Here is a 53,857-nt window from a genome sequence, read left to right as displayed (position 1 = left end):
TTGCGCATATAGCTTAAGTATAGTCTTAATAATTACCTGCTTCTTTTTATTACCTAGCCTCTGTAATTTAGCTGTAGAATTAGCTTATAAAGGTTGTCTAGTGCTGTAGTTATTTATTGTTTTTTATAGGACTTTACATATAGCTATAGCACATTTCTTTAAGAGTTTTATGTCTTATTTAAAAGCTTAGAGCGTAAGCTGTATCTAACGTTCTTTTAGCGCGTCTAAGTAGTGTTGTGGGGAATGCATTAGTGTAGGAAGGGTGGTTTGGTAGGGTCTTAGCAAAAGTAAGCGACTCAGGTGTGTGAGCAACTCGCCTATGAAGTACGTTACCTACTTTCTACTTTATATTCTAAAAGTAATAGTAGTTTTTATACTATGTTAGAAAAGAATTCTAGGTAAGCTTATATACTTTAGTTTAAAGCTAAGCCTAGGTTTTAATAGTGTCTTTATTAATAGTGTAACTAATTAAGTTTTTATAAACTTTAAACTAAATCTAGTTAATAATTTATTAAGTTTAAGTAGTAAAGTTATTTAAAAAGTTTATATATTTTTAGATACTATTTATATCTCTTACTTAAGTGTTTACTTACTATAAAGTTAGAGACTTTTTTAAGAAGCTAAGCTTTAAAAAAGCCTTAATCTTAAATAGCTAACTTAGAGTTTTATTTAAGCTAGCTTAGAATTAGAGTTAATTTAAAGTAGTTTTAAAAAATAAGCTAAAAGTTATAAAAGTAATTTAAGCTTATTTATAAGTTTAACTAATTTTAGCTTTTAAAGCTTTTTTAGCCTTAAGCTAAAAAGCTTTTATAAAAAGTAACTATATAAACACTTTATTAGTTAAAAGTTGCACTAAGATAGTAGTAGAACTAGTTTAGGCTTACTTTAGAAGAGTACTACAGCATATTACGTTTACTTTTATTACTAATAGTTGCTGTAAGTAGCTTATAGAGAGCTAACTAGTAGTTTTTAAAGTCCTAAAACTTAAAAAGCTTAGTGTAATAAAAAAGTTATTTAATTTTTATTTAGTGTAACTTAAAAAGTTTTTAGGTTTAGTTTAACTATATTTTTAAAAGTTTTTAAAGTCTTACTTATTTCTTAACTTAAAAACTTAGTGTTTTTTATTTTTTACTTTTTATACTTGCTAATCTAGTAGAATTTAGTTAAGGCGCTAGAATGTAAGGTGCTTAAAAAGTTAAGCACTAAAGTTGTTATAAGGCGTCTCTAGGACAGCCTTAGAAGAGGTAGTAGCTGTAGCCCTACTTTTGCGTGTGTAACTACTACTAGCTATTATTATTATAGCTCTTTAATTAAAGTAAAGCTTAAAAAGTAGTAGTAAAAGTAGCCTTTTATTTTTTAAACTAACTATGTCTTTGTAAGAGAGTATAAAAGATTTAAATTATAAGAGCACTATAAAGCAGAAAGCATAAAGCGCAGAAGAGGGTATAAGATAGTGTCGCGTACAGCTATCCGTCTATATATATCCTTCTGCTGTGCTAGCTGGGAGGTTGACCTTTTGGCAAACGCAACAGTTATGAGCCCGGTTCGCGGCGTAGTGTAGATGGTTAGCGCTTGAAAATTTGCGCACCCCCGCTCCACCAATAGGATCGCATTATCCCGGAGCACTGCGTGTTTAATTCCCACGCCCAGCAAAGAGCATTTAGGCAGTGCGTCTATTACAGAGGCTACCTTACTAGATCTGTCTCTAAGTTCTGTTGCTTGGGCTAAAGAGGAAGGGTGTGTTGAGGTTGTTTCAACATGTTTCACCTCTCTTGTTCCACAGTTCAAGCTGGGGGGTGTGTCGCGTACAGCTATCCGTCTATATATATCCTTCTGCTGTGCTAGCTGGGAGGTTGACCTTTTGGCAAACGCAACAGATAGTATTAATAGACAAATCCTTAAGGAGACTTAGGGGTTTGTGAGAGGATATATATATATATGTGCTGGGGCACGTGACAGGACGTCATGTGCCCAAGGCCGGGCCGAGGGCTCTCTAGGGAGAGTCTGAGGCATGTCTAAGTTAACCGTGACATTTTTCTACACTAATACATTCCTAACAACACTACTTAGATGTGCTAAAAGAATATTAGATACAGCTTATGCTTTAAGCTTTTAAATAAAATATAAAACTCTTAAAAAAATATACTATATCTATATATAAGGTTCTATAAAAGATAATAAATAACTATAGCACTAGACAACCTTTACAAGCTAATTCTACAGCTAAATTATAAAGGCTAGGTAATAAAAAAAAGTAGGTAATTATTAAAACTATATTTAAGCTATATGCGTAAAGAATTTCTTTTTAAATAGTATTTATAGCTAATATAGCTAATTTTTTGCGCGCTAAGCATAATCTAGGCTATATTAGCATAAACTAGCTTTATACATTTATAAAGTGTTATTTAAAGCTTAAAGTAATATTTAAATATAACTATAACTATAAAAAAGCTTTTTATAAAAGTTCTAAAGTAATTTAAACTAGGTTTAGCCTTATAAAGATTATTAAAGCTAAGTATAGTATTTAGAATAATAATATGTATAACTTTAGTAAAATAAGCTTTATAATTAGCTAAATATTTTTTAACTATACTTATACTTAAAACTTTACTTTAAGCTTTAAATAATACTTTATAAACATACTAAGCTAGTTTATATAAACATAGCCTAGATTATGCTTAGTGTGTAAAAAATTAGCTATATTAGCTATAAATGCTATTTAAGAGGAAATTCTTTACATATATAGCTTAAGTATAGTTTTAATAATTACCTACTTTTTTTATTACTTAGCTTTTATAATTTAGCTATAAAATTAGCTTATAAAGGTTATCTAGCGCTATAGTTATTTATTCTTTTTTTATAGAACTTTGTATATAGCTGTAGTATGTTTCTTTAAAAGTTTTATGTCTTATTTAAAAGCTTAGAGTGTAAGCTATATCTAACATTCTTTTAGCACATCTAAGTAGTGTTATAGAGAATGCATTAGTATAAGAAAAGTAGTTTAGTAAGGTCTTAGTAAAAGTAAGCAACTTAGGTGTGTAAGCAACTTGCCTGTGAAGTACGTTATAGTATAAGATATATAATAGTATTAGTGTTATTAAAAACTATTATACTACTTAGTCTATGTAAAAATAAACTAAAAGTTAATTATAACTTTTAAACTATAGTTAGGATTAAAGCTATATACTTCTAAGTTGCGCGCACTGCGAGCAGGACCCTATTGGACGGAGCATTCTCCAATCACGCTGTCTGGATACTGGGACAGCCTTTCGTCCGTGTAGTCCCGTGATCCTGCCTGCCCCTCCTCCAGCGGGCTCGGCCACTAGTCAAACAACAGTAGGGCACTTCCTTGACCTAGGGCTATGGTCTAGTCGTAGGACGTAACAGGTCTTAGTAAAAGTAAGCAACTTAGGCGTGTAAGCAACTTGCCTATAGTGTACGTTATAAAGTTTACTTAATAAACTTACATTTAAAGGTTTTTTATATCTACTCTAACTCTGCCCTAGCCTTTGCTATACCTCTATTCCTCTAAGTATTTAGTTGTACCTCTTCTCTTAGCTAGCCTAGTAGTTTTCTAATACCCTTCTATATAAGGCCTATAGGTGTTAATAGAATTACTAGGTTTCTAAGTCTCTACGCACTTATATGCCTCTAAGTAGATTCACACCGCATTTAGACCTATTGTCTTGCCTGCGCTGTTACACCTGTAGAGTACGTTAAAAGTAAAGCAGCTATAAGTAAATAAAAAGTTACTATTACTAAAGTTATACAAGATGCTTAGCATCTTTTTAAAATAGTAAAAAAATTAGAAATAATTAGAATATTAATAGACTTTATAAGCTAGGCCTAATAAGCTAGAGATTTTTAGCTTAATTGCTTATTACAATTTATTCTCTTAGCTTGCTTAGCTTACTTGCTTACATAGCAAGCCTATTAAGCTAGCTTGCAAGCCAGCTTAATTGTTGAGAACTCTGAACGTTCTGTTCTACAAGTCACGATTCAGTCACAACCTCAGAAAAGCCCTCTTGGTGAACGGGGTAGAGACTTCCATCTGTACGCAAGAATAGTATCTTGGAAAGGCGGCCAAGATCTAATGAGTTGTGTGCAGGTTAAGAAGGTCTGTAAGGAACTATCAAGTTAACGTCAACTTTGGATCAGTGCTGGCGGGAATCGGTCCGAATCGATTATCCGGAATCACGTGGCGCTATCCTGGATCTGGATCGGATCCATGAATCAATCCAGCGCTAAGGCTAAATAGGCAACTATTCTAAACAATTAGTCTTTTACTTAATTTTTTGTGCTATTATACTCTTAATAGGTTGTATAATAAACATTTAATAAAAATTTAGCTTAGGATAATAGAATTCTATTTACAATAGGAGCAGTTAATAGCTTAAAATCTAAACAATAAAGGGAGAAATGTATATTAAGCCCTGCTTTATACAACAAGCATTACAAAAAGTATCTTCTTTTTATTTTATTATATAAAAACATAGACATTGTAATTTAGAATGCTAAGAAGAACAATAAAAATAGCTAGGAGCAGCATAGCGCTAATAGCCGCAAAAGATGCATCTAGGTTTTTCCTGCTGCCTCTAACCTAAACGTACAAGCAGCTCTAGGAGTTGTAGCGCATACTGTAAGTTACTCCCCCTATTGTACAATAAGCTAACAATTTTAGATCTAGCAGAAATAGGTTCTCTCTGCACCCTATAATAATGTTAAATACTACAGCAGCACCCTTTATGCCTTCTAATTAAATACCCACTGCCTGTTATATGTTAATGCAGTGTTAATTTAGACTTATAGTACTATTAACATAGAACCTTACTATATGCCTTCTATCTTACATGTTGTACAACAACTAACTTACATAGTAGAGTATGCTAGCTATTCTTACTATAGTTTATTTTTAGAGTGTGTTTTACTCTTGTCTAAGTAGGCAGCTGCTTGCGCTAATTACAAATTTAAAGATTAGGCTGCCTGTTGCAGTTACTATAATAGCTCTTAACCTAATTAGTATCGTCTGACACCTAATAATAGTATAGGTCCCCTAGCAACTTTGTCTTCTAGTGTAAATAACATTGTTATAGATTACCTATACAAGATTAAGGAGCTAGAGAGTAATAATAAGAATAGGCGCTAGAATATTGTATAATAAATTACTTAAAATTAACAGTCTTTTTATAAGTAAAGAATAAGATAGAAAATAAAGATCTTTACTCTTTTAAATAGTCTACTTATTTTTAACTTAACTAGTAATTTAAAGATTTAATTACTTTAATAATATTAAAATTTAATAATGCTTAAGTCTAAAAGATTATATAATGTGCTTTAAAAAAGATATGTTCTAGTTTATTACTTATAAGTAGTATAGAGTAGATCTTAAGTGCAAGATAAGTAAGAAGGGGCTACTAAGATTATTGTACGTTATTCTGCCACTATTTTAACACATCTTTAACCCCCTTTGTTGCTAGCTCTCCTGTATACTCTGCCTACTTATCTAGATTCTCTACTAAAGCCTAATTACTAAGAATTTACTTAGTTATAGCTTTAATTAAATAATCCTAGACTTTATAAATAATCTATGCTGTTATATAATAAGTAGCCTGTTGTTTTCTTTACTCTTACACTTTACTTTAGAGAGGTGTTAATAATAAATCTTAATATTTAGATTAAAAATTAAGCTAGAATTATTTTAGCTAAGCTTTCTATGCTTTTTAGTCTTTAGCAAAGAACCTTAAGGTAAGCATTACCTTATTAGCCTAGTTTATATAATAATAAAGATGTAAAACTGTTGCAATTTAGTAGAGAAGATGCTTTTAAAGTAAGTCCTACTATTTTTGCTATGCTGTAAGTGCCTAGGTAGCTTATATAACATAATTTTTATTAAATTATGTATTTCCCTTCTTATGTTTTGCTAGGAAAGCTATTATGTAAGTCTATAAGATCTATAGAGAAGGAAGAGCCTGTCTAAGGCATTTTACATCTTCTTTGTTTTAGAGAATTACATTTTTAAAAATCTGCAAGAATGTTTTTATTATATAAAGCATTTTCTAATCCTTTATTTCTAAAGTATTGCGTTTAAGATTAAGTTAGTTTTTAACATAGAAATCTACATACATTTTAAGCTTAATTACTGTATTAATTATATAATACTAGCTGTTTTATCTTATATAATTGTCTAAGAGTATTATCTGTCTAGCTTACAAGATAAACTTATTTATACAAAGCCCTAAACTATAAATATAGACTACAATGTTATAAAGTTTGCTAAGGGGACTAATAGCTCTAATTATATCTTGTTGTATAGAATTAGAGGGTAATTTATTTGCCTTTTTAAGGTCTACAGCTTTAAGATTTTTAAGATAACTTTTATATAAACTTAAAAACAGAAATGCTTATATAATAAGATTAATAATATAACTAAAATAGCAAACTCTTTTATTCTTAGAATCCTAATGTAGATTAAGTTTGTTAGAATACTACTTACTAATTATACAATAGAGAGTGTTATTAGTGCTAGCATTATCTCTAACAACTGCTTCTAGATTTCTAGTAATCTTGTACTCCTTAAGTACTGTACAAAGTACAGAGAACTGTTCTTTACTAGAATAGCCTAAGACTAGTTGTAAAGTAAGAAAGTGTTTAGTAACAGTATTATCTAAGCTTTATACAAAGTGTCTAGTAATTGCAATAAATAGAATTTAGTTTAGAGAGGTCTAGAGATTAAGCGTAACATTAATCTTTAAAGTTGCTGTTTAAATCTTACGCTAAAAAATAAGCTTCTCTTTATACTAATAGCTTTAGATTGCTGTATAAATAGTAAAGTGTAAAACTAAAATAGCCTCTCTAGTAACAAGATTTAATGCTTGTATAAAAGCTTAAAAGGACAATAATTTAATAACTAAGAGAGTAAAATGCTGTTAAATAATTAGTTATATAAGAGCTTTTTAAATAATATCTTTATTTAGATAGGCTTTAAACGCAGCATTCTGTATATCTTCTTTTGTGTAAGGTTCTGCGTAGTCTTATAGCTTTTAGAGTTTAATAGCACCTGCTTATTATATAAAAGAAAGAGTACCCTTTGCTAAAACTTAGTAGTTAGATTTTAAGTGCCTTTAAAAGTTTATAACAACCTTTAAAGCGTAGTTGTAATTGTAGAAATTACAGTATTAGAGAAGCTAGCTGTTTTATTTAGTAGGTTTATTAGACATTAGTAGTTGTACAAAGTTTCTAATGTCACTGCCCTTATTTTTAGGCACTAGAGTTAAGCTTAATTTATAGGATTCTATTGTACAAGACTTTTAAAGTTGTTTTATTAATAGGGAAGCAAATTTTCAGCTAAGACTATGAATTGATTCGAGGATCCAATCCAGATTCAGGATAGCGTGGATTCGGATCGATCCACGAATCGGATCGATCTATCGCCAGCACTGCTTTGGATGCCTCAAATGGCAAGCGCTCTAAGCACGTGACCTTCATTTTAAGGCTGACTTGTTAGGTAATGCACCCCTTGAGGTCCACGATGTTTTCGAACCTTCCGAAGATCCATTCTCCGTAAAAAATCTTCAAATAGCTGCATCTATGAAAGCTCGAGTTGTTCAGAAGCCCAGGCTGACTAAAAGCTGAAGCTGCCCACACCCCCATATGCGAAGGTGAACTTTCAGAACTCACAACCATATCTGCCCTCTACGTAGCGTTTAACTTCTACTGCCCCTTCACTATCCTCGGCTACCTCATTCTATACGTCATCCAATTTCGAATATCTTGAAGTTTTCTATCCCTTGTGAAAGATTCTCTCAGCTTCCGTCACCGTCACTCGCTGCGCCGCTGTGGAAGAGGCACTAGCCTCAATTTTTTCACCGCCACATAAGACTTGGTTTTATTCCCAGACAAATGGTATTGTTACGCCACTTTGATTACGGATTGCCAATATCCATGTCTTCCCCAGCCATGTTCTCCGTGGCTTGAAATTTACCGAAAGAGACGTCTATCCAACCTCCGACTAAACCTGTATACATTCGACCTTGCATACTGGGACCTCTCTTGAACAAAATTATACATAAAAGTTTCCCACAATCCCAGTAACTCCTCGAACTAACTTGCTCCATTCCTGAAGTTTCTTTTGTCATCAATTACTAGATTCTTAATAAAACGGAACCTCTTATTTCTAGCTTCCTTGAATAAAGTCAGAGGCTTTCTAAAGGAGATCGAGTTGGAATATAGAAGTCTTCCTAAAATCGAATTACTCTCTCAGTTTCTGCCTTCAAGTAGCTGTGGCACTGTGTTGACGCTATGGACGCTAGTTCTCTGTGCCTCCGACACTTGGCTCGGCATCATCCGAACTTTCAGAAACATTCAGGTCCACCTCGCCGCTTTCTTGCATTTTTATAATGATATTGTCTCACACGAGGACGATCAGCTTAGCATCAACCGAGTATCACTTCTTTCACTTTGTGGCGTGGACTCTGCCCAAACAGCTCGGCCACCCTGTCAAAATGAGTATAAAGGGGACCTACTTCACTTGAATACCACAGTATCCTTCTCCAACACACCACTGTGTCTTTCCTCAGCCTATTTTCTATCTTTCTCTGAACGCCAACGTCACTTCACGCGCCATTCAGTCGTCTTGAATTTATAACCACCCAAAGATATCCATTCAACCGAAATTCTATCACGATGAGTTCTACTGGCAAAGGAAACACTCAGAATACCACTGGAAATGGTCAAGGCCAAGGTGTCGCCGGAGGTCACGGCGCCAATCAGGGCAGTGGACTCCTCGGGGGCCCATTGCAACTGCAGCCTTGCCCAGTCCACCGAGATTACCTACAATATGGGGCTCCACGTCCGTGTCCTCGCTGTCTAGTGAGGTTCCACTTTTCCATTCTAGTGGGCATGTGCTTACGATTTCAAAGGCAACGATAGATCCGCAGTAAATAGCAGATTCATCTGCCACCATTCTTCCGTCGAATCTCACGGTGGCAACCTGGTACTCTGCTTTGGTGTTTGTTATCTTTGGGTTTTGATGGTCATTTGAAAATTCATTTCTTTTTGAAACCCTTCCTTTGGTCCTTCCAGCGTGCCAGCCTGTTAGGAGCCCGTTGCAAGATCTGTAGCCACTCTTTCAAACACCAAATGAATTTGTTCTTCTACCCCATTACCCCCCCTTGTTTGTGACTAGAGAAAGTGTACTCCATATTTTCTTGATTTCTCATATGCCTTTACTTTTATATCTGCTCCCGGCCTCGCCCTTGGTGTTCGTTAGTGCGAGACTAGTGTCTGCGATCTATAAGAATTTTTTGAACTGGGGCCAAAAAAATGAGTCCGCTCTATCATCAATCCTTCCATCAAGTTTCGCATAAACAGTGCATATTTCTCAAGTTGTGGCCATGGCACCGAACTGTGCCCATAATTCTTAGTACCGACGTTCCGATGGAAGGCGCTATCCTGAACTCCTTTCATAATGTCCTCAAGACACCGCCCCTCTTCATCCAACACTGCCTTATCCCGCCCAAACAGATTACACAACATGTCTTCATCTCTGATCCTGTATTCTTCGCCACTGTCAGGCACCACTTGCAGCAAGCTGATTCGCCTAAGCGTCGTTGCGGCGGCGTCAAACTCGGGGCGCAAACTCCACATCGCTTCAAGCAGAATTTAGGCGCTTCGTATCGAACATCTCCGAACAGACGGAAAGCCTGATATGTACGGCGAAAGCAAAAATTTCTTCAATCGCGACGTCAACCTTGCCAACTCCTACTCACGGAAATAAATGTCTAGGAGTTTCCGTGGGGCGTCGGGAAGTGCTTCTTACATTCGCCCCGAGAGTGTTCTCTAACACTGGATGAGTCAGAGCGCCTCTCCAAACAACCCCTTGTGGCTTAGAAGGTGGAAAGCACCCCTTTTGGTATCCTTTTAAACCGAGTTTGATGCTAAAGCACCAGTATCCGAGTCTGGTACTGGGGCGAATTCGTTTATTCCCAAGGACCGATAATCAAGACACGCAGCTCCGACACTCTAGGGACATAGCAATCTTGAGCTACGACTACTACTATCAGGTTCTGCTTTGGATGACCTCTAGAGCTCGGATCTCACCGTCCACTTTCTACTTTACCCCCGTCTTCCGCATTCCTAACCTAGGCAAGGGTTCATAGGTTCCAGTCTCCTAAGTATGTACATTGCCGGCAACAACTGAACTCAGCTAGCGGTGGTCTAGTGCCGTGAACGGCCATGATCCAAGTATACCAACCTGCCGTCATTTGATCCATACCTATCCATATGAAGAAATGCCCTTTGGTACAGGAAAGTTTCCCCATTCAATGCTAGCTTAATCGACGTGGTTTGATAGGTCCTGTCCCTCGGTGCTAACGACTCCAACCACCTCACTAGACCGGCGTAAATGCCGCTTGCTTAATTCCATCCATCTACCTTAGTTCCACGCAGAACTTTCCGTCTCTAACTTTTGGATCACGTGTTCAAGTTTATGAGTGTCACCATTCAATCCCACACGAAAATCACTCACGCCTACGAACCCCAAATGATTCAGGAACCTTTAGGGCGCCTGTCCATCACCCCTTAGCTCCACCTGCACTCGCTGGTAAGAGGAGATTGCGCTGGACTCCGACAAACCACTTAAGAGATGCTGTCAGGTTGGACGTCAAAAAAAGAATAACGTGCCGCACGCACACGCGGTCTAACGGCCGCCTCACTTTCGTCAAACTAGCCAACCAGGATGCCGGAAGCGCGTATTTATCTATCGATCATTAAAATGTTCCAGCTCGAGCTTCTGGCAGAAATATTGCATGGTAGAATCCTGCTCGTGGCAATTGAGGAGCACTAGAAGGCTAACCAACATATTTGGCGCCCTTGACATTAATTATCTTCGATTTGTTTTTAGGTAGGAGACTGAGCAGCTCCAAGGAGCTAGTTTTGATGAGACAAAGAGCTGTGCCCTTTCGTTGCCGGTACAGCATTGGGAACAACGCTGCGGCTCAAGCGCCCACCACAACTCACGCTCGTGGGAGTAAAGGTTCAGCGGTGAGTCACCGCACTCAGTTACCGACTGACCCGGTTGCTGTTTTCGGAGGAAGAATGCGTTTCGTAAAGGGCTCGTAACATTTGTGCAACTTCCTTGGGGCCAGTCAGACCTTTCGTCTTCAAGGCTAACACCATGCAAACGCCTCACTTTCCATGCCTCTAAAGATCCGAGATGGCGTCCAATTACCTCTTACAAGCGGTAGAGTGCCCCATCCGACTGTTCGCTTTCGCTCTTCTCCTCTGTGTTGAGCCTTCGACCCCTACGCGGCTGCGCCGCACTGTGCCGCTGTGGCAGAGGTGAAGGGGAATTAAAAGAGAACCCTACCTCATAGATCGACTTCCTGCATGCCTAAGGTATCGAATCAAGCAAATTACGCCTTTTTCTACACCGCTCAGCCAATTACGCCGCTCAGCCCTACTGAAGGACGGTTATCGCCCCAGGGTCGTTCCGCATCCCCAAGCGATCAGCCTTCACTACAGTGCCGCCTCCTCCCTTAAACTCCCTAAACCCTGTCTTCCCACCAATAGCTAATTCAAATTAGACGCCGAGTTCAGTTTGTACACCGAGTTCTGCCGCCGCTGACGCCTCGGAAGGAAGACTGGATTGTCACACCCGTTCCCGCAATCTTCACGGCTGCTATGCTGCATGGCTTTAGCCCCAGCTCTCCTCCATGCCGCAAGCTCATATCCGTGTTTCGCAGCTGAGTCACTCTATAGATAGTTCCTTCGGCGCGCGCGCCATATTAGTCCAGATGTGGTAAATGCGACTTCAGTTCACCGCATCCGTTATCATTGCGCTACGATTGACATCCGGCAGCATCGAGAGAGGCTATGTTCTATGATATGGAGGCGGAATAGCCCCCATCCCACCCCGGCTCCCTCTCCCCAATCGATCGGCCGAATAACCAGCAATAGCCAGCACTAATCCCAAGTCAGCTGACCGTATAAGCATGCAGACCACCCGAAACATGGCGTAAACCAGGCATCTTGTTCCACGTACATGATTTGCTCAGACGACTCAACTTTAAAAGTACCCAATAGAGTTTCTCCTCCTGGATCACCAACAACAATCCCAACACCTTCAACCACTCTCACGTCTCCCGCGCCCTTCTTCCCTCAATCTTCACCTCCTGGCAACTCCCGGCCTGGGTGGCGCCCCAATTTCCCTTGCATCTGCACACATTGCGTTAGATTGTCGCTCACTCAGCCGGCTTGCCACAATATGCGCTCCACAATGGCTCCTACATTATCTCTCGGTCCATCATATGATCCCCACCACATGTATTCCGCATCAAACGCGCGGCGGCGGCAAAGACAGTACGGCCATTTGGTAGTCGACAAGTCTAAGCGGGTGAGCCATCCGCCGTGCATTCATTCTCAACCAATTATTCTCAGGAAGTAATCGGCGATATTAGAGAGAGGTTTTGCATCAGGGTGAAGACTCTGTGACTATCGGATGATCATTACAAGGGTAGAGTCACAATTACGTGGGACAGTGGCCATGAGAAGGGTATTGGGTGGCCAAGAATGAGCGATAATGCGTCTAGCACTCAAGGTGGTAGACAAGGATTTTGGTGGATTGGTGGTGTACTACATAGCTAGATATACAGTGTCTTGACTCGAGACAAGAATAAAAAGAGACAAGGAAATGTATGGTAAGGTATGGTAAGGAAAGGCATTAGAGAGCACTACATGTATCCTTTTTCTCTGACGAAATGCAACGTAATAATTAACTGGACCCCAGATACACCCAAATAAAGTGGCCCACCATGCTCACAAGAAGCGTCCAAATGATCCAGCTTACACCATAGTACCCACGTTTTAATCTTGCCATTCATTCCTATCACCAGGTTCCTAGATCACACTTGATTAAAACCACATATGACCCTTCTCTCGGCGTCAAGTTTAGCTTCCAGTTTCTGTACAAATAGTTAGTTCCATCAATCCCGTTCCGCAAAGCAAGAAGATACTCACCAGTCTCAACCCCAAGCTGCCGTCCCTCCAATCCCCCCGTAATCTTCTTCTTCAACTTTGCAAACCCAATCTTGCCTTGATCCTTCGCGAACTTGGCATTGCGGGCCGGCTCTGTCTCCTCATTAGCCTTCCCACACGCCAGTGAAACGGTGTGTCACAACATACTCCACTGCATCAAACCCCTCTGCTTGCGCTCCTCGGCCCTCTTATTCTGTCGATTAACGTCCTTACTAGAACTCGTCGACGACTGGTTCAATGAGCCGTTCGTATCAGTTGTTGTTTCGGTGCGGTCTATGCTGGCGGAGGCACGAGCGGAGCTGGGAGATAAATCGGTGCTTTGGTGTTGGAGTTGGCCGTTCATGCTGGACATGTTGCCTGCGTTGTCGGCGTCTTGGATACCGAGATCTTCGGACGAAGAGCCGCTGTCGTTGTCGACGTCGTCATGGTCTTCGTCATCGCTTGGGTGGTATGGGTCATGTAGTGGTTCTTCAACGCCAGGTTCTCTCCTCTTTTTGCCTTTGGTATCCATATATGCCTTCGGGTCGTGACCAAAGGCTCCAGACCAGTCTTCACCATCCTTGGAGAGCCATTTCTTTTTCTCTTGATCATCTGCTTGCTTCAGCATGTCTCGTCCCTCAACCAGTGATTCGTCGTGCAGCCGTTGGAGGCGATCTGGGAGTTCCTTGTCGACTTTACGGTTGCGAACGCCTTCAGTGAGACAGCATTCCCAGGTTTCATAGGTTTCACGGGATTCATTATCGACAATGAAGGATTCGTGAGATTCATCTGTTCCCGCCTTGAATCGAGCACGGAATTGAAGGCGACCGACTTCTTCGAGTTCGTCGAGGCCTGGTTCTTTCTTGCAATTCTCCTCCGTGATGTAGTTTTGGGTGAGGCGGGCCGGATTTGCCGTCTGCCAGATGGGAATGTTGATGTCTGCGTCTTCGTTATCTATGAAATGCTGAAGCCAGATCGTTGCATAGGCATCTGCTTTCCTCTTGTTGGCGACATGGAACTCGAATACGATGGGCGATCTATAACGATACTTCACGGGTAAGCGAATATTGTTCTTGCCCCCTGTAGTTGTCAAATCCCAATAGTAGCCATCGCCTTCATCAAGTTTCTGGGCTTGGGATCGAGAAATCTTTCCCGTGCTGCCACCGGTTCGAAGTCGCAACTTCGCTGCACGAGTGTATCCCACTGCCAGGATCCGCTCAGACCGGAATTCAAATGTGCCTACATCCCAACCTAGCATGTTTGCAGGGAGACGAGTTTCAATGCTGCGGAAAAGGAGCGAGATACGAATGCGGCCGAATCCAATGCCTCCATCGAGCGGATACCACCGAGTGACTTGAGACGATGTCTCGAGAATATCAGAAAGCTTCAAGGGTACGACTCCAAGTATAGGATCGTGTTCTCGATTGCGGGAATCGCGAACAGTGACCGTGACGATGGCTGAACGCCAGTCGCGAATGAATCGTTCTGTTCCTGCGTTAAAAATAGGCTGGGACGAGACGGCCTTACTCCTCGTTCGGTAGACAAGCTGGTCGTTGTAGAGGATGGTACAATAAGATGTGGGAAGATTCCCTCCTGTCTCTTCAGTAGCTTCCCCAAATGGCTTCGCTGGCTCATACTCTCTCCCTCTACGATTGCCCTCACTGCCCTTGACATTTTCGAGTTCGAGGTTCACAATCTGGTGAACGATGATGGAGCACACTCCACTTGGCCATAAAGGGTCTGGTGGAGTGTGCATCACAGCGTCGTCTTGCTCACTGTTTATGACACCTTTATCATCCTGTAGTGACGGGTCGTCTTTCAACTCGTCTGGCAGTGCTCGATTCTTGCCGTCAGTCCTCAGCGCAGGGCGGAACTGAGGCTTGCCGAAGTAGCCCACCTCCCAGTGAAGTTCACCCGGCATTTCGCTTCCAGCGTCCATACCTGCCAATTTGGACACTTGCGGATACATCCTGCCAGGATGTTGAATCATCTTCTGCATCGAAAGCTCGACTTTCCCAACGATGTCATCCGCAGTATGACGATCTGAATCCCAAAGTTCTACACTAAGGTTCTCATCGGCTTTGATGAGTTCTGGGGTAACCAAGAGCGCCGTAGTTTCTTCCCAGATAGGATTCAAATCATCGGTGATGACCCGGGTACAGTACATCGGCTTACTGTACTTGGAAAAGGCCAGCGTGATGTAGGGGTCGCTTCCGCCATGCGCAGAGCCGCGCCGGTCTTGCTTGCTTAGGCCCACAGCTCGATGGATACGAATCCACATGACACCAAGAGCCTCTACATCCTTCTGAACAGAGTCGCCCTGAAGAATAGCTCGCATGTCGATGCTCATTGACTTCGGTGCGACATACATACTGGCCGCGGCTCCAATCGCGTAGTTAACAAAGTTGCTAATTAAGGGCAAGTTAAGGATGTTAACGCCCTTTTCAACCATAGGTATGCAACCAGCTTGAACGTGAGGAGTACCCATCAGAGTGAACGACAACGTCTTCAGGAAAGGAGGCTCTGGTGTCATGTTGAGACGGAGGCGGACAGTCCCAATTAATCCTTGCAATTCGACAAAGATCGGAAGTGGAACGCCAAATAATCCCTTAATACCCAAGTAGAAAACAAGTTGCATGTGCATATTGCGGGCCTTGTCGGAAGCTCGCTTGCCGCTAGGTTTTGCATGGTATGCGAACGAGACTTCTAGATTGTAGAAATCGCCTCCTTCTTCATCGGCCGCCGCTTCCTGGGGATCTTTGGTCTTCTTGTTTTCCTCATGGATGGACTTCTTAAGTTCTCCCATGTGACTGTCTGGCAGAGCCCGAAGGCTAAGAATTCGGAGTGGATTGCTACCCTGATTAATCTCGGCGACACGGACGTTTTCAATAACTCCTGGAACACTGGCTTGCATGACATCTTCAAGCGTGTCTGCAACTCCTTGGAACATATCGGGATTGATCAAGCCCCAGACAATCCCTAGCAAGCTGTTCATCCACTCAACGGATTCAGGAAGTAGATTGGCGGTGGCCTAGATATGAATTAGCATGTTCGAGTTTCCGTTATGACCTGGAGTATTCTTACCACCTCACCGCGTGTCTGCTCACTGTGCCATTCTACTTCCCTTCCGCTGCGCACCACCTCTTTCATCCACAACCATACCCCGGATGAAAGGCACATACTCAAGAGAATCAGTCCCTTGAGAGCTCCGCCAAATATCTTGCCAATTACTACTGTCGTCACAAGAATACCAATGCACAGAAATCCAGCCCGTTTCTCGAGAGCAGCGAACATAGGTTCATAGCTGACGGACGGAGTCGGGTGGAAGAGAATGTTGGTCTTCTCACCGTGAATTGGAACATCGGAAGTAGTACCCTCTGCAACTGGGTCTGGGGGAGCCGTGACATCCTGGTTGTACTTGTAATCCTCGAAAGATTGTGAGGGATCTGTCTTGATGGGCTAGAAATAGTCAGATAGATATAGCAATCAAGCATTGGTAAATGAACTCACCGTATCCTTCCCTAAATTAGCATTTGGAACAGACAGCTATTCTAGTCAGCCCTGGCTTTAAACCGTCTTCTTCCTCGCATTATACCTGGGGATTCTCCACTTGATTCATCATAGACTTATCTGCGTCCTCAATGACGACCTCCCTGCCCGTCGTCGGATCCGTTACCTTCTTCTGAGTGCTCTTGATACCCGTCTTCTGAGGTTTATGTGGGACAACGTCACTAGAGGAGGTCTGCTTAGCAGACATCTCTTCGTCTAGTTTGCGGTCTCGCTCTTTCTTGTCTTTGTCGAGATTCTGGATGAACTTCCTCACGGTCGGAACGGGGTTGGCACCGGAGTAATGCCCACCAGGCATGTGCTGCTGTTGTTGTTCCGCCATGGTAATGCTGTCCCCTCTTGGCCTTCTGGTCTGGGTTTAGCTGCACAAGAGGAGCAATTGAGGCAAAGTCAGCTGAAATTGACTGGGGACAAAGGGAGTGGTGAGGCGCCCAAGGAGGGGAGGAAATTAAGTAAAGGAGTGCTCTGAAGCTGTAGTACGAGAAAGCAGGGAAGACGTAGTTTGCGCGCGTTCAAGAGGTTGATGTGCAACCCTATACGAACCTCTCGGACAATGACATCATACCCTACGCAATCGCTCTGGCACAGGCAAGCCATACCATCAGCCATGCCACTTTCGCAAAGACATTGACGCCCAAGCGCGCAGCTAATGAACGCCAACGAGCCGTCGATATTCTCTACGGCTGCATTTTCAATTCTCATCCTAGCCCTCCTGACTCAAGTGGAGTTCACTGATCGTCATGGGCAAGGGTGCTGCGATCACCGTCAGGGGATCTCGCCCAATCAACAACACCAAAGGCGGCGCTTGTTTCGTCTTGCACACGGTCTTGGCGAGAGCCCCGCGATTCATCGGCTGTCCCATCTCGACCCACCCTCTCAGCCACTATCTTGTAGAGACATATATCTTGACATGTCGGGTTGGTTCACTCTATTTACAAACTGCCGCTACGTCCTTGATGGCGAGCTCGTTGAAGACCACCTCGTCATCTCGGATGAAACGGGGTTTATCTTGAGAAGAGAGGGGTATATTGGAGGCGAAGCCGTTGACCTTGATGATAATATCATTGCCCCCGGTTTCTTAGAGCTTCAGACTAATGGAGTTAATGGGTTCCACTTCACACATTTTGAAGATGAGAAGAGCTATGCAAAGAAGATTGATGGTGTTGCTCGACATTATGCTACTCAGGGTGTAACGGGCTTTTGGGCGACGATACCGACGGTGAAGGGGGAAGATTTCAAGAAGGTGGGTATTTTTGTTTGTACATATTTAACTGTATCACAACACCATATGCTTCCAATACCTCGTTTCTTTGCATCAATACATCAATAGTGCCACGTGAATCTATTTCAATGTCGACATTTCAGCAAAACCTCTAATATCTGACATCCGGGTCTCTTTCACTTAACCGCATCTGACGCGTAGCATAGATTCTCCCATACTTGGTCCCTCGAGACATCCCCAACGCTGCTTCACTTCTCGGTGCTCACTGCGAAGGGCCCTATCTCCACCCTTCAAAAAAGGGTGCCCACAATGAATTCCTCTTCCAAGCCTGCAACACCTCTCCTTCCGACATTTACGCCTCTTCAAACATCTCTTCCTCCATCAAACTCGTAACTCTCGCACCAGAGCTCCCCTATTCTTCCCCTCTCATTAAGTCCTTCGTCTCCCAGAACATCAAAGTGTCCATGGGCCACTCCAACGCAACCCTCAACGAAGGCCTCTCAGGCCTCACAGCAGGCGCAACTTGTCTAACCCACACTCTAAACGCCATGTCACCCATCACATCGCGAGCCCCTGGTCTAGCAGGTCTAATCTCGCTACCACCATCCCACAAACCACCGCCACCCTACTTCACACTTATCCCAGATGGCCAACACCTACACCCCAATACAGTCTCGCTGCTCTACAATACCAACCCACAACGCTCCATTCTAATAACCGATAGCATCGAGCTCGCCTCTCTGCCCGACGGTACGTACCCAGGACATTCGCAGATCCCATTCCAACAAACGAAAAAGGGGACAAGAGCAACGATTGCAGACACGGATACGCTAGTTGGCGGATGTATTAGTCTACAACATGGGATGCGGAACTTGATGAAGTGGACTGGCTGCGGGATTGCGGAGGCAGTGAGCACGGTCACGGAGAATGTGGCTGGGTTTATGGGAATTGATGGGGAGGGAGGAAGGGGGGTTCTGAAGGAGGGACGGAGGGCGGATTTGTGCGTTTTGAACGAGAGTGGAGAAGTGTTACAGACGTGGGTTGCTGGTGTGAAGGTTTGGGATAGAGATGAGGAGGTTGCAAAGATGGAGAATGATGGGGAGTCGAGGGGTTGGTAAAGGAGCTGGATTTCGGTGACTGAGTACTGGACAAGATAAGAGGGATAGAGCTTAGAATGGATAACGAATCATATTTCGGTTGCTAGGACTCTATGCTGATAGCATTCTAGGGTATCGGAGAGAAGGTTCTGACGTCTTCTTCCTGAAGCATCCTAGTGGCATGATTCGTGCTTTCTTTCCCTCCTGCTAGCCACTAGTTAGGAGATTGTGTTTCTTACTAGTAAGATCAGTCATTTCCTTGATCTTTGGAAATATTCATCAATTGAGGCTAAGTTTTGCTTCCAAATTCTAATAAGAATGAAGTTAGTTGTGACTTGCTGCCACATTGAAGCAAAATAGTTGTACTGGCCATTCTTCTTCTTTGCTAGGAAACACGCTAGTATCTCGGCCTTCTCAAATTTTCCTAGTTCCGCGGAGCTTGTAATTCCTCTTGTACGTATGTTCTTCAGAACAGAGTCTTTCATACTGGTCCTGATGAAACACTCGAAGTCAGAAACTGGAAATTTGGGCTTCAGGCTTAGAATTCTGATTACTCTCTCGAAGCGGCGCTGTTCGGTATCTGAGATATTCGGTGAGGGAACGTGAATCCCACGTCGAAAGGCGCGACAGCCATCGCTTTCGGCGAATATTTTAGCAGAGTCCATGGAAAGTGTTGTGCCACCAATATTTCTAAACTTTGGCCCCTAGGGCAAGACCAGAAAGCAATCGGTATACCACGCTATACCTTCATGGCTCTCCAGGAACAAGGGTATCGGTTCCTCGCTGAATGCCTCGTGGAAGATCATCACGGTTAAGCCTAAATGGCATGCATTGTCTAAGAAGGGGTACATTATTAGGTATACGCTAGTCGAACATGGAATACTTTGCGTTCTTGAACCTCAGGAAGTGAGCATTTTGTCTGATTATTCTGATTCCCCCGTCATCCTTACCTAGCTCCATATCTCCATCCTTCCTTCCGTTAGTAAATTTTGCGTAAGAGAAGGATTAACGCAGCCATTCTGACCCGAGATCCTAATGGCGCCAAACTAGGTCACGTAAGATGAAGCGATTGTCTTTTTCATGGTCCTCAATTGTTTTACTTTCTGCTCTACTTGTAATCGTCTGCCTTTAGCTCCTTGTCCCCTCTGTTCGCCTGGTGAAATATTTTATCTATATTGAATCCAGGCTAGCTACAGTGATATTTGATTGTGTATCTGCGTTGCATGCATTCAAGGGTTTTCTTCTATAGGCCTCAAACATGGCTCGTTACTGATTGCAGCGCATCAACAACGATCTGATCGAGTATTTCCTAAGAGAGCGAGAATAGTGATCTGTGACAAAACCGAATGGTTAGGATACGTTGGCGCAGATTATAGTACGCCTTAAGACTTGCTCCGAATTCTGCAACATCAACGGGAACATGTCACACTGAGACCGGACGTGGTTGTGGAAGGTTAAATTGCGGAGGATCGGACTCAGCGTTCAAGGTACATGCTCCCACGCACAAGCTATTTTGCAGTAGAAGAGTCAGATAATTCAATTGTGAAGGAACGTTGGGGGCTGAGGATGTTAGGATTCGGAGAATAACACTGAGGCTACTAGTCTTAAATAGGAACAACCACGACATGTCGCTATCACGTCGTATTCCCTAACCACGAAACATCGCAAAGTTAGCAGGGAGCATTTGATCTATTCAATTTGTCCATAAAACACAGGGAGATACCCCCACTTACGAGGATGGCAAGTTGTAATCCTAGACCACTCCTTAACATATTGGCATAGGGTGGTATGAGTAAATGTCATTCACTATCCATGAACATATGGGAATGAACTTCGCACCATGTCTTGTTGCACCACCCTGCAAAGTAGACGTAAATTCATTTTAGATATAACTACTCTCACAACCCGATGTCGCTATCCCTCCCTAGTTCTTCCCTTTCAACACACGCCATCTTCACTCGTCGCCACAGGCCCAGAGCTTGAAGTCCTGAGCGACCACACGTTTGTGGAAATGAAGGAAAGGAAATGAAACGACATACTGTATGATGGTCAGTAGTACGCGCTCAGCAAGAGAAAGGAAATCGTAGGCCGTGAGGCGGTTGCCTTGCGCGAAGATGTCCCCGGCGCAGAAATCACATTAATGGGCTGGGTGATTCAGTGAAGAAAGCTATTTTGGTACTCTTAGTACATGCAGCTTGAGGTTTTAACCTAACCATTTCGAGCCATGCGAACGCGGTGTTTTCAGCCGAAAACAGCGACCTTCGGGGGGCAGTTGATAGTGTAACGTTGCATACAGCCAATTCCCCTAGCCGAATTGTGACGCGCTGGCCGTTCTCGAGCCTTAATTCTACTCTTGTTCTAGAGCTCGGGGAATGAATCGCGCCCACCACGGTGCCCGGTGTTGTCACCACGACGAGCGATCGTGTTGAAATGTGAACGGATATGTACCCGGTATGCGCCGACGAGCCCATATGAGGGCTGAGTTGTATGTTCAGCTATAGGCTCCCCCTCCAGCTTCTAGCATAATTAACATAGATGTTTAACCCCATTGATGGATTACATTCACTTGTCTAGGGATGCTGTCATGTTCAGGTAAAGTTTGTTGTAGGGAGATGATAGAGGTAAATCTTCCGAGAAGACTGAATACTATAAAACTTTCCTAGGGTGGAGTAACATAGTTAGCATTCAATGAGATAGAACTCGCGTGTACTGTGATAAGGCACCTCGCCAAAGCTTTGCGAGCGTTTAGCGCTGGTGTTCCCATCTTGTGGATAGGAATGACCAGTTCTGCAGAAATAAGGTTAGCTAATTAAAAGTAGTGTCGGCAATATCCTGGGAGCATCCATCTCGCAATGACGTTCTGCGAAGACGAGAAGTAGTTGGTTTAAGGGCACAGTCTCGCAATGCTTGGCTGTGTCTAATGCCCGGAATCACGTGGATTCTGCAGAGCTCCCAAGGTAACGTTACAAGTCTAAACGCACATGATCAGCTCTTTTTTTTTTCGCGTACAGCGTCTTATCGATAATCTCGTCACCCCATTTAATTGACATTGATTAGCACTGTTTGAGACACAAACCTATTTGGGCTAGCCATACCCTTCTAAAGTGCGGTGAACGGCCAAAAGCAGCCTACGATTTCTATATCTAGTCTAAATCAAGCTTGATCAGACTGCAGGCTTGCTCTGTCCCAGCTCTGGTTGAATAGTATCTTTGCTGGACCTGGTCAAGACGCGAAATTTCGTGCATTGAGCTTAGCCCTGGACGGCGCACTCGCGTAAAGTTTGAGCTCAAATCAAACTCACTGAGTATCATACGTCAACTTCATCGGATCCCAACGAAACATGGCCCGCTAGTGCGCTCCAAGCCTAATGTTCTCGCCGGATGATTTCCTCTGGAAGAAGGGAACACTGACACTCCCGCCGCGTGCTTTCTGCGCTGGCTGTAAAACCTTGAGCCCCTACCCACCTTACATCCAGGATGCGAGATGCCGCCATTTTGCATTCGTATGATTGGAGTCAAGGTACCTAAAATTTGGCCTCCGTACGTAAAACTTACCGAAGGGCTTTAGTCAATCGGGACAGAATGCAGGTTGATAAGGCTACCACAGCATTCCGATCCACTCGGGAAATACTGAGATCGTGAGTTGTCATTCCAAATCGGAACTCCCTGCATGTCCGTTCTCAGGGTTGGCCACTTGGATGCCTTGCCCCTCAGGAGGGATTGCATTGTCCGTGATTAATTCGGCTCGACCCTTTCGTTTTCGTACTATCATCTCTATTGTCATCACCCGGTCTATCATCATCCATATTCTTAGCTGTCAGAAGACTCGAGTTCTCTTTACATGTCTAATGTGATTTCGTTTCTCATATAATGGACTCCTTCTTTGGGTAACCCACCGCCACGCTACTCAAATATAAACCTTTGTGTTAACTCGACAGGCAAGGCTACAGTTCTTTTTATCCTGCTGCATTCTTCGCTCGTTAATTCTTATCATCGACAAAATGGAGAGCCGGCCAGCTAGCTCGCGATCCTGGTTACCAAACTTCCTTAGGAAATCTAAGCTGTTTGACTCCGATTCTCCACCAAGTGAGCGATCCCCCTTGCTACCGCGGACCGAGGATGAGTGGGGTACTGGCGAGTCTTACGAGCTCGAAAATGGAGACGAGACGAAGTTCCAGCTTATCCTCCAGGAGTTTTGGGTTCTCCTAAGAGGGTCGATACCGGTTATTCTTGCCTACACACTTCAAAATTCGCTCCAGACCGTGTCTGTTCTGATCGTTGGACGACTCTCGCCGGAAGCTCTTGCTACTGCCGCGTTCTCCTATATGTTCGCCATGGCAACGGGATGGCTTGTTGCTCTCGGAGGAACAACGGCAATTGACACTCTTGCATCTGCAAGCTTCACTGGAAGCAGAAACCGCCACGACCTGGGCATCATTCTCCAGCGGTCTTTTGTCGTCCTCACTCTATTCTACTTACCCGTCTCTATCTTGTGGGTTTGTGCGGAGCCCGTTTTCAAAGCCCTTGGTCAAGAGGACTATATCGCGCGGGATTCAGCAAAATTCTTGACTGTCCTCGTCCCTGGTGGTATTGGCTATATCTACTTTGAGGCGTTAAAGAAGTACCTTCAAGCCCAAGGTACGCATTTCGTTAGATGCGTTTGTTATTTAACAGAACTAATAGAAACATAGAGATTATGAGGCCTGGGACATACGTCCTCTTGATAAGCTCCCCATTAAGCGCTGGCCTGAACTATCTCTTCGTCTATACCTTCGAAATTGGGCTCCTTGGTGCGCCAATCGCAACGGGTATTGCATATTGGATATCCTTCTTTCTTCTCCTTGCATATGCCCGCTTCATTGATGGGTGGGAGTGCTGGGGGGGTTGGAGCCGCAAGTGTCTACAAAATATGTGGACATTTGCACGCCTCGCATTTCTTGGAGTTATCCATGTGGGTACAGAGTGGTGGGCATTCGAAATTGTAGCCCTCGCAGCGGGGAAACTCGGGACAATACCACTCGCGGCACAGAGTGTTATCATGACCACAGATCAGGTCATGAACACCATTCCTTTTGGTGTTGGTGTCGCTACTAGTGCACGTGTTGGCAACCTCCTCGGGGCACGCAACGCGAAGGGTGCGGCAAGAGCAGCAAACACGGCAGCTGTTCTCAGCATGGTGCTTGGAGCGGCTGTTCTCGCCGTTCTCATGGGCGTTAAGGATGTCTATGCGAAAATATTCAACGACGACGTTCGGGTTATCAGACTAACTGCAGAAGTCATGCCATATGTTGCGTTATTCCAGATTGCCGACGGGCTCAACGGCAGCTGCGGCGGCGCACTCAGAGGGATGGGCAGACAGCATGTGGGCGCCACCGTGAATCTTGTTAGTTACTATTGCGGGGCACTACCTCTTGGTATCTGGCTTGCGTTTCATGGCTGGGGTCTAGCTGGTCTTTGGGTAGGGCAATGCATTGCTCTGTATGTGGTGGGGTTCGCCGAATGGGCTATCGTCGCATGGAGCAACTGGGACTATCAAGTAAAGAAGGCTTTCGATAGGATGGACCCTGAAGACAGGGCTGAGAGGGGCGAGTCTGGGGAAGCCGGGTCGAACGAGCACCAATGATGAGTAAAGAAAGGCGGGCAAGACGAGACCATGATCTACGACTTCATGAAGGCAATATTATAGACATGTAGAGCTAACAGATATTATCTATGTGTGTAACTATTTAAAAATGCTTGGAGTTAAGCGAGCCGCCTGCCTTCAACTCTGCTCGCCAAACGTCATGTCCTTCAGCAACCTCGAAAAACAGAATCTGCAACTTCCCCACGCCGACGACGCCTCCAATTCCGTAGTCGGATGACATGTCAACCTCATGCATCACTAAATATGCACGTTGGCAGACTCAGCTGCCCGCCATTGTGAGCCTTATCAACGATACCACAAGGATCCGTCTCACAAGGTTCTAGTCGTTGATCCGGACCACGGAATCGGCCCATCAACTGCCATTCTGGTGGTTTCTATGCGAAGCTCTCCGAGTTCAACTCCCGAGAGATAGCAAATTGACGCTTGAGGATATGACAAACCACTTTACGACGGGTCCCTCTGCGTTGGCGATACGTAAGAGCTGCAGCGGAAGCAGCGGCATGCATAAGCTCCAAGGTTTTCATCCCTTACCCTAATTTTGTCTCTTTTCCGCCACGGCACAGATAAGGCGCCTCAAGCTTGGGATATAGATGCTGAGTTTTGCGGTTACGAAATCCTTCACACGTGTCGTCATTGGCCAATTCATCCGTCTTGGTCGGCCTGGAAGGCTAACCACAACATCCTTCCACCGAAGATGAAAGTTAGAGCTCCTCATCTAGCCAATTGACGGCAAGAGAGTCATCTTGCAGAGGAGATCGATGGACTAGGGTAGCTTTAAGCTGTTTACCTAACAGGTACAGGTCAAGAAGTAAGGAGATACAGGGGTCCTGATTTTGTTGTCATTTACTGCTGTTTTCCACACTCTCTGCTTTCTGTACCTTCTCGTTATTTCTCACCCTATTCAACAGGCAGACCCCATCTTTCTAAACATGAAGGTTTCTAATGTTGTTATGTGTTTTTCGGCCATCGTGGCCGCTCACAGCGACCACGATAGTGATCAAGAGCCACTTGCCGGTCCGCATCAGGGATTGTGGTATAATACATTGCCTGGAGATGGTGGCACTCAAGTATGTGGATTGACAGCGGAGCACAGCTTGCGAATCCGCAATTGACCTATCACACAGGCAGATTCTGTCTTCTCGGGCATCTCTACCTTCGGTCGCATCCAATATCACCCTTGCCTCTCAAGTCACCATGTGAGATACGATATCGCATTCATTGGTACCTCTGCCCGTAGCTAAATTATGTTTATGAAGGCGCTGAAAATCTGGTAGGCGCTCCGTTTGACACGGGAACTTCATACCGCCCAGGAGCCCGGTTTGGGCCAAGCGGAATCAGGCAAGGTTCTCGCCGCCTTAATTTATAGTATGTCTCCTCTAGCAGTCGAATGCTTACCGTTTGTTCCTTGTGGGCTTGCAGGCTCACGAAGGGTTGGCTTCAGTGGCGGCTACAACGTTCCTTTGGGCGCGAATCCTTTTAATTCTTGGGCTAAGGTCCTTGATTGCGGTGACATTCCAGTAACCTCGTAAGCACCGTATTCTCTGTTTCTTGAGTTTTTCTACAGCCTGCAAACAAAATGGAAAGATAACATGGACCTGCTTTAGACTAGTCTAGGGAAGCAGCTGACTGACTCGAATCTGTAGCTATGACAATGCTTATGCTCTCCAGCAGATTGAAGAAGGCCATAATTTGTTACTGTCACGTGCGCCGTACACGGACGCTTCAATACCCGGCCCTTCGAAGAAAGGAAGAACATTGCCACGATTGATCACGTTGGGAGGGTGAGTTTCCCAGGTGAATTCCAAGACCGGCCTAAGTATGTCGCAGTGACCACACCATCACACTTCCATTATTGCGCTCTATTAACCGGTGGGTTTCCTGTACTCTATTATCGGGAAACGAAGTCTCACAAGTTGGCAAGGGAATACGGTCCTGTGAGCGTGATCCACTTTGATAGCCATCTGTAAGTTGTCCTTGCTGCCATTGCAGCACCTAAGAATGTATGGATTGATCTAACCGTGCCGTTAGCGATACTTGGAAGCCAAAAGTTTTTGGTGGCTCTCCGAGCCAACAGGCTAGCATCAACCACGGAACCTACTTCTTCCACGCCGCGCAAGAAGGTCTCCTTGCCAACGACTCTAACATCCATGCTGGAATTCGCACAACGCTCTCGGGCCCGTCCGATTATGAGAATGACGGCTACTGTGGGTTTGAAATTGTCGAAGCTAGGGAGATTGACAAGATCGGCACTGACGGCATCATTAAGAAGATCAGGGATCGTGTTGGTACAGAGAAGCCAGTGTATCTGAGCATCGACATTGATACTCTTGACCCGGCCTGTAAGTTTGTTCTCGAACGCTTCTAAAGCGCAAGACTCATTCTTGAATGAACAGTTGCCCCTGCAACGGGCACTCCAGAAACCGGTGGCTGGTCGACTCGAGAGTTGCGAACAATCATTCGCGGTCTTGAGGGGGTCAACCTCATCGCCACCGACATCGTAGAGGTTGCACCTGCTTACGATACAAATGCCGAATTGACGACGATGGCCGCTGCGGTAAGTTGGACCGGCACACTACCAAAGGTACATGAAATAACGTATATAGGACGTGCTTTATGAGGTTATGACGCTCATGGTTAAGAAAGGCCCGCTTAGTGGAACAAGAAAGGAGGAAGTTCCAGAGCTTAAGGCGTAGAAGAGAAAATTTTATGGCCCCTCGCCCATGCAACTATGAAACGACACCGGGAGATGCTTTATGACGTAGCCTAGGACAAGAGACCGTAAGGAGGGGACAATCAAGTGCAGTGTAGATACTTGCTAGCCACCCCAAAACCACACACAAAAAACCAGTTGCACTCATCTTTCACATGCGTATGAAGGTGGGAACTTGATCTCTCTAAGGCGGAACTACAATCTACACCTGCACCTAAGCTTCGTATTTTGCGTGCTGTAAGGAAGTGGTTGTGGGGTGAAAGGGCGATCGGACTTCACCGCGTTCCGTCGTTTTCCGAGATGCTTGCAGGGTCGGCCTTGGCAATCCCATGAGGGGGGGATTTTCTTGGCCAATCAGCACAACAGGTTAGTAATCGCAGCACGTGCTAAGATTTGCCACAGATGACATAGAGCTTCTGTGAAATCAAAGACTCGCATTTTTCTCCACAATACACATCGTCGGTTGCCTCCCTGTTGTTCCGAACACTGAACTTCAAGGTATTGGAGCCTCCTCGACCATGGCTCTCCCTCGCGCTGCGGGGCCGCTCTTCTCTTCTACTACCTCGGTATTCCTCAAATTCACCGCATCGTCCTCCGCCTCACACCGATGTCTACAATGCCTCCGAACATTCTCCTCGTACAAGTCCCTTGACCATTCCTCCAAACGGCAATTGCAGACTGTCAGCGCTCATCACCCCTCAACCCTGAACCCTGAACCACTCCCTCGCAATTGGGCGGTTCCCGATGTCTCAAGAGTGAGTGGGGCACCCGAGGTCACCAGTTCGATAGCGCCACGGTTGATGCCTGAGCAGCGCGAGGCTTCAACGCAACAGGATCGCCCTAGTATAAGTGTGTCTGAGGGTGAAGCTCAAAGAAGCCAACCGACACCGTCGCCCAAACCGCTGCGGCCGCGACGATATAACTTCGGGCCTCGGAAAGCGACCATCAAGCTTTCTCCTTCCGCGGTGTCGCACCTGAGAGATCTGCTCGATCAACCAGAGCCAAAGCTCATTCGAATAGGGACAAAAGCGAAGGGGTGTTCAGGGTTGGCGTATCACTTGGAGTATGTGGACAAGCCGTCGAAGCTAGACGAACAGGTAGAGCAGGACGGTGTCAAGGTGTTAATAGACAATAAGGCGCTTTTGAACATCATTGGCAGCGAGATGGACTGGCTAGAAGACAAGCTGAACCAAAGGTTTGTTTTCAAGAACCCGAATATTAGTGAGTCAAACCTCCACTGTTTTCGCGACCATGCTAACATTTCACTAGCTGAGCAATGTGGTTGTGGAGAGTCCTTCAGTGTCTCTTAGCTCCTTCTACTCCTATTCTACCGTAAATATTCCATTCTACTTTAGCATAGCATACCCGGCGCTACCTCAGCATTTGAGGCTAGGGAGTCCATTCCATTATTATCTGCATCTGCTCCTCTCCGCAATATCAGAATTTCCCAGGTTCGAAATCCAAGACCGTGACGGTTTGCATGATCTTCGATACGAAGTTAACGAAAGCGAGATTCTCCGAACTCTTGTTTAGATAGTACGCTGGATCCTCCTCGTCCTCGAACTCAACAACGAATCCGTGCGTGTACACGCCCTGCTCCACTGTATCTCAGCCTCAACGAGATGGGGGGTTGACTACCCAGTGTCCCTTAGGACTATTGTTTCTTCCACCCCACGGAAGATTCCACATTGGATTTCTTGGTGGTTAGGTGAGTGCACTTCTCTTGAAGTGCCAGCATGCGCTTGCATGCCTGGAGACATGTTAGATAGAGCAATTGAATGCTTTCAAAGCACTGACCTCGTCAACTTGCTCGCGATTGGTGCTTGGCTTCTACCCGAACAGAACAATGTGAATGATGGTCACTTTCAGGCAAATCCAGAGCGGAGAACTGACAATACATTTCTATGAGTGCGGAGTCCGTAATATGATGGATGTCTGAGAGATCGGGTTTATGTATGAGTGCTGAGTGGGGATAGATGACGTTTAGATGCCAAGCATTCAGATCCATCATGGTCTGAAGATCTCCGGGGCTGTAATCCGTATGCTTGTCGACACCAACAAGAGGTGAGAACCCTCACAATGCTACAGCTGCAATGGCTGGCTGCATGAATATTAATTTCTGTGACTTCAGTTCACCCACACACTAAGCAGCTTATCCGTCAGGCTGCAATCCACCCTCCAACGCGTTGCACCTCTCAATTGCTCCACCATGTCCATAGCAGCGACGCTCCCCGATCAGCTCGTATACCTGATTATTCGCTTCGCGACGTCTATTCCCGACCTTCCGCTATCAATAACGGCGCCGAGAACTACTACAACACTTTCCCTTAAACAACTCATCCGACCAAACCTGCCTCATGCCCATGCCTCATCGCGTCTTCGCCTCATCTATGCTGGCAAGGTCCTCACGGATGCAGCGCCCTTGTCTACCTCATTAAGGATTCCACCACCTCTGCCGCCCCGAGATGGAGCGTACAACGAGCATGGACCTGGCAGCAAGAGCAAGGGGAAACAACCTGTTCGGGAGTCACCTGCAGAAGGCGAAGGAGCAGATACACAACACCACGGGGCACAGAGGTACTATATACACTGTTCGCTAGGAGACGCTCTATCTCCCGCCGATCTCGTCGCAGAAGCCGCCGGAGCCCAAAACGCCGAGATCGCTCTCCAAAAGCAATACCAGACGTCGCACCCCTCTAGTACGCTGCGACGCTCCAGCACAAGCGGAGCCAATGCGGGACGGAGGAGAGGAAGTTCGACGACGACTCCCGCGCCGCAGGGCTTTGACAGGTTGCTAGCGTCTGGGTTTACCGCGCCGGAGGTAGCGACACTAAGATCGCAGTTCCAGACCAATTTGTCGTATACACATACCCCGGACACCATGCCGAGTCCGACGGAAATGAGGGCGATGGAAGATAGGTGGTTGGACTCGACAGCTACGGATCCCTCTCCTGCCCTGACGGGGGACACGGAAACGGGATGGGGTGCTGGGTTGACGGTAGAGGAGGGAGGTCTGGATGATATGCTATATGGGTATCTAACGGGCTTCTTCTGGCCTCTCGGAGCGCTGATATGGGGATTTAGGGAAGAGGGCGTCTGGCCGAGGAGAAGACAGCTTGCGGTTGTAATGGGGGTGGTGTTGAATGCGGCATTTGGGTTCTTGAGGTGGAGCTCTTGAGCTCGGGAACCCCACCGAGGCTCTTTTACACTTCGTCAATAAGCCATGTTCATGGGTAGTGAAGCATGGCCGATTCATTAACTAATTCAATACAACGACTAAAATCAACCCTAAGAGCAATGGGGATTGAAGCGACTTGACGGTAGAATTACGTGCCGTTTAGCAGCAACCTTTTGATCCTATGTTTTCGTCTCAGCCCGAAAAATCCCAGCACATGTATGACTCTTACCCCGGTCTATGATCCTTCGGTCCAGGTATTAGTTTTCAGTCCTAAGCCATTGAGGAATCTCACTTCTCCTAAAACCACCTGAGGCACGCTAAGCCACGGAAACTACGGTTTTCAGTATTGACACTCAATCGTCCTGTTCCAAGACCCTCGACAGAGAAGGGTTATTATTCCGCATTCTAAATGTGAGCACATATCGCTATTGACTTCGCAATTCAGTATGGGTTTCCCAAACTAGCAACTTCCTGCTTCAAACGCAGAAAGCTGCAAAGAATATTCCAGAATTGCCCGCAATACAGTCATTCTAAAAAGTCTGCCCCATAGCCTAAGCGCTTAGCTGTGGTCCCCCAGACCTTAAAATAATTTCCCCTACCTAATTTAGTAGTACAATTGTTACCTACTATCTACAATCTATGCCTACTTAATTTAGTAAGGCTATTATTACATATATACAAACTTGTTTTAATATTAGGATGTTAGTTTTTTAAATTACTAAAATCATAGGCATATCTTATAAGTCTATTGATAAAATCTCTACTGTAACAGCGAAGGCAAGAAAATAGGTCTAAATGCGGTGTGAATCCACTTAGAGGCATATAGGAGTGCGTGGGGACTTAGAAATCTAGCAATTCTATTAACACCTATAGGCCTTGTATAAAAGAATATTAGAAAACTACTAAGCTAGTTAAGAAAAAAAGCGCAGCTAAATACTTAAAGATATAAGTAGCGTAGGGGGCAGAGCAGGGTTAGAGCAGATACGCAGAACCTTTAGATATAAGTTTATTAAGTACCTTTAAATAAAATAATTTATATAAGGTATTACACTACATACAGGGAAGGTGCCGCCCTACTAATACTTGAAGTCGACAAACCCTTCGCAGATGTACCCCTCGTGCGTCTCACATTTCCTCTAGAACAGGTTGTCGTTCGCGTTCCAGTCGGATAGGGAGTCGCTTCCGGAGTGTATGCTGGTGTCTCCTCAGAAGCATCTGCAGGATTAGTGTTGCCAGGATCAGAAGCTATTCCATTTGCCATATTAGCTAGTCCTATGGGATATTTAGTAGTCTGAAGCTATGAACACGTACAGCTGTTAAGGCAAGTAAACGAGTTTTCGGTACATGTCCCTAGCCGCCAAAAGTAACGCAATACTAGATTGAAGATAAGCACGCCCCTCGCTTGAAGTTTGAACACTAGTCGCCATCAGCGGTGAATTGGCAATTTGCGCATGCTTGGATGGTGGGACGTTTATGAGGCCCTGATTAGGATGAGCATATGCGTTACGAGACAATAGAAGAAAAGCTGGGGTACAAGCTTAGCATGAGAAGCTCTGGCTTTTATGGAAGGTTTGAACAGAGTCCACCTCTACTGCATTTTCTGGCTGTGAATAGGCGGTTAGGGCGAATGAAGTAACAGTGGGATGAAGTGTGGAAGTAGCATTTTGGTGGATGAAACTTGAATTCGTACCTGAATAGTGATGAGCAAGTAACCTGAAGTCCTTATTTCTCTACACCTTTAGTGCTAAGTCGCGTGTTAAATGATACTCTGAACGGCGCCTATGGCGACGGGAATCCGTAAGTATACGGCAAAATAGAGCGAAGGAAATGAACGAGCCATCACACGATAGGTGAATGAGCCTCCTTTAAACAAAAAGACCCCGGTGGCTTATTCCCATGTCGAGATTTGGTTTTGTCAATGTGGCTATTCAAGAGCTGCGGTTTGAGATATTGCCTGAAATGCAACTTCTCGAGTCAGGTCCTAGCGCAAAAAGAAAGTAACGCCGAGGACGAATGCTGATGCTCGACGAGACTCGAGTTTCGTCGTCATGTCTCTTTGGCTTAATGAGCCGGTCATGCAAATCTAGCCGCTTCTTGATATCCTTGCTCATTTCAACCAAGTGTCTCAATCAAAGCTTCACAGGATACTTCTTCCTAATCCAGCCCCCATACTTCAGGAATGCGAAAGGCACAGGAGTTACTGCCAACGTAACAAACCCCAACAGCGTGTTTCCCCAGCCCAGACCCAGGCTCTCGTACACCCTCGGTCCGACCAATGGTAGGAGCGCTCCAAATATACACCGTAGGCAGACAAGTGCAGCAACCGCTGAAGCTGCTGTTTCAAGAAAGGCATCGACCATGTATGTCTGACATGGAACGAAGATGCCGAGTAGACCGAAGCCGTAGGGAACGAAGGACAGGCATGGAACGATCCAATGGACTTTGTGGTGAACAGTCCATCCATAGATGAATAATGCGACAGGCATGAAGGGAGCGAAGTAAGTAGTCGTCGAGAGGCGCATTTCAGCTATTGACTGCGTGTTACCAGAGATAGAAAGTTGAGGGGGGAACCTTACGCTCGAAAACACCATTGTTCTTTTCTCGCAGGCGGGTCACGTTACGGTCGTTAGATTTCATGATAACTCCAAGCGCTATCTGCTAAGTTTTAGGTATGCGAAAGAATATTTAGGCGTAGAAGTAGACATACAAACATGCCAACTCCAACTAAAGTCATGATTAGCATTGCCGAGTGATTGCGCGAGCAGGTTGCTTACGACCTAGATATGCAAGTCCGGTATATTGAAGGGCGAAATGATATCTATCCTGAAACACTATGGGTATTGTGGTAAAGAGTAAATCTTCTCATAGTTAGAACACACGTCATAAATATGAATATGCCACTAACATAAAGTGCCGTATACGATACTAACATAGAGTGAGATTAGAAAAACGATTGGCGACTTGAACAGGAACTACGAAATATAGTCAGTATTGCTCCTCCGATATATGTCAGAAGCCATACTTTTACTGGCCTCACAATGCTCCTGGCCAAAACTTCATGTGGCGGCAATCGCATCTCCAGATAGGAATGGAGATCATCTCGTCCTTGTTCCTTCTTGAGTCGCCGTGCCTTCTTTTCTAGTATTGTGGGATGGTTGGACTCGCTCATGAAGAAAACCATGATGATGTTGAGTGGACCACTGCCCATCAATAGGACCCAATAAGCCCAGCGCCACCCAAGATGCTCGGATATGAAACCTCCCGCAATAGGGCCGACTAGATCCACTCCAAGTCAGTTCCCATTCTCTGACGGTGAGGGGGGCGTGCGATACATACTGATAGGAGCGAGAGATGGTGTGCCGATAACGATACATGACGCTGCTGCGCGTTTGTGCACTGGAAACATCTCCAATAACAGCTGACACAATAGTCATGATCGCTGATCCACCAATTCCAGCCAAAAGACGCATGACAATCAAGCTCATCATATTAGGTGCAAAAGAACATCCTAGTATAAACGCGTTGAAAAAAGCATTCGAAGCATTTATTACCAGGACTCGGCCATAAATTTCAGATAATGGAGCAAGAAAGAGTGGTCCAACAGCATATCCAAGAACAAATATTGATATCATTAATGTTCCGATCGTTTTAGAGGTGAGCCCATACTCTTCGAGGGTCAGGGAAGTTCCAGGTGCGCATAGTGAGGATGCCATTGGGGAAAACGTGGAGCTGGCTGCCATGAAAAACATGAGGGTCCATTTTTTCCCCCATGTCCAATTCCTAAATACCAATTAGATAACACTCATTGCGAGATGTTGCTAGGACTTGCTGAGGATTCGCTGGATCATCACCGCTTTCCCACCCCACAAGGCCGTTTTCAAGGTCCATTACAACGAGACAACGATCACCAATTGCTGTGGTCGCCTGGTAAGGTTTTTCATGTTGGAAGTTGTCTTCATCTACCCCCAGTTTTCCCAACGGCTCTTTCTCTACATCTTCTGGTAAGCTCGTTTCAGAACCACCTTCAGCGGACTTCAAATCGGCCATAGTAAGGAACCATACATTCTACTAAGGTGCGCAAAATTGTACGAAAGAGTAGAAGGGATAACGAGAATGAAGAGGCCTAAGTATGTACAAAGTAGAATCTTTAAGAAAGTTCATGTAAAACAAAGAGCTCTAGCCGGCGAACCGCGGGGTAGTCCATCACCTCGGTGATTCTTGGTACTTAGGCACCGGTCTGGATATGCAATTTGCGAGATTTCGAGTTGGCCCTTCTGCGGGGATGAGTTTGAGGTGTTTCCGTCACCACGGAAAATGAAATCCGGCAATCACTTGAGGTTAGAAGTAGCCTGATAACGGCAGCTACTGCACGGTGTCCTTTGGGTGTAGAATAATTCGTTTAAAAGGTAGAAATTTAAATGCTCCTTGCTTTTTAGGGTTTTTAGCAGGTTACTGTGACGGCTGGACATAATATTAGAGAATTAAGATTGTTGCGAACATAACACAGATGCCTAGTTTCTAGCAAGATCCATCTTTAAAGGCAGCATAGAAAATACCTCCTTAGTAATATATGAAGTCGACGAAAGATGTGTGGTTGGAGGAAAACGGTTCCTGCTGGTATTTGCGCTGACCACCAAGCCATCGTTGACCCACCTAAATAGAAGAGTGGAGATCTTAGATAATAAAGCCTTATATTAAAACATTTTAATAAAAAACTATAATAACTTTATAAAAAAGTATTACAGTATTAAAAAAAAACTATAAATGTTAGTTAGCTTACTTCTCTAGATGGCTACGCATCTGGTAGTAGGTTTCTTCTCTGCGTGGCTACGCACGCGGTAGGTGGTGGGCAGCTGTACGCTAAGCGTACAGCCTGTAATAAGAGTAAGTAGGCAAAATTTTTCTTATAATTAACTACTACTCTTTTTTTATACAAAGAAAAAGAGTTGTTAAGTATATATAGCCTTTAATATATAAGCTAGATAGCTAACTATTTTAAGTAACTTAATTTAGCTATACGCATGTACAGACGCAGCTATACTTATATAAAAACGCTAGTAAAAAATTTTTTATAAATTAAGTTACTTACTTATTACTTTTATATTATTATTTTTTATACTATTTTTTCGCTTTTTTCTCTTTTTTTTGTATAGAGCTAATAGTATACTACTAGTCTACAACACCTGCTAGCTTTTTAGCCTACGTACAGCATTCTTTTTTATATAAAATAGATTATATGCTTAGCTAGAGCATAAAGAAGCTCTTGCTTAAATGCATAAAGTAAGTTTTTAAAATTCTATATTATTTAGCTTTTAAAGTCCTTTATAAAGCAAAACAGCTTATACACTTCTATACACATATAGATAAAAGTGTCTACTATATACAAATTTTATTATACTTAGAAGAGACTTATTAACATGTTAAAGTAGTCTACTTTATAAGTTTATTATATATAAAGGGTTCTATAACAAGACAGTAGAGGAAGAGACGAGTTACTTGTTTGTACAGCTGTTGTTAGAGGGGGTGCTAGTTAACTGTACAGTGGCTCTTAAAGAGCAAGCTGTTGTGCGGAGTAACAGGTTAGCTCTAGAGCTTGCAACAACTACTAGTCGCAGTGGATGCCTCCTCTGTGTGGCTACGCACGTAGTAGATAGGTACTATAGCTAGTTACAATCCTTGCTTCCTAGAAGCACGCGGGTCGATATTATCCCTAGGGGCAGGGCGGAATGCAAGGGGCCGACGGCAGGGTGTACAGTCCTGCGTAATGGCTAATGGGCTATTAGAGTGAGGTAGAGTGACTAGATCGTGGTTTGTCCCTGTAACAGCAGTATAGAGGCTAGGTTAAACAGTCCTGTTAGACAGAATTAGAGGCATATATGTTGCAAGATATATAAATAGTATTATAGCTCTTTAGAAAGCTAGAATGCTACTTAGTCTATATAAAAAATAAACTAAACTTTAAACACACCTTTTAAAGGTTCGTTTAAGCTAAAACTATATACATATCTAGTAGTGCTAAAAACAAGTTATTTAAGTCTAAATAAGTCTGCCTAGTGCAACTTATTTAACTTGCTTAAGCTTGTTCTACCTTCTTAGCTTGCCTTCTTATTAGATAACGCATTCTTCTGTAATTATAGGCAGCTACGCTGCCTTTGCGTCTTTTAATTAGTCTGTAAGTAAGCTCTGTTCTAATATAGCTAAGTTATAAAGCACTGCAGGTAGGGTTACACTAGTCTAACTATAGACTATAACACGCTGCCTCTTCTTCTAAGCAGCGTTCTTACTGCTTTACTTACATAACTATGTTAGTAAGAGATTATTTATTAGGTAAGTGTCTACTTACTAAAAGGTGTCTGTTATGTCTACTTTATTTATACTAAATAGCTTACTAGTCTTACTTGTTCTATTATCTACATGCTACCTATTAGCTTAATCCTTTTTATTAGATAAAAATAAAACCCTGTAACATTTACTAGTTATTAGAGTTATCTTATATATTAACTTTGTCCTTAGACAGGTGCGTTAAGTGTGTAAAAAATAATAATTAGTAACGTACTTTATAGGCAAGTTGCTTACACACCTAAGTTGCTTACTTTTACTAAGACTTTACTACACTACTTTTTTTTACACTAATGTATTTCTAACAACACTACTTAGATATGTTAAAGGAACATTAAATATAGCTTACACTTTAGGCTTTTAAATAAAACATAACACTTTCTAAGCAACATACTGTAGCTATTTATAAAGGTTTTTAAAAGATAATAAGTAACTAATGCACTAAATAACTTTTTTAAGCTAATTATATAGCTAACTTATAAAAGCTAAATAATAATAAAAAGTAGGTAATTATTTAGCATATACTTAAGCTAGATGCGTAAGGATTTCCCCTCTAGCTAGTAGCTATAGCTAATATAGCTAATTTTTTACACACTAAGTGTAATATAAGCTATGTTAGTATAAACTAGCTTAATATATTTATTAAGTGTTACTTAAAGCTTAAAGTAAAGTTTAAGTGTAAGTATAACTATAAAAAAGCTTTTTATAAAATTTTTATAGTAATTTAAAGCTAGTTTAACTTTATAAAGAATATTAAAGCTAAGTATAGTATTTAAAATAATAATATGTATAACTTTAATAAGATAGAGTTTATAATAGGCTAAATATCTACTAAAGTAGTTGTTATAAGTTTAGAGAGATAAGAATAGCTAAAAGTAGTCTAGCTAGGTAACTAGAAGTAGACAACAGCTATCTAGAGCATTAATGCTAAAAAGTAGGCTATTCTACTTTTTATTATTTTTTAGGGTAGTAACTACTTTTTAAACTAGTATAAGAAGAAAAATCTACTTTAAAATTAAGTTATTATAATCTTTAAGCATAGCTAGACTACTAATTAGCTTAGTCTAGACTAGTTAAAGCACTTTAACATGTATATAGAAAAGTGTACTGTTAGCAGCTACTGTCTGCTAGTTATTAATAGCTATAAAAGCTATAACTTATTTTATTTTTAGTAATACTATAAAGATAATAAGATTATTACTATTTATATACTTTTTTACTTATTACACTTTTTATAGCTACTTAATGTAGGTTATTTTACTTTTTTTAAAAAAGTGTATAAGCGCTAAGCTAAAAACTTTATATATAACTAAATTACTTATATTATAAAAATAAAGTTTTTACTATGCTTTAAAGTAGCTTATAATGCTATAATTACTTTTAGTAATATTTAAAAAAAGTTTTAAAGCACTAAATTAGTTTTTTTTAACTTATAATAAGTTATAATAAGCCTTAATGTAAAGTTATGCACTTTATTACTACTACTACTTATATATAATAAGCTCTAGTAGTTATAAACCTTAAGTAATACCTTAAAACTTAAGTTATAATTAATGCTTATAAAAATAAAAATTTAAAAGCATATAAATAGTTTACTAACTTTTATAGTTAAAGTGTTTAAAAAAGTTTTAAAAAAGGTAGTAATAATTATATATAAGCTAGTGTTAGTATAATAGAAAATTACTAAGCTTTAAGCAGCTAATAAGGCTACTACATAACATAAATTATATAAAAAAAAGTAGATTAAAGTAAAAAAGACTTTAATAATTTAAAAAAGCTTATACTTAACAGCTCTAAAAGAGTTTAGAGCGCATAGTAATAAAAAGAAGGCAAAAAAGCAGGTGTAAGCTAAAGTAAGTAAGCTATTCTAAAGGCGCTACAGATAGTGCAATTAGACTAGGCATAACGCGCAAATATGTAAGTAAGAAGTAAAAGTAGTATCTAAATAATATTCTAGGCTGTACTGTACTATATAGTGCTAGAGCGGGTTGTTATAGGCTATAATAGAGTTTGTTAGGGTGGGGTCTTAGCAAAAGTAAGCAACTTAGGTGTGTAAGCAACTCGCCTATAAAGTATGTTATAACACTTTTATATCTAACACTGCCTAAAAGCGTTTAAAGAAGGAGAGAGAAGAGCTTCTTTAGTCTACTAAAGTAGTAAAGGCTTATAAGCAAGAGCTTATATATAAGTAGATAGATTAGTTAAAAAAAATAGTAAAAGTAATAAAAAAAAGCGTTCTAAATAGAATTATATTTAAAAGTTATTAGATTTATTAAAGGCGCGCTGTGTAAAGTATCTAAAAGAGAACCTCTTTTCTTTAAACAAGATAGCAGCTTTTAAGGTAAAAGTAAAGAGTTAATTACTTTTTTAACTTTTTTCTACTAGCACTTATCTTTAAAGGCTGCTGCTATTTAGTAATAATAAGGCTATTCTTTTTAAGATAAATACTTTATTACCTAGCTAGTTTTTTTAGGTAAGCTTAGATGTACTTTTATACTAACTGCTGCGCATTTCTTAGGTTTCTAGCAGGTTTTTAAGTGTTTTTACTAGTAAGCTATTTTTTTACTTTACTAAATTTTTACTTTATATTTTATTTCTACATCTTTTTATTCTTATCTTAAGAGGGGAATTTTCTTAGATGATTTTTCTAGTTTTAAAACATAAAACTATAGGTATATCTTTATATGTAGGGGAAGCTTTAGCTTATAATTATCTTCCTAGGTTTATAGAACTTTATATAGTCTAATTCTCTTCTCTGCTAGCTTCTAAGAGAGTTAGAGTATCTTAAAGTTCTAAGTTTTAAGGTATATGTAGTCTCTAGAGTAGATCTCTAGTTCTAGTTCTTATGCCTAATTTATATACTATTTTATTATTTTTTAACTAGATTTAGCTTTAATTACTAATTTCTAGTATATTTTTTATAAATTTATTAGGCAGTTAATAGATTTTAGTAAGTCTATAAGTTAATTTCTATAAAGTATATAATAAAGGTAATAGCTAAAATTAGCTTTATATAGAGTTTCCTTTATTATAGCAGATTTTACAGTGTTAATAGTTGTGAGGACAGGCTTAGGCTCTTGCATTGCAGAGTATTAATAGAGTATGTCAGCTCTATTTCATCTACACTAGGATGGAGAAGAAAGGTAGATACAAGGCGCGTAGGCGTAAGGAGGTGACTGTGGAGGCGCTAGGCCTCTATAGGCTAGCGCCTTGCAAGGCCGCCTTGTAGTTATGTAACCTGCAGCTAGCTCTGCTTATAGCAGCTATTACATTACCCCCCTCTAAGAGAGGCTTATTTTTAAGTTTTATATAACTACTTTTTTACTTTTATTTTTATAACTAGGCTTTTACTTACTACCTTATTATCTTTATCTATTACCTATATATACTACCTGTTTTTATATGCTTGCAGCTATGCTTCTAACTAAGCTAGTAGTCTAGGTTGCTTTAAGTAGGCTTAGTAATAGTCTTTAACTTTATAAAGTGCTTCTATAAAGCCTTAGGTGTTGTACTATGTTAAGTTAGAGTTGTAAGTAGTCTAGAAAGCTTTATATTATAGGCGCCTTTAGTAAATATAGCTATTAAGTATTTTTTTACTAGCTATTTAGAGTTACTGTTAACCTTAATTAGTTTCTGTGGAGGATAAAATAGCCTGGCAGTAGCTGTTCAGAAGATCGGATGAAGTGACTCTGCTATCTAAGAGAGCTGAAGGCTCTCCTTATATACACCGAGCTTCGGAACATAATATCTCCAGATCCCGAGCTGCGTCCCAGGCTCTGAGCCCCCAGTCCCAGGCTCCAAGCCCCAGTCCCAGGCTCTGAGCCCCAGCCAAGGCTCTTAGTATACGCGACAGTTTCTTTTTAGGCTTAATTTAGCCTAGTAGTAAGTCTAATGCAGCTTTCTGTAGGCAGTTAGCGTAGAAGATGTTGTGCGTGCGCATGTACAGCAGTAGCTTAAGGTAATAAAAGTAACCCCTTATCTTAATAATAAAGTAAGGGCTATACATCTGCTAGTTAAGCTTTAAGCTAGGTTAGCTAGTTATAAAGCCCTTAAGTGTAACATAGACTTAGTCTCTTACTATAAAATTAAGCTTATAGCACTTTTTATTTACCTACTACACTTACTACTGCTACGCTTAAGTAATACTTTTTTAAGCTATCTTTATTACTTACTTTATAGCGTTATGTTAGGCTTTTATATAGCTCTATGCTTTTTTATAGGACATATGCTTATAAATAGTAGAAGACTTTTATGTACACTTTTTTTAGTTCTAGTAGTAGACAGGTTTGTAGCTAAACTTAATCTTAAATAGTAATAGGCTAGTAGTCTTGTGCAGAAGAATAGCCTAAGCCTAGTTTATACATAGTAGTAGGTCTAACTAATTATCTTAATAGTAGTTAATAAAAGGTTATAGGCGCTAGTTAAAGTACTAGTTTATAATCTCTATATTACTATCTATTTAAAAGTAGTAGGCTATTAAAAGCTTTTACTTAATTCTTATAAGTTAGTATAGCTTATTTATAAATGCTAAGATAAACTAAAAGCTTTAATTAAAAATAATAAATTATAAAAGGCTAAAAACACACTAGATATAGCAGTAGTACATATTAGCAGCTTGCTTAGCTATAGTAGTTTTATAGTAGAGCAGTAAAAAGCAGCGCTTACTTAGGCAGTTTACTATAATAAAAGCGTAATTATACTTTTTCTTATTAACGTACTTTATAGGCAAGTTGCTTACACACCTAAGTTGCTTACTTTTACTAAGACCCTACTACACTACTTTTTTTACACTAATGCATTTCTAACAACACTACTTAAACATGTTAAAAGAATGTTAGATGTAGCTTACACTTTAGGCTTTTAAATAAAACATAACACTTTTTAACTAACATACTACAGCTATTTATAAAGTCTTTTAAAAAATAATAAGTAACTAACGCGCTAAATAACCTTCTTAAGCTAATTATATAGCTAACTTATAAAAGCTAGATAATAATAAAAAGTAAGTAATTATTTAGCACATACTTAAGCTAGATGCATAAGAATTTCCCCCCTAGCTAGTAGCTGTAGCTAATATAGCTAATTCTTTACACACTAAGCATAATATAAGCTATATTAGCATAAACTAGCTTAATATGTTTATTAAGTGTTACTTAAAGCTTAAAGTAAAGTTTAAGTGTAAGTATAACTATAAAAAAGCTTTTTATAAAAATCTTATAGTAATTTAAGGCTAGTTTAACCTTATAAAGAATATTAAAGCTAAGTATAGTATCTAAAATAACAACACATATAACTTTAATAAGATAAAGTTTATAATAGGCTAAATATCTACTAGAGTAGTTGTTATAAGTTTAAAGAGATAAGAACAGCTAAAAGTAGTCTAGCTAGGTAACTAGGAGTAGACAACAGCTATCTAGGGCATTAATACTAAAAAGTAGGCTATTCTACTTTTTATTATTTTTTAGAGTAGCAACTACTTTTTAAACTAGTATAAAAAAAATTTACTTTAGAATTAAGTTATTATAATTTTTAAGCGTAGCTAGACTACTAATTAGCTTAGTCTAGACTAGTTAAAGCACTTTAACATGCATATAAAAAAGTGTACTATTAGTAGCTACTATTTACTAGTTATTAATAGCTATAAAAGCTATAACTTACTTTATTTTTAGTAATACTATAAAGATAATAAAATTATTACTATTTATATACTTTTTTACTTATTACACTTTTTATAGCTACTTAATGTAGGTTGTTTTACTTTTTAAAAAAAAAGTATATAAGTGCTAAGCTAAAAACTTTATACATAACTAAATTACTTATATTATAAAAATAAAGTTTCTGCTATGCTTTAAAGTAGCTTATAATACTATAATTACTTTTAGTAATATTTAAAAAGAGTTTTAAAGCGCTAGATTAGTTTCTTTTAACCTATAATAAGTTATAATAGGCCTTAATATAAAGTTGCGCACTCTATTACTACTACTACTTATATATAATAAGCTTTAGTAGTTATAAACCCTAAGTAATACTTTAGAACTTAGGTTATAATTAATACTTATAAAGATAAAAATTTAAAAGCATATAAATAGTTTACTAACTTTTATAGTTAAAGTGTTTAAAAAGGTTTTAAAAAGGGCAGTAATAATTACATATAAGCTAGTGTTAGTGTAATAAAAAATTACTAAGCTTTAAGCAGCTAATAAGGCTACTACATAATATAAATTATATAAAAAAAAGCAGATTAAGGCAAAAAAAAACTTTAGTAATTTTAAAAAGCCTACACTTAATAGCTTTAAAGAAGTTTAAAGCGCATAGTAATAAGAAGAAAGTAAAGAAGCAGGTGTAAGCTAAAGTAAGTAAGCTATTCTAAAGGCGCTGCAGACAGTGCAATTAGACTAGGCATAATACGCAAATGTGTAAGTAAAAAGCAGAAGTAGTATCTAAATAATATTCTAGGCTGTACTGTACTATATAGTGCTAGAGCAGGTTGTTATAGGCTATAATAGAGTTTGTTAGGGTAGGGTCTTAGCAAAAGTAAGCGACTCAGGTGTGTGAGCAACTCGCCTATAAAGTACGTTAAGTAAAAATAACTTAAAATTTATTAAAATGTCTTACTATACTTAATTAAGTATAAGTAGTAACTTAAGTAGTTCTAAAGTTTAATCTTAAAAAATATAGCTTTATTAGTAAGCCTTATAAGTAGTAATATAAGTATTAATATTTTTTCTTTATACCTAGCTAATAGTAATAGTTTTAAAGTAGTTTAGTTATCTTTTTTTTACCTAAGTGCGTAGTAGTCTGCGCTGTGTAGACAGCTTAGATTAGGTATGTGTAGAGGAAATAAACAGCAGGGACAACTAGTTAGCCTTAGTATAAAAGTAGCCTTTGCTTATTTAGCTACTAAGTAGCGCTACTAGCTAATGCTTTCTCTTATAAAGCCTATATACTACTATAGCTTTAGTTAGCTTTAAGAATATAATTAATAACTATATATAAATTATTAATAAGTAAAAAGCTTATAAAAGTGTCTAAAGATGCAACTTTAAGCATACTACTCTATAAGCTCTATGTAGTAAGCAAAGCTAGGTAGTTATTAGTAGCCTAAACTATGCTAATATTAAGCTACATTATTTTTTATAAAGTTTTTAGCTTTTCTTGCTTACGCAATAGCGTGTTAGCTACTATATTAGTAGTTTTAAAGTAGTAGAAAAGAGTTATATTAAAATTAGCTACTATTATAGCCTAGTGTATTTACTTTAAAGTAAGTTCTTACTTAGTTAAGAAGTACTTAAGCGCTTAATAGTTAGTAAGGGTGCTAAATAGCTAAAGTGTTTAAAAGCTAATAAGCTATAATTTTTACTTTTTAAGGCTATAGATAACTATAAGCATTTTTTATTATATATATTATAGTTTATCTATAGTTTGCTTATAGTCTTTAAGTAGAACACTACTAGTTGCTAGAGGCTGTTGTCCTGTAGCTATAAGAGTACACTAGTAATAACTTTATTACTTACATCTATTTTTATACACGTCTAGCAGTAGAGTAAGTAGTAAGCTAGGACATTATTAGATAATATAAGATTTTTAGCTTACTAAAAAGCTGCTAGCTTACACTTACTAAAGGTGCACTATATACTTTTTTTAAACAGCTTAGTAAGCAGCTAAATAATGCGCCTATAGTTTTTAAAAAAGGCTTAATAAAAGTTATAGAAGCTTAAGAAGAACTATAGGCTCTTAACTAACATTAGGACTAGCTAGTTATGTATAGTAGTAACCTTCTTAAAGTCTTTTTATATACCCTTTATGCTAATAATTAGGCCTAGAAACTTTATCTTAGTTATAGTAAACTTACTTTTCTTAATGTTTACTTATAGGCTAGCCTTATAAAGTTGCTTAAGCACTTGCGTAATGTGCTTCTTATACTTTAGTAGGTCTTTTAAATAGATAAGAATATTATCTAAATATGCTATATAGAAGTTATTAAGTAGGCTATGCAGCACCTTATTAATATAGCGCTAGAAGGTTGTAGGGCTGTTATAAAGACTAAATAGCAGTACATAGTACTTATAGTTACTATAGCGTATGCAGAAAGTAGTTAAATTCTTAGCTTTTTTATTTAAGTAAATATAATAAAAAGCTTATTAAATATTAAGCTTAGTAAATACTTTAGTATAAGTAAAGTAAGTTAAAGTTTTCTAGATTAGTAGAATAAAGTAAGTGTTTTTTTATAATTATATTAAGCTTATAGTAGTTAATATAGAAACACTACGCTCTTTTAAGCTTCTTAGTAAATAAGATAAGTAAGGTGTATAATATGTTACTATAAGTAATAACACTTTACTAAAGGTAGTTATTAAAGTAGAACCTTATAAGCTCTAGCTACTTAAGTAATATACTATATAGTAAGCTTAATATTAGCATGTTCTTAGTAGTTAGCTTAATATAGTAGTTAACACTATTATAGTGTAGTAGCAGCTTATCTAAATCTTTTTTTAAAAAATAAGCTAGTATTATACTAGCATAGCCTAGTAAAAGCAGCTTTTTTTTAATTAACTAATAAAGCTTTTTTATTTTTATAATTTTAAATAAGCTTATCTACTTTATAAACACTAATATAGCTAAGTATAGTGTTCTTTTATTAAGTGTATATTATAAAGGTAGTAGCTTTTACTATATTAATTTTAAAGCTTACTTTAGTAAGGACTTTGTATAAGACAGGTAGTAAATAGTGTAGTTACTTAACTAACTTTAGCGCTTACTATGCTACTTAGGCCTATTATTATTTATTCTATCCTCTAAGTTATAGGACTACTATAAGAGGGGATAATGTAAGGCTAGATGTCCTAGAACAGGCTAGTATAGCCTCCCCTAACCTGTTTAGAGGTTACATGACCTGTGCTTTGTATATAAGCATAAATCCTAACAAGTAAGGCTTAGCAGCAATTTGTCTCTCTTACAATACACTTCTATCTTTCTCTAAAAGCTTGCTCTTAGTGCTATCTATGCTACCTACCATTCTATCTTTACATTTAATAAGAATAAAGCTATAATAACTTTATCTAAAAAGATAAGTGTGCGCTATTTTTAACTATTCTAGCGCTAACTAGAATAATAGAAGAAATATAGTGTTAAAAGTGTCTATGTTACTAAAGCTAAGCAATATTATTATGTTAATGCTACTAAAGCTGCTAATATAACCTATTGCGTCTTTAAAAAGCATAATAAGGCTAATAATATTAAAAATAAAGCTAGTTAGGATTAAACTTTAGCTAAAAAAAGGTAGCTAACTAGTGTTACAGTCTACGGTTGGACCAGCGTAACTCCACCAGCAGTGCTCCACAATCTAGCCAGGTCGGGGCAGGGCTCGCTTAGAGACCAGTCGGAGGACACGGAGGCAGCACGGCTGCCCGAGGTCATGGAGGAATGCGTCGTCTAATAGGAAGACGAGCCCAGGGAGCTAGAGGGAGCTCATAGGAGCCCCTCTTAGTAGGCTCCCCTAAGCTCCTGCTAACTCCTCTTAGCGCCCCAGCACATGTATATAGTCCTAACATTAAACAACCTTTAAAAGGTGTGTTTAATGTTTAGTTTATTCTTTATATAGACTAAGTAGCATTTAGCTTTCTAAAAAGCTATAATACTATTTATATATCTTGCACTATATATACCTCTAACTTTGTCTAAAAGGACTGTTTAACCTAGCCTCCCTACTGCTGTATTAAGGGCAAACCACAATCTAGTCTCTCTATCCTCCTCTATTAGCCTAATAGCCTGTACGTAGGACTGTACACCCTACTGGTTGGCCCCTACCACCTGTCCTACTTCCCCCCTAGGAATATCCCTAGACCTAAGTGCTTCCTAAAGTAAAGATTATAACATTAAACACTACCTTTTTTAAAAAGTATAGTAACTTTATAACATAACTTAAATTCTAACATAGCCTATGCTGCGCTATTAGGATCTATAGAAGTTCTAACCTAGAGCAAAGCTGTTCTAGCAGAATAGATTAACTTAATCTAGAACAATATTAAAAAACTTTAGCAGATTAGTAATAAAGTTAGTAAGCTTAGAAAGCTTAAGTAAAAAATTACTAACTTTTACTAAAAAACTATAAACTTATAAAGCCCCCTACCTCTTATTAACCTCTATAAGGCTACTACCTAAGCCTATTAGATACACAAACTATAAGTAGAACTAGCAAAAGTTTAAAATATCTTAATAGATAAAGTAAGTGTTGCAGCTAAAAAGGCTTTAAGACTAGCCTTTTTAAAGCCTTTTAAAAGATTATTAAAAGACCTTTAACTATTTTTTACTAAATGCCACCTTTATATGTAATATAATAAAGAAGCATTTTAGACTAACATAGAAATAATCTTCTAGATAGGATTACACTTAGAAGGCCCCCCTATAATCTAGTTCTAACCTTATGCTAATAATTAAATAGATTTTAGAGCTAATAGCGCACTACTTAACTCTAAAACTAAGAAAGTATTTAGTAGCGTTAAAAGTTTTAAGGCAGCCCTATTAGCTATCTATAAGACCTTAGACAAAAAAAGGATTGCAGCTAACAGACTAGACAACATAAAATAGGGCAGCAGACTAGTCTAAAACTATGCAGCACGCTTTAGGGAGCAAATAGCCATATGTAGATAGAACAACTAGAAAGCCCTATGCTGCATGTTTTATAACAGACTAAATAACAAAGTAAAAGATAAGTTTATGCACATAGACTAGCTAACTACTTTTAAAGACTACATTAAGAAAGCAACAACTTATAATAATTATTATAAGGAATGTAAAAAAGAAAAGAAATTAAAAGAAACTTTCTAGAAGCTAGAATTTGTCCCTAAAAAAAAAAGCTTTTATAATATAATAAAAAGCTAATAGACCTTAGTTATATAAAGTATACATAAAGCCTTCTTTTAAAAAAAAACTAAGTTCTAAGACGTAATAGGCTGCCTTTAACAAAGAAACAATAAAAGTAGTTAGAGGACAAGGCCTGCCTAAACTATAGAAAAGTAGGACATTTCTGCTAAAACTACCTAGACTTCTAGAAGGGGGAGAATAAAAATACTACTGCAACAATAAAAGCTATTACTGCTAAATACAGCCTTATAAATAAAGAAATATTAAAAAGATTAAATAATAAACTCTGCTAGTAATGTAAAAGTAACTATTCTTTAAATAACTATTCTAAAGTGTACTAAAAAGTAGTTATTTAAAATTTTAGTAGCCTTAATATAGTGTTACAGAACCTTATAATCCTTAAAAAATACAAAGAAGAGGCTTAAATTTAAGAATACATTATAAATGTTTATAAAAAAGAAAAACAGTTCCCTCTTTAAGACTAGACCTCTAGCACTTTAGCAAAAGAGCTTTTCTAACAGTTTTAAAGATGCAAGTGCTAGAAGTGCAGGTTATAACATAACTACCTAAGCAATTATATAGTCTTACTTTATTAAATAAACATTAGCAACAACTACTTAATGTTTAACATTATACAAAGAATAGCTAAAGTTAAATATAACATTATAAATAAAAAAAAGTAATAGTAATTCTTTACTAAGATTAGAGATTAAAAGCTAGAATAGCTAAGTAAACCTGCTAAGTTTAAAGTACTATAACTAGCGCCTAAGAAACCTAAGACACTACTCCTAAGCCTAGCAATCTCTAGAAAAGCTCTTGTAATACAACAGAACTACAGACAATGTGTTCTTTGCAGAAGCAGCACCTATAGCACTAACAGTTGCTAATAGAAAAATCACCCTGTACAGCTAGTACAAACAAAGGAATACCTACAGTAGACCTAAGAAAGTCCCCTTAACACATTACACAAGCCTAATAATTGTCTATACCTCTAGTACTAATGCACGCAACAGTATTGCATTAAGCATTAGAACAATAAGCATAGAACAGGCTAGTAGCCTACATAAAAGAAGAACTATAATAGATGCCTATAGTAAGAAACAGCCTTAGCCTATAAAACTATAAATTATTACACCTGCTAAACAGCTTCCCTACACAAGCAGGAAGAATAGGCAGCGTGTAAAGAATAAGACAACTACAAGTTCTACTACTTTTAGTAAAAAGTAGTAAGAAAAGAAAACTATCTAACAACACATTACTTAGTTAAAGATTATAAATGTAAAGCAGCTAACTGCTATAACTAAGAACATTAAATCTATAAAAAAAGAAAAAATAAATTTAATAATAACTTATAAGACATTAACTTTTATCCCCTTTTTAATAAAAAAGTTAAACATAACATATTAGCAGTAATTATAGTAGAACAAGGGGCAGAACACAGCCTAACAACCACCTTCACATACAAAGGATGGCCTAGGCTAGCCCTAGTAGACAGCAGATGTACCTTCACTGCAATAAATAAGGATTAGGTAGATAAATAAAGTATACTATTCTGCATAAAAAAAAACCTATTTAAGGTAACCCTTACTAACACATTATTAATTAAGTATAGCAGAGAATAGATTAACCTAGAAACTTATAAAAAAAACTTTAAAACCTTTAATATAAAAGATTAGAAGTCTATAAACATACTTAAGCTAAAAGGCAAATATAATGTAATCCTAGGCTATAACTAGCTTAGAACACATAACTCTGCAATTAACTAGAAAACTATAACTATAGAAACTCCTAACAACTATGCACACATAACCTAGTCAGCATGCCATAACAATAGATGCCTAGTCTATAAACAAGCAAAACAGAGTAGCAGTTACTACTCTAAAAAGAGGAAACTCTAGAAATTCCCTTACTAGAAGCTAAAAGCCTAAGTAATAAAAATAATAAAAAAAAAGCTTAAAAAAGTCTCTTATAAAAAAATTAAAAAAGATAAAAATGTAAAATAGATTAGTGTTATCTAAATCTAAGAAAAAAGTTGCATCTTACCTAAATACAAAGACTATAAGGATATGTTTAAAACTCTAGAGGACCCTAGAGAACTACTACTACACTAGCCCTAAAATTATGCTATTAACTTAATAAAAAATTACAACCTAAAAACGCATAGGCTTTGCCCCCTAACTAAAGCATAGAAAAAGGCCTTACAAGAATACATTAATAGGATGCTAGCATAAGGCCACATCTAAGAAAGCTATAGCCTAGTAGCTTTAGCAGTAGTTTTTATAAAAAAGAAAAAAAAAATCTAAGTCTGTTAAGACTATAAAACTCTAAATAATAATATAGTCTAAGACTAGTTTCCTCTACTAATTATATAAGACATTATAAATTAATTAAAAGGAACCTAGTACTTTATAAAGTTTAACATACAAAACAGATTTAATAAAATAAGGATAAAAAAAAAAGATAAATAGCTTACAGTGTTTAGAACCCTATAAAGACTTTATAAACTATTAGTAATGCTGTTTAGCCTAATAAATGCCCTAGTAACATTCTAATAAATTATTAATATAGCTCTTAACCTATATCTTAATGTCTTTACTTTAGTGTATTTAGATAACGTCCTTATCTATTTAAAAGATACCCTAGAAGACTACGTACAGAAGGTATAAAAAGTTCTAGAACAGCTTAGAAAGTACAGACTCTACCTATAACTCTCTAAATGCAAATTCTATGTCACTAAGACAGAATACTTAGAATTTATAATTAATAAAGAAGAAATAAAGATTAATTTAGCTAAAGTATAAAAAGTACTTAAGTAGCTAAAACCTATAATAGTTAAGAAAGTAAAGAGATTCCTAGGGCTATTAAGCTACATAAGATAAATAATTAGAGACTATTTAAAAATTACTATACTATTAATAAACACTATAACTAAGAAGCAAATAATAGCAAAGTTTATTTAGACCTTATAAATAAATAAAGCATTTATAGCCTTAAAACAAGCTATAACAGACAAACTAGTACTAAGAATATACAACCTACAACTAGACACTAAGATCCACACAGACGCATCCCTAGAAGCTAGCGGAGCTGCGTTGTATTAAAAACAGGAAGACAGGAAGTGGCACCTAGTTGCGTACTACTCTGCTAAGTTCTTAGGACCTAAAGCTAGCTATAGTATACCTAACAAAGAACTAAAGGCTATACTTAACACAGTAAGAGTTTAGTCTATAAAACTACATAGAATAGTAAAACTATTTAACATTATAACTAACTACACAAACTTAGTTATGTTCTTAATAGTAAAAAAACTGTTACTAATGCATATAAAATAAGTAATAAAACTTACATAGTTTAACTATATTATTAAGCACATACCTAGAGCACAAAACTAGTAGGCTAACACCCTTAGCTAAAGACTAGACTACTTTAATAAAGAAAAGAAAGGAACTAAAGAATTTACACTTTTTAAAGAAACTAATAAAGAATAGATCTATAATAGACCTAGACTTATAAAAGAACTCTGCACACTTACAGCTAGTAAGCAAGGATAGAAGAACCTAATTTATAAATACTATAAATCTCTAATATTTAGACACTCTAGAATAGGCACCCTCTAGAAAAAGCTAAGGGCTGTAATACTATAACAGGTACTAAAAATTAAGCAGTTGTGCACTAAAGTACTTAAAGAATATAACATTTGTAATAAGAATAACCTATAAAGGCATAAGGCCTATAGATACTTGCAATTAATTAAAGCGCCTAAACTACTATAAATAATAATTAAAATACTACAACAGTTCATAAATGATCTGTAAAAGCAAAGCTTGCTTAGAGTAATTGTCACAACTGCTAATTAGAGAGCAATAAGAAGCAAGTCTATTAACTATAAAAGGCTTATAGAGAGCTTAGGCGCTAAGTGTCTTAGGCTGCTTGTCTAAAACACAGGCGCGACACTAAGCCTATGTGCGCGACGTAAGGTCCCTGTGCTCTTCTTACGCAACAGTAATAGTTAGCGCATTAAAGTAGGTTGTCTAGGTTAAAGAATAGTTACAGCATAATGCTTAGCAAAGTAGTATTAGACAGGTAATAGATATATAATAACAACATTTAACTATAGCATGTAACTAATTACTAACACACTAATATAGCTAAAAATGTAAATAATAGCTAGCTCTAGCTCTTAACATGTTCTTGCTCTTATAATAGTCTTTCTTTATTATAGTTATGTTACAGCTATCTAACCTCTAAGTACCCTAAGGGCTTAGCACAGGGTATATAGGCTCCTTGGCCTCTGTACCTCTGCCTCTAACCCTAAGGTTTACTCTCTCTTGTTACCCCCCTATCCTGCATTCCCTTTCTATAACCTGTGTTTCCTGCTTAATACCTCTTACATCCTCCCCTTTGCACCTTGCAGTCTCTAGCGTTGTGTAATAAGGTAGACGCCCTGCCTGCTAAGCTAATACTATGCAACTTTCTCTACTATACTAAAAGGTACGTACAGGAATACTTAAGCTAAGTATTCTTGCATAGTATAATATATATATAGATAATGCTAGGGCTAGCACTAGCACTAGCAGTTGTCTCTAGTCTAGCCTAAACCTCTATAAGTAAGAGAAGGCTACATAGTTAACTGTGCCTACCTTGTTACATGTTGCACCTGTTCCTTTTACCACCTAATACTACCACACTATGCCTAATACTGCTACCTAATATCTTTAATTTAATTATTTTAGCATTAAAGCTCTAGTTGTAGAGCCTTAGCTTGTGTATTTTATTGCCTCTGCAGGAATTTCTTAGAGTGCTAGGGAGCTCTAGCACTGCCTTTGCCTCTGCCTCTGCCTCTCTATCGCTGCAAAGATTAATGTAGTACATGTAATACCTTAATAAGCTGTTTTGCTTACACAACTGCTAGTTTAGCTTCTTTAACTACTATTTAAATATAATAGGCTAATGCCTAGAGGTGTTAGTAAGAGATTGCCTACTAGTGTTAAGAGATGCATAAAGTAAACTACAGCAAATTATAGTAAATTACAGCAAATTGCAGCAAACTACAGCAAATTGCAGCAAACTACAGCAAATTGCAGCAAACTACAGTAAATTACAGCAAACTATAGCAAATTGCAGTAAACTATAGTAGATTACAGCAGCAGGCAGCAATCTCTAGTAGATATTAGTTGTGTTACAAGTAGCTCTACGTATAAAGAGGGTTATAGAGGGGTAATGTCTCTAGAAAAAAAGTCTTAAAAAGGGCAGTAATAACTATACATAAGCTAGTGTTAGCGTAATAGAAAATTACTAAGCTTTAAGCAGCTAATAAGGCAGCTACATTTAGAAAGGCCTGCGCTTAACAGCTCTAAAGGAGGTTAAAGCGCGCAGTGACAGGAAGAAGGTAAAGAAGCAAGTGTAAGCTAAAGTAGGTAAGTAATCCTAAAGGCGCTGCAGACAGTGCAATTAGACTAGGCATAACGTGTAAACGTGTAAGCAAGAAGTAGAAGTAGTATCTAAATAATATTCTAAGCTGTACTCTACTCTATAGTGCTAGAGCAGGTTGTTATAGGCTATAATAAAGTTTATTGTGGTGTGGTCTTAGCAAAAGTAAGCAACTTAGGTGTGTAAGCAACTGCTAATCTCTAACACTGTTAGATTAAAACACTGTTTCTAGGCTTTCTAAGATGAATAATGGGTTTAGATATAATGTATGGGATGATGATTGATTGTATTAATTATTTGATTCTTTTTCTGCTCTGCTTGTGTTGCTCGGCTTTTGTTTTTCCGGTCCGAGTCCCTCGCGCACTAGCCCTATGCGCGACCAGCTTGCAACATGCTGCAATTTACTGCAACATGCTGCAATTTGCTGCAACATGCTGCAATTTGTTGCAAAATGCTGCAATTTGTTGCAAAATGCTGCAACATGCTGCAAAATGTTGCAAAATGCTGCAATTTGCTGCAACATGCTGCAATTTGTTGCAAAATGCTGCAACATGCTGCAATTTGCAGCAACATACTGTTCGAGCTTATTGCTTGTACTATGTAGCAGCTTTCGTCCAGCGTTCCTCCTGTCTTGACAGTAGGTGCGCATATCTGACAAACACACTGATGCGGCTGATGCCAATCCCAACACACCAATGTGGCTGATGCCAATCCCCGACACACCGATGTGGCTAGAGAGGTGGAACAGACGCAACTAACTATAATTTAAACATGTTTTACACAACGCATGCTGGAGC

At 39.6% G+C, this 53,857-nt stretch overlaps 12 protein-coding genes across 12 annotated transcripts; 7 read left to right on the top strand and 5 right to left on the bottom strand.

Annotated features, from left to right (window-relative positions):
- Window positions 1-7,350: 7,350 nt before the first annotated feature.
- Window positions 7,351-8,114, bottom strand: BDR25DRAFT_361200 (uncharacterized protein; the record flags this gene model as incomplete). The annotated part of the gene is made up of 6 exons (XM_033696380.1): window positions 7,351-7,492; window positions 7,514-7,672; window positions 7,739-7,806; window positions 7,898-7,993; window positions 8,030-8,037; window positions 8,081-8,114. The coding sequence occupies 6 exons, from the start codon at window positions 8,112-8,114 to the stop codon at window positions 7,351-7,353; spliced, it is 507 nt and encodes a 168-aa protein (XP_033541824.1).
- A 123-nt stretch (window positions 8,115-8,237) lies between these two features.
- On the bottom strand, window positions 8,238-9,218 carry BDR25DRAFT_361199 (uncharacterized protein; the record flags this gene model as incomplete). Its single annotated transcript, XM_033696379.1, has 7 exons — window positions 8,238-8,285; window positions 8,327-8,406; window positions 8,438-8,493; window positions 8,528-8,560; window positions 8,612-8,799; window positions 8,834-9,122; window positions 9,157-9,218. 7 exons carry the CDS (start codon window positions 9,216-9,218, stop codon window positions 8,238-8,240), a joined length of 756 nt encoding a protein of 251 aa, XP_033541823.1.
- A 103-nt stretch (window positions 9,219-9,321) lies between these two features.
- Window positions 9,322-11,169, top strand: BDR25DRAFT_361198 (uncharacterized protein; the record flags this gene model as incomplete). Its single annotated transcript, XM_033696378.1, has 9 exons — window positions 9,322-9,671; window positions 9,701-9,798; window positions 9,853-10,149; window positions 10,205-10,223; window positions 10,288-10,342; window positions 10,393-10,748; window positions 10,781-10,892; window positions 10,924-11,114; window positions 11,145-11,169. The coding sequence occupies 9 exons, from the start codon at window positions 9,322-9,324 to the stop codon at window positions 11,167-11,169; spliced, it is 1,503 nt and encodes a 500-aa protein (XP_033541822.1).
- A 43-nt stretch (window positions 11,170-11,212) lies between these two features.
- Window positions 11,213-11,847, top strand: BDR25DRAFT_361197 (uncharacterized protein; the record flags this gene model as incomplete). The annotated part of the gene is made up of 4 exons (XM_033696377.1): window positions 11,213-11,337; window positions 11,373-11,519; window positions 11,583-11,730; window positions 11,788-11,847. The coding sequence occupies 4 exons, from the start codon at window positions 11,213-11,215 to the stop codon at window positions 11,845-11,847; spliced, it is 480 nt and encodes a 159-aa protein (XP_033541821.1).
- A 775-nt stretch (window positions 11,848-12,622) lies between these two features.
- Window positions 12,623-16,900, bottom strand: BDR25DRAFT_296206 (uncharacterized protein; the record flags this gene model as incomplete). The annotated part of the gene is made up of 6 exons (XM_033688902.1): window positions 12,623-12,959; window positions 13,015-13,125; window positions 13,180-16,042; window positions 16,096-16,470; window positions 16,522-16,557; window positions 16,607-16,900. The coding sequence occupies 6 exons, from the start codon at window positions 16,898-16,900 to the stop codon at window positions 12,946-12,948; spliced, it is 3,693 nt and encodes a 1,230-aa protein (XP_033541820.1). The 3' UTR covers window positions 12,623-12,945.
- A 568-nt stretch (window positions 16,901-17,468) lies between these two features.
- On the top strand, window positions 17,469-18,918 carry BDR25DRAFT_337311 (N-acetylglucosamine-6-phosphate deacetylase; the record flags this gene model as incomplete). Its single annotated transcript, XM_033693177.1, has 2 exons — window positions 17,469-17,821; window positions 18,007-18,918. Exons 1-2 carry the CDS (start codon window positions 17,489-17,491, stop codon window positions 18,916-18,918), a joined length of 1,245 nt encoding a protein of 414 aa, XP_033541819.1. The 5' UTR covers window positions 17,469-17,488.
- Window positions 18,919-19,148: 230 nt separating this feature from the next.
- On the bottom strand, window positions 19,149-22,680 carry BDR25DRAFT_361194 (uncharacterized protein; the record flags this gene model as incomplete). The annotated part of the gene is made up of 26 exons (XM_033696376.1): window positions 19,149-19,601; window positions 19,643-19,688; window positions 19,772-19,866; window positions 19,922-19,943; window positions 20,010-20,032; window positions 20,092-20,159; window positions 20,186-20,228; window positions 20,287-20,371; window positions 20,403-20,457; window positions 20,514-20,545; window positions 20,627-20,661; window positions 20,705-20,741; window positions 20,800-20,854; window positions 20,899-21,000; window positions 21,077-21,375; window positions 21,464-21,543; window positions 21,608-21,684; window positions 21,755-21,814; window positions 21,875-21,923; window positions 21,970-21,996; window positions 22,067-22,115; window positions 22,199-22,245; window positions 22,303-22,335; window positions 22,362-22,446; window positions 22,476-22,558; window positions 22,591-22,680. 26 exons carry the CDS (start codon window positions 22,678-22,680, stop codon window positions 19,149-19,151), a joined length of 2,130 nt encoding a protein of 709 aa, XP_033541818.1.
- A 195-nt stretch (window positions 22,681-22,875) lies between these two features.
- BDR25DRAFT_296200 (mate family transporter) lies at window positions 22,876-24,555 on the top strand. The gene is made up of 2 exons (XM_033688901.1): window positions 22,876-23,534; window positions 23,588-24,555. The coding sequence occupies exons 1-2, from the start codon at window positions 22,898-22,900 to the stop codon at window positions 24,517-24,519; spliced, it is 1,569 nt and encodes a 522-aa protein (XP_033541817.1). The 5' UTR covers window positions 22,876-22,897; the 3' UTR covers window positions 24,520-24,555.
- Window positions 24,556-25,273: 718 nt separating this feature from the next.
- Window positions 25,274-27,250, top strand: BDR25DRAFT_94458 (Arginase/deacetylase). Its single transcript, XM_033699278.1, has 10 exons — window positions 25,274-25,607; window positions 25,665-25,761; window positions 25,815-25,905; window positions 25,982-26,065; window positions 26,184-26,321; window positions 26,368-26,409; window positions 26,462-26,503; window positions 26,569-26,879; window positions 26,934-27,094; window positions 27,144-27,250. The coding sequence occupies exons 1-10, from the start codon at window positions 25,470-25,472 to the stop codon at window positions 27,231-27,233; spliced, it is 1,194 nt and encodes a 397-aa protein (XP_033541816.1). The 5' UTR covers window positions 25,274-25,469; the 3' UTR covers window positions 27,234-27,250.
- Window positions 27,251-27,768: 518 nt separating this feature from the next.
- On the top strand, window positions 27,769-28,560 carry BDR25DRAFT_241312 (uncharacterized protein; the record flags this gene model as incomplete). Its single annotated transcript, XM_033685740.1, has 2 exons — window positions 27,769-28,471; window positions 28,520-28,560. The coding sequence occupies 2 exons, from the start codon at window positions 27,769-27,771 to the stop codon at window positions 28,558-28,560; spliced, it is 744 nt and encodes a 247-aa protein (XP_033541815.1).
- Window positions 28,561-29,308: 748 nt separating this feature from the next.
- On the top strand, window positions 29,309-30,533 carry BDR25DRAFT_296194 (uncharacterized protein). Its single transcript, XM_033688900.1, has one exon. The coding sequence runs from the start codon at window positions 29,460-29,462 to the stop codon at window positions 30,426-30,428; it is 969 nt and encodes a 322-aa protein (XP_033541814.1). The 5' UTR covers window positions 29,309-29,459; the 3' UTR covers window positions 30,429-30,533.
- A 2,024-nt stretch (window positions 30,534-32,557) lies between these two features.
- On the bottom strand, window positions 32,558-34,475 carry BDR25DRAFT_328998 (MFS general substrate transporter; the record flags this gene model as incomplete). The annotated part of the gene is made up of 9 exons (XM_033692427.1): window positions 32,558-32,955; window positions 33,005-33,083; window positions 33,136-33,152; window positions 33,203-33,286; window positions 33,334-33,400; window positions 33,451-33,704; window positions 33,796-34,208; window positions 34,258-34,352; window positions 34,392-34,475. 9 exons carry the CDS (start codon window positions 34,473-34,475, stop codon window positions 32,558-32,560), a joined length of 1,491 nt encoding a protein of 496 aa, XP_033541813.1.
- Between the last annotated feature and the right edge of the window lie 19,382 nt (window positions 34,476-53,857).

Source organism: Lindgomyces ingoldianus (assembly GCF_010093535.1).
Source record: "Lindgomyces ingoldianus strain ATCC 200398 unplaced genomic scaffold BDR25scaffold_42, whole genome shotgun sequence".
Lineage (NCBI taxonomy): Eukaryota > Fungi > Ascomycota > Dothideomycetes > Pleosporales > Lindgomycetaceae > Lindgomyces > Lindgomyces ingoldianus.
This window is presented reverse-complemented; position numbering and strand designations above follow the sequence as displayed.

Bases quoted from the DNA above. Each gene is read 5' to 3' on its own strand.
- BDR25DRAFT_296200 (XM_033688901.1), top strand. From the start codon at position 22,898: ATGGAGAGCCGGCCAGCTAGCTCGCGATCCTGGTTACCAAACTTCCTT. The intron at 23,535-23,587 runs GTACGCATTTCG...ATAGAAACATAG, and splicing joins GAAGTACCTTCAAGCCCAAG to AGATTATGAGGCCTGGGACA.
- BDR25DRAFT_296194 (XM_033688900.1), top strand. From the start codon at position 29,460: ATGTCCATAGCAGCGACGCTCCCCGATCAGCTCGTATACCTGATTATT.
- BDR25DRAFT_94458 (XM_033699278.1), top strand. From the start codon at position 25,470: ATGAAGGTTTCTAATGTTGTTATGTGTTTTTCGGCCATCGTGGCCGCT. The intron at 25,608-25,664 runs GTATGTGGATTG...CCTATCACACAG, and splicing joins CTGGAGATGGTGGCACTCAA to GCAGATTCTGTCTTCTCGGG. The intron at 26,066-26,183 runs GTAAGCACCGTA...TCGAATCTGTAG, and splicing joins GGTGACATTCCAGTAACCTC to CTATGACAATGCTTATGCTC.